Here is a 61,630-nt window from a genome sequence, read left to right on the forward strand (position 1 = left end):
AGGAAGTAAGACTATGAATGTGAAAGGCAGGGGCTATACATTTGAGCCAGTTGCAGCAAGTTCACTCTTTACTTGTGCACATTTTCAGAGCTAACTTGTTTTCCGAGAAGTTACACATAACACAGTGATACAATAACTCAAGGGTATAGAAAGAACTCTCCTATGAGTCACATGATTATTTTTTGGTTTAAAATTTGTGAATCCTTCTCTGAAACACCAGTTAACATAATATAACAAAATCATCAATGGAAGAAGAGAACAAGATTTGAAAGCATGGTTCAATACCCGATGAAAATTCCTTCTGCCAATCAACAGCTACTCAAAATGTTTCAATAAAGGATGTAGCAGCTCAGTGGCCTGCTGGGACCAGATGTTACAGGGAATGACAAAGCTTGGAAGGTGAGAGCACTTTTAGATGAAAGCTGTTTCTTGATCCTAAATAACACAAAGTAAAATTGCTCTGTAACTAATTGCAGAGACAGACCACTGGGAGCTACCTTTTTCTTTCTTCTTCCTTTGCTCCTCGATCTGTGTCTGTGACTGTAAAACTCAGAGGAGTTTTTGCCTTCCTTTGCGTTCTCTTCAGTGTACCCCTTTTGTGAGATCTCTTCCTCCCTCCCTACTGATGTGTGGCTGTGACTGATGCATTCTGCATCTCAGAAGGAGAGCAGATTCCAACAGCCCACTCTGTGGAAGTCCTCACTGACACTTCAGTGACCGGATGCAACTCTAGATCCTGCAGGCATCTAGGACTAAAGTCATCTTTTTTTTTTTTTTCAGTTCATCTTCACTTGAAGATTAATTAATCTGGAAAGTTAAAATGGTTTTAAGTGTAATAGCCTGAGGATGCTTTTTCTTTTTTTAATCATAACTATGATTTTACTTTGGAAGCTACTGGATAAGAAATGTCAACTTTTCCTTGGAAGGAAATAAGGATTCTTTGCCGCTGCTAGATGATGAGGATTTTAGGCTGGTTAATTTTAAAACTGCAGATGAGAAGCAGGCTCCTAGGAGTGGAATTTGCTTGCCCTTTGTTGGGAGGTATTTGCATTTGTGGGGGGAACCTCCATCTGTGGAGATGCCTCCCTCTCTGTGCCAGGGGGAAGGGGGATGGCCTTGTCTCTGGAAACTCTTAATGGGGAAGGCAAGAACTTAAGTTGGTTACTGTCTGGCAACCTCCTGTAACTGATTTAGGGTGGTAGCTTCTGGCCTTTACTTAATCCAATTTGATTCTTATCTAAAAGTTGTGGGACCACCCAATGGCCAGACCCCACCTGCACTGATACCATTTTAACTTTTTTACATGTTCTTTCCTTTGTCTTGTAAAGAGATGGCTCACATACCTATGCCTTAAAATTAGCCCTACCCTCAGCTCATTTTTGCAGCAGCAGCTCTGACTGCCCATGGGCCCTGTCCCCATGCTATTCCACACTATTCTCTAAATAAAAGAGCACTACTGCCAGATCTTGAGAGTCCAAGACATCTTTCTTTTGACTCCTTGGCTCACCGACCCCACATCACTAGAGACTTTGGAAATTGAGGTAAGCAAGGAAATCAAAACACAAGTTTTTATTTCTAGCTCAAGGGTCAAATTCTTTAGTGTGAGGTGCCAAATCCAGGAATAAGCATATGACAATTCCTATGTGGTTTGGAAGTTCATGTCTGACAGAAAAATTCATTGCTTTAAAAAAAAAATTTACTCAAAACAGCACGTACTAAACCCACACCCAACTCACTAGCTTCTTTGGGCTTTTGTAGTCATTAAACCAATCACAGAAATACATGAAAGATACTAAGAAAAAGCAAATTCAGAATTTAGAATTTGTTATTAGTAGAGGTAAATGAAACATGGACAAATGATTTTGCAGGGAGCTAAAGAAGATATCCGAGGTCAACTTGTTACTTATAATGGCTCAGAACTCAAATCATTCTCAACTTGAGAGATCCAGCACACAAATGTTTAATTTCTAGAGTATACATTGTTTCCTTTAGACTTAAAAAACATCACAAAAGCAAACCACTGAAGCTCTTTCTCTCCAGTGTCAAGCCCATAAACTGTTAACGAACATTGTTTATTAAGAATTCCCAGTAGGGGCCACCCCATGGCCGAGTAGTTAAGTTCACGCTCTCTGCTTCAACCGCCCAGGGTTCAACGGCCACTGGTTCGGATCCTGGGCAGGGACATGGCACTGCTCGTCAGGCCATGCTGAGGCAGCGTCCCACATGCCACAACTAGAAGGATCCACAACTAAAATATACAACTATGTGCTGGGGGGATTGGGGGAGAAAAAGCGTAAAAGAAAAAAACAAAAAAGAATTCACAGTAGTTGTCTTGCAGAGTTTGCAGGTGCCAAGAAATCATGGCAACAAAATTGTAGAATAACAAAGAGTTACATAAAGAAGAAAAAGTAAAATATAATGCTTTAAAAAAATTGCTATAGAATGAATTACATTTTAACTCAGAATGATTGACAAGCTTACATGGAACATCTGGATTGCTGTTTAGAACCACTTGACTTTAAACGTATAGCCAGCTACAGCAAGGAGACGGCAAACAGCAAGGTGAGCGCACTGGGCTGGTTCTGAGATGTGGGTACTCACTTCTCTCTGGGCTTCAGTCTTCTCATTAACAGCTGGACCAGATAATCTTTCTTGGATCTTCAAAAGATCAAAAACTCAAGGTTCCTTCTAATCAGACTGATCCAAGGCATTTTATTTTTACTACTTGAAATAAAGTAACATGAACAATATAGCAGATACCATTTTGCAAGAAAGCATAATCTTTTTTGGATTGAGAATTATTTCTGGAATCAGTTAGGCTTTCCCTATCCTGTCTCATCAGTTGACACACTCCTGAAACAAGGAAGCATCCTCCTCATCAGACAATGGCAGAACTATAAAAATGTTCAGACGCAGACATTTACAAGGACCTTTTAATGCCTAATAATTATATGAAACGTGACGAAGACGCTGACACAAGAGCTGTTAACCAGTCAAAGGGAAAGGAGCCTCTTTAATCCCTTTTGTGACGTGAAATGTGGCAAATCCTTTGCTTCTTTTCCGTCCTTTAGGCTGAATATCTCCCCCCACAAAGGATGCATCATGCCTTATGACAACACACTCTAGATGTTGGGATTAGCAGGGTTCCTGCAATTGGGAGCACTTGGGGACTGCTATCTTGTGTTAAATTCGGGATCAACTGTGTCACAGATAAGACAACGGGACAGTGTTGTAGAGCTGTCCTGAATGCTGATCCTGAATGGAAGCTATTCCCCTCCAGACGTGCATTTTCCATTATAAGATCTGTTTACACTGGGTACTTTATTCTCTGTGAAGGGTGTAATCACTTCCACAGATGGCTAAATTTCATCTTCCATTACTAAAATTTATGGCTTTCACTTTAGTAAACAACTTGTAAAGTTTTCTCACTGACCTCAAAGATGAAAGACTATATATACAGCCATTAGCATTATGCTGGTAGTAATGCCTAAAATTTATTAGATTCATTCTCTTTTCTTCCTATAGTATACTGCTAAATGTTTCAGAAATAAATGAGATCTAATACCCATTTATAGTTCAATCAAGACATATAACATTATGCAGCCTGAGGCTGGCTCATCTGGGTCCTTCGTCCCGCCCCTGCAGACAGCCTGAGCAGGAACAATGTTCCTTGATTACATGAAGATGTACCTTCACTGGGCTAAGATTTACCGTAATGGCTGCTCTCTGCATTTTCCATCTTTTTTAAATTCTGAGGAAATGCTGTCGTCTATAAAGAACCTCTCTTTCTTTAGTTTAAGAGAAAACTGGCTTCTGCAGATAAGTCTGGGTTTCCCACTGTGAAAAACAAAAACTATTTCACATGTTTTAGCAGCCAGAAAACTTAAAACCAAATTTGTTGTCCAAACTTGCTGAGTTGCAGGAAACCATGTACTTCCGTGCCATTTGAATATTAAATGTCTTCTTTAAAGGCTCTATATTTTGTAGGCCTCTTCACACCTTTTTAAAAGAAAACAGGATAAAAATTTAAAAAATAAAAATATAGTTAAGAGACAATAGATAATGTGGTTAAGCATGCCAAATTATTTCCTACCATAATCTAGATATTAAAGATGGATTTAACAGCTGTTTTTATAATGGATATAATTTTACATAGAAAATATGCTAATTTTCCTTTCATTATGATGAAGAACAAGATCACAGTTGTTATTATATTAAGTATTTACTATGCTGTTCAAATGCTGGCTGGCAGGTACCTGCTAAAATGCATACTCAACACAGCTGTTGAAAGGATTTAGGTGTCTAATCTGGCTCTGGTTCATTAGTTCATTGAATAATACACTCATTTTTACCTTCCCAAGTTGTATTTTTAAAACAGGAAATTATGCCGACTTAAAAAAAACCCCTTAAATCATGAATGTACTACATGTAGATTTTCCTGTCTCCTGGATATTTGTATACTTTTCAAAAAGTAAAAAATGTGATATAAGAAACATTTTGGGGGCCAGCCCCACGGCCGAGTGGTTAAGTTCGTGGGCTCTGCTTAGGCGGCCCAGGGTTTCACTGGTTTGGATCCTGGGCGTGGACATGGCACCGCTCATCAGGCCACGCTGAGGCAGCGTCCCACATGCCACAACTAGAAAGACCTACAACTAAGAATATACAACTATGTACCAGGGTGCTTTGGGGAGAAAAAGGAAAAAAATAAAAATAGAAGACAAAATGTTTTTTTAAAAAAAGAAAAAAACATTTTGAAGGAGTATGATATATATCATATTTAAAGTCACAGTTTTCACTAATCTGAGAAAACACATAGATGTGATATTTAAAAGAATTAACGAAATCCAGTGAAACTTCAACTTCTCGTTTCATTGAGAATTTACAACAAAAAATAGAGAAAATTAGAATTTATCTCTTAAATGGCATGTCTGTATTAGTTATAATTCAATAAACATATTCCTTTCCATGTAATATCTTAAGATCCAAAATCTTAGTGCCATAAATAATATGACTGAAGAATCATGTAACAATGCATATTTTAATATAAGATTTGTGTAGTGATTTAGAACAATAAATATCACACAGTGGAAAATGTATCATAAACTAAATGCAATAACAAAAGGAAACAAAAAGCTTATGTACACATTACCAAGGTCTTTACAATAAATTATAGAGTACAGTTCCATCACAGCATATTTGTATACAGAGCTGCTAATGTGAACACTGAAAGAAATCCGCCATGTAGGTCTTTAATCTTAATTTAATAAAGTTTGTACAGTATCAAATAATATCAAAAGTCTAAAAAAACACAAGGGGTTTTTATATCATGTTTATAAATTATTGTTTATATACCATAAAAAAGAAAATAAGGTCAAAAGTGCAGTTTAAAAAAAAGTGGAAGTTGTTATTCTTGGTAAGAACTAGAAAAATGTATTGTCCCAAGTAAGAAGCAATCTAAAGGCTTATACAGTTTCTTAGGAATTTTCCTTTAACTCTCATACAACCTTGGTTACCATATGCTATAAGAAAAACCAATAATACAAAGGGAGCTAAATAATCTTTTTATACAAATAATAGGAAACACAGATCTGGTGATAACAAACATTGGAAATAAACATAATTATAGAACTCCCTAAAAATAAATTAAACGACTCTTTCCTCATAAGAACGAATGGGCTATCACTGAATGTAACCAAATTTCGGAAATTTCAAAGGATTTCCAGAAGTTTTCACCTTTTTCAAGTTTTTAAGTCATAACTGGCAATGGTGCATACATCCCAGGATTATGAAACTTTCTAGTATAATACAACTTAAGACAAAATATGACTGAAACGTGAATCATACCATTTACTTCTCCCAAAAGATAAAGACTCAGGATCCAGCAATTAAAAGGCAGCAGTATAGAAATTACTCAAGAAGAAACAGATGGACAAAAGATAACTCTGGGTCTTAATTGGCACTTACCACAGTAACTAGTTTTATTTTGACAAATTCTAGAACAAATGCCTATATTGAATATGTGTAGTACATTAACCACTCATATTTATTTAAGAAACTGAAATGGCAAAATTACTGGCTTATAAAACAAATTAAATTTAGAGAAAAGAAAAATAAAAGGAATGTAAAGAAAAATCTTATTTTTAAGCTTACTGTGGGGTCAAAATATCGACAAAGCTATCCCAGTCAAGAGCAGTGTTTCTGCTACAGTAACAGGCAGCCTGAGCCTGCTCAGCACAACCCTCCTCTTCTCAAATGCCATTCACCCGGTGCTTCGTTTACATGACACCAAGCGTTAGATGATGATTATTTTTTTCAGTGAATTTTGGAAAAAGTTCCTTGGTTGGTTTAACATATATAGACTGCCTGAGATAATAAAGCTTCACCATTACAATAGGTTAACGGGAGACGGAAATCTTCCTAGTTGTGACAGGAGAAAAGGGCTGGCCGCTGAAAACAGTGCGGCCGCCCTGCAGGCTGCATATGTACACACTTAATAATTAACGTCATCTTTAGTCGAAGATTAAAAATCAATGGATATGGATGCTTGTGCAGAATCTTCTCGGCCCCGGACATAAATTTCACAGGGAATCTCCTCCATTACTCTGTCTTCTAGGGCCTGTTCAGGGCACTCATGTGCCTGTTTGAAAGTGTAGCTACTTTTTTTGAAGGTGCTATTAAACGTTTTCATTGGCTGTGGTTGTGCAAAGTCATTTCGGAAAGGAAGTTCCATGGAGCTGAGGTTGGTCCTGCTCTGTTTGGTGCTGGAGGCTTGCGACCCACAGTGATGGTCGTGCACGCAGCGGGAGGCCGTGGAGGAGCGCCGCAGCTTCTGGTAGCTGTCCAGTTCCTCTGACAAGTCAGCCAGGTCTGCAGAGATCTCTTTGTCCCGGAGAGAAAACAGTTCATAATGAGGAGGATCAAACACTTCTTGAAATCCAGTTTTATTAAAAGCAGTTTTGCAAGTCATGACCTTTTTTCGAGGCTGTTTCACTTGTACTAAAATAGAAATAATGAGAAGGACCAAAACAACCCCTGATGTAATGCCAATAATTGTGCCGTGAGTTTTAGTGATTTGTTCGAACAGTCCTGCTTTTTTCTTTTCTGTAGAAAGAGAAAGAGAAATGTTGAGGCTTTCAAAATTCATTAATGAGTCCTGTCACAAATTGGTAAGGTATTTGTAGGTATAGCAGGACACACGGGTCAAACACACCACAGATAACGCAATTTAACATTAGGGTTTTAAAGAACACAATCCTACTACGATTTCTGGTTAAACTAAGCAATCATAGTATAGCTAGATTACAAAAAAAAAGGTCTTATTTCTTTACTCAGAAGGTACATGAACCATGAATACATACACTTTGCAAATCAAATTAAATACACAAATATAGAAAATACCAAAACCATTACTCTTGGTTCTATCCAGTGTAGCTTTCTGCTGTACAGTAGATTTGACCAACTGCTGCGTTTAAGTAAATCCACAGTATTTCTACTGGGGGCCATCAGTAAGAGACAACTGAAATGAGTGGACTAACCCACTCAGGGATGTTATCACGGTCCACTGTTTTTGAATGATGACCTGAAATACTTCACAAGTACCTGAGGCAGCCATATCAGATTACATTGACTTTTCAGAGTAAGGTATTTATGGAAACCTTGGAGAATAAAAATAGAGAAACCTTAGAACTGAGACAGTGACATGATAACCAGCCTGCAGACATTCAATGATGGCCACAGCCATGTTCATCTGCCAGGGAGCATGCACTGGAAATACAGCAGAGGAAATTTTATGAAATAAAAATAGCGGTTCTTACAATGAGTCTGCTTTTACAGTGTAAGACTGAATCCATCAGCTGATTTTTATTAAATAGTATTTTCATATAATTTAAAAAATTACAATACTCTAGGTTATTTTCTACATTACTTTGAGAATAAGGTATCTTTACAACACAAATGACCAAGAAAATAAGGGCAGGAAATATCATGATGGACTTTTGAACAACTTAAAAAATATAATTTAAAGAAAAATGCTTTTGTTGAGAATAAGCATTTTTACTGGCTTTTGCCACATCCCAGAGGTCTATGATCCATCTAAAAGGAACATTCTATTATACGTCTCCGCTTCTGCCAAGGAAGCTCTGCTAAGCACAGTTGTAGAAAAGGACATTTTAAGTCTTTCTTAAATGAAAAGCAAGGGCCACTCTTCCCTCAAAAGGCAGGCCTGGCCAGCAGACTCACCTTTACAGTGATTTTCATCCCAGGGGTACGCACAGTTCTGCACGCCGTTACACACTAAGGAGTTGTTGATGCACATGCTGCTGTGGCAGAAGAAGGTGCTCCCCGTGCAGGGGGCTGCGGGAAGAGAGAACACTGGGTTGCCAAGAATGGAAAGCACACAAATCATGAGCTCATCTTGATTTATGTTACACTTGCTCTTATAAAATCAGTATCTTACCTCAAAGGCCTTCCATGAATACACTCCGTACTATACAAACAACAAGACAAAGGCCAATATTCTCTGATGATGACTTGTAAACTTTTACTTACATTTGGGCACCAAAATGTCATTTTTAATAATGACAATATGAATATATTTGTCATGGTTCTTATGGAACTAGTATATAGCTTGGTAAATTTTTTCAAAACGTTCAAACAAAATGTTGGTGAGGATGTGGAGATACTGGGACCCTTGTGCACTGGGGGTGGGACGGGAACATGGTGCAGCTGCTGTGGTGAACAGCACAGCATTTCCTCACGTTTATAGACATTACCACATGCTCCAGCAACTCCACTTCCAGGCCTACGCCCCAAAGAGCTGCAAGCAGGGACTTGAACAGATACAGGTATGCCAGTGCTCGCAGCAGCATTATTCACAAGAGCTAAAGGGTGGAAATGACCCAGATGGCTGTCGATGGATGAAGGGATAACCACAATGCAGTATATACAGAGAATGGAATATTATTCAACTGAAATTTCAGAATGAAATTCTCACGTTACGACATGGATGAATCTGGAGAACATCATGCTAAGTGAAATAAATGAAGACACAAAAAGACAAATATTGTATCATTCCCTTTATATGAGGTATCTAGAGAAGTCAAAATCATGGAGATAGAAAGTAGAATAGAGGATATCAGGGTATGGAGTGAGAGGAGAATGTCGAGTTGGTGTTCACTGGGGACAGAGCTTCAGTCTAGGATGAAGAGAAAGTTCTGGAGGTGGATGGTGGTGATGGTTGCACAACAATGTGAATGCACCTAATGCCACTGAACTATACACTTAAAAAAATGGTTAAAACGATAAATTTTAGGTTACATAGATTTTACTACAATAAAAAACCCCACTCTTTGGAATTAAATTTATTTTTAAAAAACAATAAAGATATATGGAGTATACACCATGTAATTTCCGATTTTGTAAAAGCTGTTCATTCAGCCTGAAATGTCTGCTGCTTTCTCTTTCTGGTGGCCACCTACTCATCTGTGAAGACCATCCCAAGTGTTGCCCTGTAAAGAGTCCCCGCAGTCCCCGAGGTGGCTGGTGACTCCAGTCCTACTCCATCTATTCTTCTAATTAGCACTTCTCCCTGTACGTGTGGACACTCGTTACACTAGATTACGATTCAGTGTGTTTACTTCTGTTAGGAAATAAAGTGCTAGATTGGAGACAGAAGTACCAACATAGTAATATCATGTATTTCAGGGTAAAGACACAAAAAAATCTGAAAGTCAAGATGGAGGACGGCTTATTTACCCTCCCCACTAAAAAAAGATTGTGGAGGTTAAGACAGAGGCCCTCCCCAAGTCAACTAACCATTTTGACTTAAAAAAAATAAGGAAACAAAATGCATTTCCTGCCTAATAAGTTCAACATTTTTTTAAGTTAATTTTTATTGAGTTTATGATACTTTAAAATTCAACATTTTTTATTTTCAGAAAACACGTTTAATCAAGGAAGGAGAACTGACTATTGCTCTATGTTATGCTAACAGGCCTCAAGTATCTTTTATATCTTTTTAAATGTTTCTTTTTGGGATGAAAACAAATCTAAAAATTTTACAGGACTAATAAGAAGTGTGTTTTTTTTCCCCTAAATACTAACTTTCTTTTTATAAATATACAATGAACCTCATTAAAATGATAGCTATGAGTTTAGTGTTTTCTTCTCTCTAAAGAGAAGGCTCTCTCTTCAGATTACAGTCATGGGAAGCTTTGAAATACTTAACCCCATTCTCCAGCTACAGTGTCAGTAATAAAACTGACAGCTTGGTATATCCACCTGCCTGGGCCCCTTTGTCTACTTCTCAGTTGGTACTGAACATGGGCTGGAAAAACAGGTACTATTTATTGGGTCCCCAGAAAGCCCCAAAACATAATCTGATAAAAGCAGGTGAATAGAGAACATCCAAAATTGCTTTGCTACTAGAGAGCAAACATACCCTCTCTTTGAGGCAGAATCCTCAAAAAGGTAATATTCGCCCACGCCCCAGTGCCGCAGGTTAATCATTATGAAGTAGGATTTGTCTGTCCCTCCTCCCACCCCACTGCAAGCCAAACTGAGTTTATGCATGACTTCTATCTACATACGAGTGCATATTCTCACACTAAACTTTCCAGTTCGCTAGTCTGCTGAGCGCTCACCCACCACAGCTCAAGGGGAATAATCCCCAGGCGGCTCTCATGGCTGGAGTCTAAAATAGCCAAGAGGTGTGAAGAACTGGGGAGCCAGTGCTGTGAAGCAGAGAGTGCAACAAACAATGGACTACTCATTAATTGAAACGGTTCTGTTATCAGTTCACTGGTATACCTGAAGATATTTAACCTCCCTGGGTCTCAGCTTCCTCTTTTTTTTTTTTATTTTGTTTTTTTGAGGAAGATTATCCCTGAGCTACCATCTGCTGAGGAAGACTGGCCCTGAGCTCACATCCGTGCCCATCTTCCTCTACTTTATATGTGGGACACCTGCCACAGCATGGCTTTTACCAAGTGATGCCACGTCCGCACCCGGGATCCGAATCAGCGAACCCCGGGCCACCCCCTCAGCTTCCTCTTTTTAAAGACTGGCATCTTAGCTAACATCTGTTGCTAATCCTTTCTTTTCCTTCCTTCTTCTTCTTCTCCCCAAAGCCCCCCAGTACACAGTTGTAGATTCTAGTTGTGAGAGCCTCCGGCTGTGCCATGTTGGACACCGTCTCAGCCTGGCCTGATGAGTGGTGCCAGGTCGGTGCCCAGGATCCGAACCAGTGAAACCCTGGGTCGCCGAAGTGGAGCGGTAAAACTTAACCACTCGGCCACGGGGCTGGCCCCAGCTTCCTCTTTTTAAGTGACTGGTATGCACTATAGGGTGCTAAAATCTGAGGAGATTATGAAATTAGTGGTCTCAATCATGTTGATACTTCTGTTCTTAATCCAAGTGCAAAACAATGTATATATCTAAGAAGTATTTTGCTCAGAGACTGTTAACCTGTTGGCATCAATTAAACTATTAAAATAAGTTTTTCATGACTCAAAAAATGCTTGATGGCTTCAAAGCTCATCATAAGGACAGTAAGTATTGGTTACATAAATAAGCCATTAGATTAAGTACAGAAAATGCAATGAAGATGTATGGCGGTATTTTATTAAGCATAAAATTAGCTAGTGTACCCACCTCAGTTGTGTATTACACAAATGTGTGCATTTTAAAATGTAACAAATGGCCTAGAGAACACAAAGCATTTTTTAATTTCTTATTTCTAAAAACTGGAGTTTTCTGTTTTTTATTTCTATACTATACCATAATTCTATTACTTACTATATCATACTCCATTTTGAATTCTAATTTTACCTCTTTTATCCAGTTCATAAGTGAGAATATAGGGAAGAGAAGTTATTTTCAAGACAGGTTGAGTGAGGTTATAAACAGCACTGTAGCTTCTAGATATTCTGATTTTCTGAGTCCAACTATCATTAGCTCTTAAAGTTTATCCATAGAACATTCTGTGACTGCATTTTGATGGCTCTTTATAGCTTCAAAAGCAGGAAAAAAGAGTGTTCAGTGCTTCTCATTGATTGAACAGTGAATGGAAAATACCCTCAGTTATAGAGTCTTTACAACCCCTCCCCTCGCTCTTTAAAGCAATTAGAAAGCAGCACTGACATTGTCAGATTTTGTTTTGTAGAAACGCGAATTGTATTTATAATTACAAGTCTATTAAATTTTATGGATTTTCAGCGGACAAGCACAGCTGTTTATAATAAGAATCAAAGTATCAGTAACTGACCTGGGATGCCAGCGACACACTTCAATTCAAAACTACAGAAAACGGCTGAATTCCAAAGCAAAAGACAAAGATGACAGCCAAAATTAGTGCCAGTTATGAACTGCTCTCTATTCACAGCCTAAGGACTCTCTGCTTCTCCCCTTTATTCACTATCGGGTCACAGTGTGGGCAAGAGGGGGGTTAGGATTTCGGCTCCCCTCGACTTTGGAAGAGATGCGGCAATGATGCTGAAAGACAGTTCTGTCCCCTTCACTAAGCCTGCAGGGGCCTGGAGGCAACACGACACTGAACTTCGCATTCTGGATTCATTCTAACAAAATACCTTCTGCTGCTTTCACAGTGCCAGTCCTAGAAAGCATTTTCCTAAAACCATATCCTTTCTTAAAGAGTGAGGTCTATATTAGCATTCGGTGCTCGGGAGGAAGTCAAACATACCCTGACTGCTGTTCTGTAGCATCCATTTTAGCCGAGTTACACTATTTTAGTCACATTCTCAATCTACAGTGGGTAGACATGAAGTGACTCTCTCAAGCAGAAATAGTCCATTTATATGCACCTCCTCTGAAAGATTGTTTTCATGGATGGATTCATAACAGTTACAAATCATGAAAAGCTCAGAGACGAAGAAATAGTTTAACAATTTGAATTAATGATAGGCGCGTAAAAGGTACTGTTCGGAGCTCTCAAATGCGCTTATCAAACGGAGCTTTTCAAACTGGAACTTATGTTTTATAAAAATTCATGACATCTCATATTTTGATCTCACACATGCTCTTTTGGAGGGTGGCTTTCTTCTTGTTCCTGGGTAATAAAGCTGAATTTCGGATATCGAGTGAAGGTTACTGCAGCCTTCAACTTGGTCCTACATTTAGTGGTGAGTGTGGAGAGTCTCCTGAAGGAGGCTTTTCACCTATTTACTTATCAGATTTGCGCTAATGGAGAAATCATTAGTATATACAGAGAAAATAACAAACATACTAGAGAGGAATTTTTCATGTAAGTATATTAGATCAGTGCTGTCCAAAGTAAACATGCGAGCCAAAGATACAAGCAAGAAGCTATGTTAAAAAGGTCTTTAAAAAGAAACAGGTGGGGGCCAGCCCTGTTGCTGAGTGGTTAAGTTCGCGCGCTCCGCTTTGGCGGCCCAGGGTTTCGCCGGTTCAGATCCTGGGCGTGGACATGGTACCGCTCGTCAGGCCAGGCTGAGCTGGCGTCCCACATGCCACAACTAGAAGGACCCACGACTAAAATATACAGCTATGTACTGGGGGGATTTGGGGAGAAAAAGCAGAAAAAAAAAAAGATTGGCAACAGTTGTTAGCTCAGGTGCCAAGCTTTAAAAAAGAAACAGGTGGAATTAATTTTACTAATAGTTTATTTAACCCAATATACCTGTGCAGAAAAGAGTTCCTACAGCAGGACTGAGGCAGCTACCTTCAGAAGGGTCTGTGTGCAAGGCTGGCCCGCAGCGGGCATCTGGGAACCAGGCTTTCCTTCACTCCCTGACTGATGAGGAGGGTCACAGTGCCAAGAGTTTGTGTTAACAATGTCACTTTGCCAAATACCTGCTTTCCTTCTGTGAGTCGAGTATTTTGCTACATGCAAGGCAGAGAATGCCCATGTGATCAGCCCCCGTACGAAGCTTGGGCGCTGGATCTCTAACGGGCTTCAGAAACCCTGTACACATTCCTGCATTTTTTGTTGGGGAAATGAACGTGCTCACTGCTCCCCGATGGGAGGGAGGAAGCATAAGGAAGCCCGGAGAAGGGCTGCTCAGACTCAGGCTTTTCTCCTGGCTGATCCCACCTTGTATCTCTTCACTGTAATAACTCTTAGATCTAAGTACAAATATGCGCTGAGTCCTTCTAGCAAACCACCTAACATGTGGGTGGTGTTGAGGAGCCCTGAAACAATATGCAAAATATTCTCATTTTAACATGTAGTCAATATAAAACATTATTAATGAGATATTGTACATTATTTCATACCAAGCCTTTGAAATCTGGGATATATTTTTATAATTATAGCACATTTCAATTTAGACTGGCCACATTATAAAGGCTCAGTAGCCACATGTGGCTGATGGATGCTGTGTTGGACAGTGTAGGTACAGATGTTAGGAATAAAAAAACTGAGGAAAAAGATGGCTAAAAGGCTTTCTTGCTAACTATATCTTTGCATCAAGCACTGATTTATAGTATTAGAAATAGTGAAACAGTCTTTGTACAATTTTTTTTTATTTTTCAGATTTGAAAAGTTCACCAATTTAAAAAAGAAAGAAAAAAAATTTAGGGGCCAGCCCAGTGCAGCAGTTAAGTTTGCACGTTCCACTTTGGCTACCAGGTTCAGCAGTTCGGATCCCGAGTATGGATCTAGCACGGCTTGGCACGCCATGCTGTGGGAGGCATCTCACATATAAAGCAGAGGAAGATGGGCACGGATGTTAGCTCAGGGCCAGTCTTCCTCAGCAAAAAGAGGAAGATTGGTGGCAGATGTTAGCTCAGGGCTAATCTTCCTCAAAAAAAAAAAAAAATTGGAAATAAACTGAGGTTATACCCACAGGGTAACAAGCAGCAGCAGCACAGTTTACTCACAGCAAACACCACTGCTGAGCTCTTGACACTTCCAACTGCCCCAGGAACTCACTTTATCCAAAATAACCCAACACTTTTTCCCTCTGATCGGTGCAATTTTCATTCCCCAAGTCAGTCAGACCCAAAATTGTAGGTATCTTTGACATATTCTGTTACTTTCCATTCTTGATTAATCACTAAATCTTGCTGACTCTATCTTGCAACACTTCTTTACCCTCACTGGCACTGCTGTGGTTCAGAGATTCCTCACTTCCCACCTTGACTATGGAGCAGCCTCCAGCTAAAGCCCAACTCTGCCCACGGTGTTTTGTAGCAGGAAACCTTGCAGAACTCCCCACGCCTGTAACATGAAGTCTGATACAGCCTTTAATCGAAAAGCCCTCGAATTCTGCTTTGATGTGCCTTTCCTGGCTCAACTCTCTGCTCCCTCTCCCACTACTCCTTGTGGCCCAGATCAGCTCTGGGTCGATGCCTTCGTTCATCCTATTGCCTCTGTTGGAGATAACAACCTCACTTAACACTTCCACCTTCTAAAATCCACCTACCCTCAAGGATAAACTCAAAGGCCCTACCCTCAAGGACTCCTTCTCCATAATTGATGCACCTGCTAGAACTGACTAGGATATTTAATAAGAAGGCACTCTGTTTTCTGTCTCAAATGGTCTTTGTCATAGAGAATCCTGTATTTGCCTTATTTGCATATGTCATCTCACCTAAGTGACCATAAGATCCTCTGGGACAGGGACTGTTTCATCCATTTTTCTATCTTCACAGCAGACCCAGTACCCGTATGATAAACGTTCAACAAATGAATGGAAGGCAGGGAGAAAGGCTGGCTGGCTAGATAGGCTGCATAACCCAACCGACCTTCTGGCAACTCATCAAGTTGGACATAAAAGCCTGGACATGGTCACATACAATCAGGGTTTTATAGAATCCATGGCATAATAATATAGTATTTTGAATTTATAAGTGAAAAATTATTTTTTCCCGCTTTTCTCCACAAGTCCCCCAAGCACATAGTTGTATATTCTTAGCTGTGGGTCCTTCTAGTTGTGGCATGTAGGATGTTGCCTCAGCGTGGCCTGATGAGCAGTGTCATGTCCGCGCCCAGGATCCTAACCAGTGAAACCCTGGGCCGCCGAAGCGGAGTGCGCGAACTTAGCCACTCAGCCACGGGGCTGGACCTGAAAAATCATTAATTCTCAAATTTCTCAAGAAAAATGTCAGATAATATCCTACTGTCATACCTTTGTATTTACAAACTTTGGCTTTGCAAAAATCACACAGCTTATCATTATACCATATTCATCAGTCAGGATACAAAAGCTAAAATATTTGTTTCTCTCACGTGGACCATAGGTAAGATATACTACTTATTTTTAGAATACATGTGATGCAAACATACACACTCGATTACACCTGGCCCGTTTGGATGACTCTTTAAACGGAAATTTTGGGGGTGGCCCAGTGGCCTAATGGTTAAGCTCACGAGCTCTGCTTTGGCAGCCCAGGGTTCGCTGGTTGGGATCCCAGGTGCGGGCCTACACACTACTCAAGCCATGCTGTGGCAGGTGTCCCACATATAAAGTAGAGGAAGATGAGCTCAGGGCCAATCATCCTCAGCAAAAAGAAGAAGATTGGCAGCAGATGTTAGCTCAGGGGTAATCTTTCTCCAAATAAATAAATAAATGGAAATCTTCTCCATATGGGAGATGACCATATGGGAAAGAGACCAGAGAGGCTAATCAGCTCTACCCAAATGTAGATCACAGTTAAGAGTCATTCAAACCAAGTAAAAAACATGATGGCATTTTATTTTATTTATTTAGTGCTGAGGAAGATCTGCCCTGAGCTAACATCTGTGCCAATCTTCCTCTAGTTTGTATGTGGGTTGCTGCCACAGCATGGCCGCCACCGAGTAGTGTAAGTCTGTACCCAGGACCAAACCCGGGCCGCCGACATGGAGTACACCAAACTGAACCACCAGGCCATGAGGCTGGGCCCAATACAGTGGTATTTTTGAAAGCAGGTTTTTTGTCAAAGCTAACGTAATATGATCTGCACTTAGGATAAGCAAAATCAACAAAATATTAGGAGGTACTGACAAGTCACTTGGACTTTTATAGGACACAGGCAGCAGAACCAACTTCTCCTTGTAAGAATTATCAGGAGTTTAAGGGAAGACTCCTAAAATCTCTCATGAAAGTTTCTCTACTTTTAAGCTAGGTCAGTGTCTACACATGACCTACAACATCTTTTAATATGAAAAAGTTCCCAGGTGCTCACAAAATAGCAAAGATGATTTTTAAAGACTTAAGCAATTCATAAAAAGACAAAAATGTCCATTGTAACCACAAAGAAAATATCTAAATACACACAAAAGGAAATTCAAACACGTCACTGGAAAAAATCAACTGAACACAAAAGAAGGCCAAAATGAAGGAGATAAAGGACAAGAATGCTATCAGGCATACAGAAAACAAATAGCAGAAAGGGAATGTCCTTCCTTATTAGTAACCACTTTCAATGCAAATGGACTAAACTCTCCATTCAAAAGGCAGAGATAAAACCAGACCCAACTATATACTGTGCGACTACAGACTCACCATAGATCTAAAAGTAAAAACAGTACAGACTGAAAGTAAAAGGATGGAAAAAGATATTCCATGCAAATAGTTACCAAAGGAGAGTTGGGGTGGTGATGTAAATATCAAACAAAAATAGACAAGTCAAAACTGTTACAAGTGACAAAGAAGGACTCTGTGCATTGATAAAAGGCTCAATTCACCAAGAAGATATAACAATTATAAATATCAATGGATGGAAAATCAGAGCCCCAAAATATAAGAAGCAAACATTGTCAGAATTTAAGGGAGAATTAGATAGTTCTACAATAATAGTTGGAAGCGTCAATACCCCACTTTCAGTAATGGACAGAACAACCACAGAGAAGATCAATAAGGAAATAAAGGACTTGAACAACACCACAAACCAATTGAACCTAACAGACATATATGGAAAACTTGACCCAACAACAACAGAGTATATGTTTTTCCCAAGTGCACATGGAACACTCTCCAGGATAGACTATATGTTAGGCCACACACACACAAATCTTAATTTTAAAAGACTCACATCATACAAAGTATCTTTTCCAATCACAATGGAATGAAACTAGATACCAATAACAGAAGACAAGTGGAAAATTCACAAATACATTAAACTACAAACTTTTTTTTCTATTTTATTTTTATTGAGGTTATGATAGTTTACAACCTTGTGAAATTTCAGTTGTACATTATTTGTCATTCACATTATAGGTGCACCACTTCACCATTTGTGCCCACCTCCCCACCCTCCCTTTCCCCTGGTAACCACTAATCTGTTCTCTTTGTCCACATGTTTGTTTATCTTCCACATATGAGTGGAGTCATTCGGAGATTGTCTTTCTCTATCTGGCTTATTTCACTTAATATCCTGAAGGCCCATCCATGTTGTTGTGAATGGGATAATTTTATCCTTTTTTATGGCTGAGTAGTATTCCATTGTGTGTGTGTGTGTGTGTGTGTGTGTGTGTGTGTGTGTGTACATATATATATATACACCATATGTTCTTTATCTAATCACCAGTAAATGGGCACTTAGGTTGCTTCCAGGTCTTGGCTATTGTGAATAATGCTGCAATGACCACAGGGGTGCATAGGTCTCTTTGAATTGCCGATTTCAAGTTCTTTGGATAGATACCCAGTAGTGGGATGGCTGGGTCATATGGTATTTCTATTTTTAATTTTTTTTTTCTGGCAGTAGTGCTCTTTTATTTAGAGAATAGTGTGGAACAGCATGGGGACAGGACCCATGGGCAGTCAGAGCTGCTGCTGCTGGCGTGGTATTTTTAATTTTTTGAGGAATCTCCATACTGTTTTTCATAGTGGCTGCACCAGTTTGCATTCCCACCAGCAGTGTATGAAGGTTCCCTTTTCTCCACAACCTCTTCAACATTTGTTATTTCTTGTTTTGGTTATTTTAGCCTTTCTAATGGGTGTAAGGTGATATCTCAGAGCATTATGATTTGCATTTCCCTGATGATCAGTGATGATGAGCATCTTTTCATGTGCCTATTGGCCACCCATATATCTTCTTTGGAGAAGTGTCTGTTCACATCCCCTGCCCACTTTTTGATCAGGGTGTTTGATTTTCTGTTGTTGAGTTGTGTGAGTTCTTTATATGTCATGGAGATTAACCCTTTGTGGGATATATGATTTGCAAAAATTTTTCCCAGTTGGTGGGTTCCGTTTTTGTTTCAATCCTGTTTTCCTTTGCCTTGTAGAAGCTCTTTAGTCTGACGAAGTCCCATTTGTTTATTCTTTCTATTGTTTCCCTTGTCTGAGAAGACATGGTATCCAAAAAGATCTTTTTGATACTGATGTCAAAGAGCGTACTGCCTATATTTTCTTCTAGAAGCCTTATGGTTTCAGGTCTTACCTTTAGGTCTTTGAACCATTTTTAGTTTATTTTTGTAATGGCATAAAGGAATGATCTATTTTCATTCTTTTACATGTGGCTGTCCAGTTTTCCCAACACCATTTGATGAAGAGACTTTCTTTTCTCCATTATATGTTCTCAGCTCCTTTGTCGAAGATTGGCTGTCCATAGATGTGCGGTTTTATTTCTGGGCTTTCAGTTCTGTTCTATTGATCTGTGTGCCTGTTTTTGTACCAGTACCATGCCGTTTTGGTCACCATGGCTTTGTAGCACATTTTGAAGTCAGGGATTGTGATGCCTCCAGTTTTGTTCTTTTTTCTCAGGATTGCTTTAGCAATTCAGGGTCTTTTGTTGCCCCACCTGAATTGTAGCATTCTTTGTTCTATTTCTGTGAAGAATGTCATTGGAATTCTGATTGGGATTGCACTGAGTCTGTAGATTGCTTTAGGTACTATGGACATTTTTAACTATGTTTATTCTTCAATCCATGTGCATAGAATGTCTTTCCATTTCTTTATGTTGTCATCAATTTCTTTCAGAAAAGTCTTGTACTTTTCATCGTATAGGTCTTTCACTTCCTTGGTTAAATTTATTCCAAGATATTTTATTCTTTTTGTTGCAATTGTGAACGGGACTGTGTTCTTGACTTCTCTTTCTGTTAAGTTCGTTACAGAAATGCTACTGATTTATGTAACTTGATTTTGTACCCTGTAACTTTGCTGTAATTGCTGATCACTTCTAGTAGCTTTCCAATGGATTTTTTAGGGTTTTCTATATATAAGATCATGTCGTCTGCAAAGAGAGTTTCACTTCTTCACTGCCAATTTGGACTCCTTTTATTTCTTTCTCTTGCCTAATTGTTCTGGCCAACACCTCCAGTACTATGTTGAATAAGAGTGGTGAGAGTGGGCACCCTTGTCTTGTTCCTGTTCTCAGAGGGATGGCTTTCAGTTTTTTCCCCATTGAGTATGATGTTGGCTGTGGGTTTGTCATATATGGGCTTTATTATGTTGGGGTACTTTCCTTCTATACCCATTTTATTGAGACTTTTTTTTTTTTATCATAAATGGATGTTAGATCTTGTTGAATGCTTTCTCTGCGTCTATTGAGATGATCATGTGGTTTTTGTTCCTCATTTTGTTAATGTGGTGTATCATGTTGATTGACTTGTGGATGTTGAACCATCCCTGTGTCCCTGGTATAAATCCCACTTGATCCTGGTGCATGATGTTTTTAATGTATTGCTGTATTCGGTTTGCCAATATTTTGTTGAGGATTTTTGCATCTATGTTCATCAGTGATATTGGCCTGTAGTTTTCCTTCTTTGTGTTGTCCTTGTCAGGTTTGGTATCAGGGTGATGTTGACCTTATCAAATGCGTTAGGAAGTGCTCCATCTTCCTCAATTTTCTAGAACAGTTTGAGAAGGACAGATACTAAATCATCTCTGAATGTTTGGTAGAGTTCTCCACAGAAGTCGCCTGGTCCTGGACTTTTACTTTTTGGGAGGTTTTTGATTGCTGTTTGAATCTCTTTACCTGTGATAGGTATTCAGATTCTCTGTTTCTTCCTGATTCAGTTTTGGGAGGTTGTAAGAGTCTAAGAATTTATTCATTTATTCTACGCTGTCCAATTTGTTGGCATATAGTTTTTCATAGTATTCTCTTATACTCTTTTGTATTTCTGTGGTATCCGTTGTGATTTTTCCTCTTTCATTTCTGATTTGATTTCTTTGAGGCTTCTCTCTTTTTTTCTTAGTGAGCCTGGCTAAGGGTTAGTGAATTTTGTTGAAGAAGAACCAGCTCTTTGTTTCATCCTTTCTACTGTCTTTTTTGTTTTGATTTCACTTATTTCTGCTCTAATTTTTATTATTTCCCTCCTTCTACTGACTTTGAGCTTTGTTTGTTCTTCTTTTTCTAATTCTGTTAGGTGTAGTTTGAGATTGCTTATTTGAGATTTTTCTTGTTTATTGAGGTGAGCCTGTATTGCAATGAATTTCCCTCTTAGGACCAGTTTTGCTGCATCGCAAACGAATTGGTATGGTCTGTTTTCATTTTCATTTGTCTAAAGATAACATTTTATTTCTCCTTTGATTTCTTCAATGATCTATTGGTCGTTCAATAGCATGTTGTTTAATCTCCACATCTTTGCCCCTTTCCCAGCTTTATTCTTGTAACTGAGTTCTAGTTTCATAGCATTATGGTCAGAAAAGATGCTTGATGTTATTTCAATCCTCAAATTTGTTGAGGCTTGCTTTGTTTCCCAACATATGGTCTATCCTTGAGAATGTTCCATGCACACTTGAGAAGAGTGTGTAACCTGCTGTTTTTGGACGGAGTGTTCTATATATATCTATTAAGTCCAACTGGTCTAGTTTTTCATTTAATTCTATAATTTCCTTGTTGACTTTCTGTCTGGATGATTTATCCATTGGTGTTAGTGGGGTGTTGAGATCCTCTATTATTATCATATGGTTGTTGATATCTCCTTTTAGTTCTGTTAACAGTTGCTTTACGTAGTTTGGTGCTCCTGTGTTGGGTGCATATATATTTACAAGTGTTATGTCTTCTTGGTAGAGTGTCCCTTTTATCATTATAAACTGCCCCACTTTGTCTCTCTTTACCTATTTTGCCTTGAAGTCTATTTTGTCTGATGTAAGTATGGTGACACCTGCTTTCTCATGTTCACTATTATGTTGGACTATCATCTTCTATCCCTTCACTCTGAGTCTGTGTTTGTCTTTGGGGCTGAGGTGTGTTTCCTGGAGGCAGCATATTGTTGGGCCTTGCTTTAATCCATCCTGCCACTCTGTGTCTTTTGACTGGAGAATTCAATCCATTTACATTTAGTGTGACTATTGAAAAGTGGGGGTCTGATGCTGCCATTTTATTGCTCATTTTCCAGTTCTCCTGCATTTCCTTTGTTTCTCATCTTGTGAATTTTGGACTACCAATTCAGTTAGGTTGTTTTCTATGTTGGTTTTCTTCTTGTTTGTAATTTGTGTCTCTGTTTTAATTATTTGTTTAGTGGTTACCATGTGGTTGGTATAAAACATCTCATAGATGAGATAGCCTATTTTCTGATAGCCTGTGATTTTCGCAGACTAACCTGGCTCCAACCTTTTCTTCTTCCCCTTCTAGGTTCTTACCATCACATCTTTTTTCCTTCTTGTGTTGTAAGTTTGTGGTTAAAATGACATGATTATATTTATTCTTGGTGTTTCTCTTCCCTTTATCTCTAATGTTATACTTAAGCATTTGCTCACCTGTTCTGATAGAGAGCTGCAATTTTCTGATTTCATCTTTCTACTTATCTCCTTGCCCAGGCTCTTGTAACCCCTTTCCTTTTATTTTATTTTTTTCAGGTATGAGGGATTTCCTGAGCATTTCTTGTGTGTGTGTGTGGGGGGCTGGGGGGGGGGGGGTCTTGTGGTGATGAACTCCCCTGACTTTTATCTGGGAAATTTTTTATTTCTCCATCATATTTGAAAGGTAGTTTCACTGGATAGAGTATTCGTAGCTGCAAGTTTTTATCTTTCAGAGTTTTGAATATATCATTTCACTCCATCCTAGCCTGGAAGGTGTCTGCTGAGAAGTCTGCTGACAACCTGATAGGGGTTCCTTTGTAGATTATTTTCTTCTGCTTTGCTGCCCTTAGTATTTTCTCTTTGTCATTGACTTTTGCAAACTTCACTACTATATGCCTTGGGGTTGGTCTTTTTACATTGATAATTTTTACATTGATAGTCTGGGGATCTATTAGCTTCTGTCACATAGATTTCCAGCTTTCTCCCCAGGTTTGGGAAGTTCTCAGCTATTATTTCTTTGAACAAACTTTCTGCTTCATTCTCCTTCTCTTCTCCCTCTGGGATACCTATAATCCTTACATTGCATTTCCTAATTGAGTCGGATATTTCTCAGAGAGTTTCTTCATTTCTTTTTAGTCTTAGTTCTCTCTCCTCGTCTATCTGAAGCATTTCTACATTCCTATCCTCCAAACTGCTAATTCTGTCCTCCATAATATCAGCTCTACTGTTCAGGGAGGCCAGAATTTTCTTAATCTCCTCCATTGTATTTTTCATCTCCAACATTTCTGATTGGTTCTTCTTAATAGTATTAAGCTCTTTGTGATGTAGCTCCTGAATTTGTTGAGTTGTCTATCTGTATTCTCTTTCAGCTCATTGAGTTCTTTATTGATAGGTATTTTGAACTCTTTGTCATTTAGGTTGTAGATTTCTGTGTCTTTGGGATTGTTTTCTGGGTACTTGTCATTTTCCTTTTGCTCTGGAGATTTAATATATTTTTTCATATTGCTTGATGGCGTGGATTTGCGCCTCCACATAGAGAGAGAGTTTGGTTACTGCTTCCACTTGCTGCCACTGCGGGGGTGGGGTGGGAGGGAGCAGCAGGTGTGGAATCTGCACCAACCAGGATCCCTGTTAGCTGTTCCTGATTGAGTCTGGGCCTCTGCTTGGGACCACAGTGGCCCTGTGGGGTCTCCCGTCAACTGTGGGAACAAGCACATGAGGGCTTCAGGCTGCTGGTGCCTACTCCCACAGACCGACCTAGACACACTCCTTCTTTAGGGACTGCAGTGGTGTTACTGGCTTTCACGACAGCTGGGAGCTGGTTTGCCCAGACTTGCAGCTCTGCCACCGTCTGGTCCTGCTGGATTTCACTTGCCCTCTCTGGGCTGCAGCAGAGCTATGGGCATCTAATGCAGCCAGCAGCTAGTTCACCAAGCCATGACGCGTCTGCTCCTAAGTCGCCCAGCCTTTGTGCTTGGTGGGTGAGGCCTCTCCACTAAGGCCAGCAGAGACTCTCCCTGGGGCAGCTGTGGGACTCTGGACTATCCCCCTGGACCGAGGAGCAGTCATGCTGGGGGTCCAGATTGTCTCCGCCCACTTGCATGGTCCCACTGGATCCCACTTGCCCCTCGGGGCTGCAGCAGAGCTGTGGGTGTTTAATGCAGCTGGCAGGTAGCTCACCCAGTCACACCACTTCTGCTCCTAGGTTGCCCAGTCTTTGTGCTTGGTGGTTGGGGTCTCTCCACGAGGGCCGACCAGAGACTCTCCCTGTGGCCACTGTGGGACCATGGGTTTTCCCACTAGCCCCAGGGGCTAGACCATACACTCTTAACCAACCAGTGGTTCAGAGAAGAAATCACAAAGGAAATCAGATAATACCTTGAGACAAATGAAAATGAAAACGCAACATAACAAAACTTACAGGGAGCAGTGAAAGCAGTGCTAAGAAGGAAATTTGTAGCTATAACGCCTACGTTAAAAAAGGAGAAAGATTTCAAATCGATAACTTAAAGAACTAGAAAAAGGAGGGCAAACTAAACTCGAAGTTCTATGCCTTTGTCAGAAGTATTGAAATAATAAAGATTAGAGCAAAGATAAGAAAAACGGAGAATAGTAAAACCAGAGAAAATAAAAAAAACCAAAATTGGTTCTTTGAAAAGATTGACAAAACTGGCAAAACTTTATTTAATTAGACTAAGACAAAAAGAAAGAAACAGAGATAAAAAGACTCAAATTACTAAAATTAGAAATGCAAGTGAGGACATCAGTGTAGACCTTACAGATATAGAAAAGTTTAGACGAGAATACTAAGAACAATTGTACGCCAACAAACTGCCAACCTAGATGAAACAGACAAATTCCTAGAAACATGCAATCTACCAAAACTGAATAAAAAAGTAGAAAATCCGAATAGATCTCCAACTAGCAAGGAGACTGAAGCAGTAATCAAAAAACCTCCTGACAAAAATGAATTCCCTGGACCAGACGGCTTCACTGGTGAATCTACCAAACATTTACAGAGAACTAACACCAATCCTCAAACTTCTCCAAAAAGTTGAAGTGGAAGGATCACTTCTTACTCATTCTATGGGCTAGCATTACCTTGATATCAAAGCCAGACAAAGATACTACAAGAAAATAAAACTACAGGCCATATCACATGCATATTGATGTAAAAATCCTCAAAAAATTATCAGCACCAGATACAGCACCATATGAAAAAGGATTATACACCATGACCAGGTGGGATTTATTCTTGGAACATGAGTATAGGGAAATCAATCAGCGTAGTACACCACATTAACAGAACGAAGGGGAAAAACCACATGGTCATCTCAACTGAATCAGAAAAAGCATTTGACAAAATTCAACACCCTTTCATGAGAACAACACTCAATAAACTAGGAATAGAAGAAAATTTCCTCAACATGACAAAGGCCATATAAGAAAACCCCTCAGCTAATATGATACTCAATGGTGAAAGGTTGAAAGCTTATTATTGCTATTTTTTTGGTGAGAAAGATCAGCCCTGAGCTAACATCTATTTTATTTTGTCTTCCTCTATTTTGTATGTGGGATGCTGCCACAGCATGGCTTGATGAGTAGCATGCAGGTCCACACCTGGGGTCTGAACCATCAAACCCCCGGCTGCCGAAGTAGAGCGCGTGAACTTAACCACTACACCACCAGGCCAGCCTGAAAAGTTGAAAGCTTCTGTCCTAAAATCAGGAACAAGACAAGAATGTTCACCTATACTTCTATTCAATATAGTACTAGAAGTTCTAGCCAGAGCAATTAGGGAAGGAAAGGAAACAAAAAAGCATCCAAATTGGAAGTGAGAATGTAAAATTATCTCTATTTGCAGACGACACAATCTTATATGTAGAAAATCCTAAAGATCACACACACACACACCCCACCACACACAGAGCTAATAAACTAATTCAGCAAAGTTGTAGGATATAAAATCAACACACAAAAATCAGTTGCATGTCTACACATTAACAATGAACAACTGGAAAGAAAATAATTCCATTTATGCCAAAAAGAATAAAATTCTTAGCAGTAAATTTAATGAAAGAGATGCAAGACTTGTACACTGAAAAGTATAAAACATCGCTGAAAGAAATTAAAGAAGACAAATAAATGAGAAGACATCCTGGGTCATAGATTGGAAGATGTAATATTGTTAAGGTGATAACATTACTCAAAGCAATCCACAGATTCACTGTGATGGTGATCAAAATCCCAGTGGTCTTCTGCAGAAATAAGAAAACCTATCCTAAAATTCATAGAATCTCAAGAAACCCTGATAGCCAAAACAATCTTGAAAAAGAAGAACAAAGTTGAAAGATTCACTTTTCCTGATTTCAAAACTTACTACAAAGCTACAACAATCAAATCAGTTGGTATTGGCATTAGGACAGACATAAAGACCAATGGAATAGAAAGGAGAGCCCCAAAATGAACTCTCATGTGTATGGTCAGTTGATTTTTAACAAGGGTGCCAAGACCACTGAGGAAAGGACAGTCTTTTCAACAAATGGTCCAGGGAAAACTGTATATCCACATGCAAAAGAACGAAGCTGGGCCCATACCTTACCACATAAAAAAGTGAACTGTGGCAGACGTTCCACACATAAAGTAGAGGAAGATGGGCATAGATGTTAGCTCATGGACAGTCTTCCTTGGCAAAAAGGGGAGGATTGGCAGTAGATGTTAGCTTAGGGCTAACTTTCTTCAAAAAAAAAAAATAAGGATGATTTTTATGAACTGATATGGAGGGATCTCCAGGATATACTGTTAAGTGACAGAAGCAAAGTGCAAAGAGTATCATCTGCTTTCCTTCATGTAAGAAAAAAGAGGATATAAGGAAATACACACATAGCAGCTCATTTACGCAAAAAGGAATACAAGGAGGATACAGCAGGAACCAATGTGATTGGTTGCCTACAAAACATGGGCAGGAATGGAGCACAAAGGATGGGGGAAGGGGGCCAGGACAGTGGAGACACGAGCCAAGGGTACTTGGACTACAGCTTTTTCATATAGCTCTCTGGAAACAATGGTGATAGTCCAGGGATTCTAAAAACAGGAACAATTGAAAGTAACCATGATGTGGGGGGAACACGAAATAAAAAGTCACAAATGAATCTAAGTGTATTACAAATGCGTGACATAACAACAAGGAAAGGAGAGAGGAAAACAACCAACCTAAGTAACTGGAAACCCATATTTTGACAGTAAGACTAAAGACAAAAAGAACTGTACACAAATAATGTCTCTGTTAGGAAATTTCTAACAGGGATATGTGTTAGAAACTCTAAAATTACTTTATGTGTATACTGCGATTGGACAAATCTATCGTGGATAATTAGAGCCAGGTTTCTCACCATAAGAGAAGGAAAAGGACTTCTTGGAAATACGGTTGGTTCCAGGACTGGGGCAGGGAAAACAAAAGTTGAGCCTGGTTCATCGTGTGGTAACAAAAAGGAAGGAAGTGATTAAAAAAAATAATGGGCACATGAAACGGATAGAGGAGGCAACCTGAAGGGGCTCCCAATGGCCAGAGCTGGGACTCAGCAACAAAAGGACGTCAGTAATACAGGATGATAGAATATATATACAACAATGGAATAAAATAAATACCTATGAGCTCATACTGATAAAAAAACTGAATAAAGAAATGAGGAAAAAGAACAGCTCTTCCTCACAATCGAATTATAATTACTAAATGTAGAGGGAATGACGGAAACAGAAAACCGTCATTAGGTAACACTACAGTAATAACTATGACAGGCAGAAACCATTAAAGCATGCTAAAACTAGTGAGCAAAAGTATATTTGCGTGGTCTCAAAGAGACTCACTAATTAGAAAGGAAAACATTAGTAACTTCACAGTGGAGAAACCTGGCAGACAGCACCTTAAAGAAGTGGTCAAAGTTAACCCAAGACAGAACATGACGCACCCCTACCTCCTTGGTGTGATGCGCTGAGAAAGATATGACATGATTTCTCTGGGATTCTTGACAGAAATGCATAACCTCAATTGAATCCATGAGAAAACATCAGACAAACCCAAACTGATGGACATTCTACTAAATAACAGGCCAGCGCTCTTCAAACACATCAAAGTCTGAGACGGAGGAGACTAAAGGAGACACGACAGCCAAATGCAACCTGGGATCCTGGATCAGAAAAGGACACTAATGGGGAAACTAGTGCTAACTGAATAAGGTCTCTAAATCGGTTAATAATACTGCATCAGTGTTAATCTTCAGTTCCACCTGGTGTGTAAGATGGTAACAGGGGAATCTGAGTGAAGGGCATATGAGAATTCTGTACTATTTTTATAACTTTTTATAAACTTACAATTATTAAAAAATAAAAACAAAAAAAAATAGCCTACCTAAATTTTTGGTGAGCATGGTTTGGTGGATTCATAATTAGTCACCAAGCTGAATTAATACTACTGATAATTATGTATAATTTTGAAAATCTTGAGAGAAGACTCCACTTTCTGTGTTGCCTGTCATGTGTTTACACCTTTATAATAACGTAGTGGTGTAATTTATGTATTAACATGTTTTTCACCCATGAAGGTCAACTCCTTGAGAATAGGGATTAAGACTTAGTTATTTCTCCATCTGTGACTCGCAGTCTTTGTCAAAAGGAAACGATCAAGATAGTATTCTGAATGAACGAAAACTATGTAAACGATCTCAGTGCTATAGGAATCATTTACTTACGCTCCACGAAGGAAGTAAAGAGCATTCTGAATCTGCTAAGCCGACTGCCTTCGTCTGCCCACATCCGTATCACTCCAACTCCTGTTTTCAGCATTATATCATTGGCCACAGTGCTGCAAAACTTGGCCTTCAGATTTTCAATAGAACTGCTTCCATCATAGACCGCAACGAAGTTTCTCTTGCATTCATTTGAGTGCTCCATTTGATAATCTAGGAACCTCAAATAAATCTGTAACATTAAAACGAAGAAAAACACTGCTTTAAAAAAGATACACTAATTTGAATTTTCTAGTTCTCTTATCCAGTCAACATGGTAGACTTAGTCGAGTTACGACAGCTGACAGAAAAACAACAAAGGCCGATGCGTACGTATTTCAAAGAACCAAGACTAACGGTCTGTTTCTTTGGTTGTCCGAATAACGCAACCAAGCATTAACAAGGAACCTAAACTTTCTGTTTTGTCTACAGAGAAGAAACTTTATGTTCCATGAGGTATGACTATATTGCATATTTCCCTTCTTATAAAAGCAATCTCATGGTACAGACAAATTGGGAAAATAAAAGAACCACACTCATAATTCTACTACTCTAACAATCATTGGGATTAATTGGTGCGTTTCAGTTCTTCACATTTTTAAAACCCAAGTTTACTTACAAGATACATACTGTCTGCTTTTGCTGTAACACGTGAACTGTTTTATCCTATCTATACTCTTCACAACCATAATCATTCCCATAATGTCCTGTTGTTTACCCACCATCCTCTTATTGTACACTTAAGTGGTTTTAAGATTCTACCCCATAAATAACAATTCTGCATTTTCAGTCAGGAAGATTTGAACCATAGTATCAAAATTAGTATTAGAATACTATTAGTATCCTATTTTTATTATCCTTGTTCTTCACATTTTATAGGCAGCTTGCTACCTGGCACTAAGTTATTTCTTAAAATATGCTTGGCCCACTCTTTTTTGAAGATTTCTTTTACATTCTAGGCTTCAAAAGACCTTGAGGATTAATCTTTAGGTTGTGGACTTAGAAAGATTGTGAGCATCTTCTCTAAAAGAACTGCATGAAGTAGGTATTACTTATAGGTAGGGAGGAAATTAAGGGTCAGAGAGATGAAGGCACTTGCCCAAGGTTACTCAGAGGGGGAATATGAACCTAGGCTGGTCTGACTAAAGAGTGTGTTATTCCCACTGCCTGGGATGCCTTCTATGTGTCTGTATGTGCACACACACAGAGTTCGCTTTTAGCCTGTAGTTGCTCATATGTGACTCATTAATGAAAATAAATTTTAGTGAGTGATGAATAAAGACTTCCTTTGCTTGCCACTGAAGACGTCTAATGAATATTCACTTTCTAGTTGCTAACTCTAAGGTAGCAGTATAATGCCACTCATCCTTTAATTAAAAGGGCTTCATAAAAGAAAAATGTAATGTTAGATTTTTTCCCCCAAAATACTTTGATGGCATAAAACTAAGAGCAAACAACTAAAAAATTATACTTAAAAAGTTAAATTTTGACCAAGTAAGGTTTACCACTTCCATGAGAATGGTAGAAAATTGGTAAAGAAATAGGATTTCCATTTTCAAAACTTCACAGAATCTTCGTATTTTGACACAGAAGCAATGTTTTCTCCAATAAATCATCTGTTCTCATGAATTTCTCCATCATTTACATAACAAAAACACTCTTTCCATGGTTCTGTTATTATCTGTTTTCTCCATTAGACTGTAAGGTCTTCCAAGGAAAAGATCACATGCTAACCATATCCAGTATAATCCTTCCTCATAGCGAGTGAGGAATAAACGACGAGACTGATAAAACGATGAATCGGGAGAGCTAAACATCAGGAAGACATTCAAGAAGTCTGAAGTATTTACTCTCCGCTTTTTTTTAATCCAAAGAAACATGGTATTGCACAAGGCCACAGTAAATGCTCTTTAAAGATACAATTTTTTAAAAGTCAAAAGTTTTAAGATGTCATATGACAAGAATGACATTCTTTTCTATTGTGAAAAAAGCGAAATATTGTAGTAGTTTAGTTCAACTAATTTTCAGAAAAATACATCTAACAATATGAACCTGACAAACTGAAACAGATGGAGGGCACAAACTACTCCTCTCTCCCCCAGAATGAATGAGAAGAGATCTTCTAGTAAACACTCGTGCTCTTACCCTAACCCCCCTCTCCAGGGACGCAGAGTGTGTTACCTGGATGGTGAGGAATTTGTTCTGTTTCCTTTCCTCTTTCCCTGGACAAGTGAGTCGGGAACAGTGACCTGAGTAAGTGCACCTCTTCTGCAGATGCCAACTTTCCCTGGATTGGGATAGGCCAGGGTAGACTCTTGTGGAGGTGGAATTGGCGCGAGAGGAATTAGCAAGTCTAATTTGACTCTCACAAGCTGCTTCCCTAGCCTTCATCATAATAAAGGGGCTATTCTGAATCTCCACATTCTCAACTGGTTCCAAACTCCAGTGGGAAAAAGGGACACTATTTATTGAAATCCCCAAAGGCTTTAACAGAAATGAAATCTCCAGAAAGCCACTATATCTATGGAAAGGCCACTGACGAAAGTGGACTAAAACACTACTTGCATAAACAAACACCAACAACTTCTTTTGCATATATTTATAAGTGGATTGTCTTGCACATCACCCATTAACTAGTTTACCCCTTTTGAGTATTCAAGGGTTATGGTGGTCTTTAAAATTTTTTCCTTTAAATTTCTTAAACAAAACCATCTGGTTACTCATTTAACACTTAAGAAATGTGATCCAATTCCCATATCAACTGTGAATAATATTTTTTAATTTTTAAAAATTGATTTACTTTTACTAAAAGTAACATTCTCCAATATTCCAGGTAATACTCCTGAGAAATTTATGAATATAGAATTATTTCTTCAGGAAATATTTCAATAAAGAACAAGATCTAGGAAATATAATTTCACTTAAACAAATATTTATTAAATATTGTCAAATAAAAAAATAGACTATATATTACAAATATAGCTGAAGCCTCTTGTGTTCTCCTTCTTTCCTACATACCCTTATCCTGAGTTTGATTTTCATAATTCTCATGAATATTTTTATATTTCCATATTTATGTATCTATAAAAATATGCAGTACTGCTCCGTACTTTTAACATCTTTTACCAATTATAGAAATAGATTACTATTTATTTATTCACTCTCCTTTTGGACATTCAGCTTGCTCTCATTTTTTAAAATATTAAATAATACTGCTACAAACATTCTTGAATTCTCATCATGCACATGTATGATGATTTCATTTGGGTATGTTTCTAGAAGTGCAGCGGCCATGTTACAGGAGGTGACCATTTTCAGCTTTACCAGCCTGTGCCCAATGGCTTTCCAAAGTGGTTGTGGCAATTTATCCTTCTAAAGCAAGTGAAGAGCGTTTCCATTACTCAGTCCTTGCTGACACTTGGTCATGTCAAATAACATACAGTAAAATTCTTCAACAAATGCAGTCACGTGACAGCCAGAGCAACCAAGAACAGCTCCGTCACCCCGCCCGGAATTCTCTTGTGCTGCCCCTTGGCGGTCAAAACCCATCTCCAGTCTGGATCCCAGGCAACCGATGATCTGTGGCTGCACTTTGGTTTTACCTTTCTTAGAACTTCATATAAACAAAACCACACCGTATGAGTCTGGACTCTTCCACGTAGCATGATCCATTTGAGATTCTTCTAGGTTACTGCAGGTACCAACAGTTTATCCCTTTTTATTACCAAATGGATTTCACATTATGGATGTAATACAGTTTATTCTTTTAAAACAGCTGAAGAACACTTGGACTGTTTCCAGTTTTTGGTTATTATGGATAAAGCTGCTACAAACGTTTATGTATAGGTGTTTCTGTATAAACATGTTTTTATTTCTCTTGGGCATCAGGAGACCGCTGAGTCACATGGTAACTCTATAAGGAACCACCAAGCTGTTTCCCAAGTGGCTGTAGCATTTTGCATTCCCACCAGGAGTATTATCAGATGTTCAGTTGCTCTACACAGGTTCCAGCACTTGGTACTGTTTTTTTAAACTAGTTATTCTAACAGATGTATCATGCCATCTCATTGTGGTTCTAATCTGCATCTCTGTAATGACTAAATCATCTTTGGTGAAGAGTCTGTTCAAATCTTCTGCCCATTTTTAAATTGGCTAGTTTTCTTATTGTTTTCAGTTCTGGATTAAAAGTCTTTTGACCAGTGATTTGCAAGTATTTTCTCCCAGTTCGTGGCTTTTCTTTTCACTCAATAGTGTCTTTCCCAGAAAAAAACTTTTAAGTTTTAATAAAGTCCAATTTATGTTATTTTATGGATTCTCCATTGATGTCATATCTAAGTAAGAATTGTTTGCCTAACCCCAGGTCATAAAGATTTTCTTCTAAAAGTTTTACAATTTACACATATGTTTATGATCCATTTTGGGTTAATTTTCTACAAAGTATTAGATATAGGTCAAAGTCGGTATTTTTTTTTTGCATATGGATGTCCAATTGTTTGGCAGCATTTGTTGAAGATTATCCTTTCTCAGTGTATTGTCGTTGTATCTCCATAAAAAGGTCAATTACAGTCATGCATCACATAACGATGTTTCAGTCAATGGCAAACCACATACACAACGGTGGTCACAAAAAATTATAATAGAGCTAAAAAATTCCTATCCCCTGGTAACACCATACCCGTCTTAACGTCATAGTGCAATGTCCTACTCACGTGTTTGTGGTGATGCCGGTGTAGACAAACCTACTACACTGCCAGTTGTATAAAGTACAGTACATACAATTATGTACAGTACCTAGTACTTGATAATAATAAACGACTGTTACTGGCTTATGTATTTACTATACTATACTTTTTAATTGTTATTTTAGAGTATACTTTCTACTTATAAAAAGTTTACTGCAAAAGAGCATGCTGTTTATGCCAGCAGCAGCCTCATACATCTCATGTTTACGGCATCTCTTGATTGCATCCTTTTCTCTTGTGCTTGATTTAATCTCATGTTGTTTTGTTCATCACGGTCCCTAAACATACAAAATCCACTGCTAACCTTGCCTGTAAGAGGCCACATCGAGCGACTGACCTGGAAACAAAACTGAAAGTGATTAAGGACTATGAAGGTGGAAAATCTGTGATGGTTATTGCTCGCCAGTCAGGCATGTCCCATTCCACCACAGCTACGATCTTGAAGAACAAGAACAAAGTGAAAGAAGCTGTTAAAGGGTCTGATCATTGCAGGCCACGAGACTAACAAAAATTCGAGAAGGGCCTACATCAGACATGGAGAAACTTCTCATGACTTGGATTGAAGACCAGGCGCAGAACTGTATCCCTCTCAGCACCGTGACATCACGGCCAAAGCAAAAGCTTGTTTGTGATGTTGAAAGAAGACGCTGGACCCGACTGTGATGTTGAATTGACTGTGAGGCTTGGGTGGTTTCCACGACTCAGGAATCCTTGTTCATCACATAACGTGACAGTGAGGGGCGAGTCTGTGAGTGCTGCTGTGAAGGCGGCTGAAGAACTTTTAGAAACTCTAGGTAAGCTGATTGTGGAGGAAAACAATTTGCCAGAGCAAATACTCGATATGGATGGAACCTCCCCACTCTGGAGGTGGATGCCTGAAGGACTTCCATCCCTCAGGCTGCCAAGTCAAGGCCAGGTTTCAAGGCTTTTAAGGACAGGATAACAGTCTTGCTTGGGGGCAATGTCCAGGCTACAAATTGAAACCCTCTGTGACCTGGCACAGTGAGAACCCAGGCCCTTCAAGCACATCAAGAAGCCCACAGTGCCAGTGGACCCCAGGAGCAATAAGGAGTCATGGATGACTCAGCTGCTCTTCCAAGATGCCCTCCTGAATTGCTGTGCCAGAGAAATGGAGAAGTGCTGTGTGGAGAGTAACACATCTTTCAAGATGTTGCTTCTTGTTGGTGATGCTCCTGGCCATCCTCCTTTGACTGGTGATCTTCGTCCCAATATCAAAGTGGGGTTTCCTCCTCCAAACACCACCTCTTTGCTCCAACCAGTGAATCGAGGAGTTAAGCAGCTTTTCAGGCCCAGGATCTGAAGAGGACCTTCGCCCAGGCTCTTGCTGCAACTGAGGCAGACACTGACGCAATTCTGGCAGGATTACAACATCTCTGACTGCATCAAGAACCTTGCTGGGGCCTGGGGTGATGTCACTGGCGAGTTATGAACGGCATCTGGAAGAAGACAGTCAGGAGGTTGATCCATGACTTCAAAGGGTTTGCCAAGGATGAGGAGGTTGCAGAAATCAACAGGCTGCAGTTGAGATGGCAAACAACTTTACCCTGGTTGTGGATGAGGATCACACTGAGGAGCTCCCAGAGGTGGTTCCTGAGGAATTGACTCACGAGGAGCTGTTGTAACCGAACAGGAACACACAGCTGAAGAAGAGGCAGGACAAAAGGAAATTGCAAGGGAAGAAAAAGAACCCTCAAGAAAATTCACAGTGATGGCTTTAGCAGAAGCTTTTGCAGACCTCAAGAAGCTCCTTAAAAAGTCTGAAAACAAGGACCCCAACACCGAAAGGTTTTCAGTAATAGAAAGGAATGTTCATGGTGCATTATCTGCTTACAAGCAAATCTACAATGAAAAGAAGAAACAAGCCAAGCAAACCACGATGAAGAGCGACACCTCCTCAAGAAGCTCAGGCAGGTCCTTCAGGAGGTGTTCCAGAAGGCAGCATCATCATAGGAGATGACAACTCCATGTGTGTTATTGCCCCTTAAGTCCTTCCAGGGGGACAAGATGTGGAGGAGGAAGACAGTGATATTGATGATCCTGACCCTTGTAGGCCTAGGCTAATGTGTGTCTCTGTCTTAATTTTTAACAAAAAAGTTTAAAAAGCTAAAAACAATACAAAATCTAAAAGCAGAAAAAATCTTATAGAATTAGGATATAAAGAAAGAAAATACTTTGTACAGCTGTGCAGTGTGTTTGTGTTTTAAGCCATTGTTACTACAAGAGTGAAAATGTTAAGAGCCAGCCCCGATGGCTCTGCGTGCTCTGCTTTGGCAGCCTGAGTTCAGTCCCTGGGGTGGAACCACACCACTTGTCTCTCAGTAGCCATGCTGTGGTGGTGGCTCTCAGAGAGGAACCAGAAAGTGTTACAACTATACGTAGCTATGTACTGGGGGTAGGGGGTGGGGAGAAGAAAAAAGGAGGAAGATTGGCACAGATGTTAGTGTCGGGCAAATCTACCCCCCCCCCAAAAAAAGAGAAAAAAATTAAAAAGTTTATATAGTAAAAAAGTTGCAGTAAGCTCAGCTTAATTTATTATTAAAGAAAGAAAGATCTATTTTATAAATTTATTGTAGCCTGAGCATATATTGTTTATAAAGTCCACGGTAGTTTTCAGTAACGTCCCGGGCCTTCACCTTCACTCTCCACTCACTCACTGCCTCCCCCAGAGCAACCTCTAGTCCTGCGGGCTCCGTTCATGGTCAGTGCCCGAGACAGGTGCACCATTTTTTATCTTTTATACCGTATTTTTACTCTAGCTTTTCTCTGTTTGGATACAAAATACTCACCACTGTGTTACAGCTGCTACAGCATTCAGTGCAATAACATGCTGTACAGGTCTGTAGCCTAGGAGCAATAACAGGCTACACCAACAGGCCAGGTGTGGAGTAGGCCGCACCGTCTAGGTTTGTGTAAGTACACTCTCTGATGTTCGCACGACGAAATCGCCTGACGACGCATAACCCAAAACATATCCCCGTTCTTAGGCGATGCATGACCGCATAGCAAGCTCCCATACATGTGAAGTTCTCCCTTAGGATACTTTATTCACTTTCATTAGTTTGCACATCCCAGTAGCAAGTGCATTCTGTCCAATTACCACAACTTTATCTTGAAGGATAAGTCACCCCACTTTGTTTTTATTCAAAATTGTTGTGGTTCTTCTGGATCCTTTCCTCTTCTATGTGCCTCCGAAAGCCCTACTGGGATTTGGATTGGAGTTATTTATGATTATTTTCTTTGGTGAGGAAGATTGGCCCTGAGCTCACATATGTTGCCAATCGTCCTCTTTTTTTTTTTTTTTTTAAAGATTTTATTTTTTTCCTTTTTCTCCCCAAAGCCCCCCGGTACACAGTTCTATATTCTTTGTTGTGGGTCCTTCTATTTGTGGCATGTGGGATGCTGCCTCAGCGTGGTTTGATGAGCAGTGCAATGTCCGCGCCCAGGATTCGAACCAATGAAACACTGGGCCGCCTGCAGCAGAGCACGCGAACTTAACAACTTGGCCATGGGGCCAGCCCTGTCTTTTTGCCTGAGGAAGATTGACTCTGAGCCAACATCTGTGCCAGTCTTCCTCTCTTTTGTATCTGAGATGCCACCACAGCAAGGCTTGATGAGCAGCATATAGGTCCATGCCCAGGATCCAAACCTGTGAATCCCGGGCTGCCAAAGCAGTGTGCCAACTTAACTGCGACACCACCGGGCCGGGCTCTAGATTGCAATTATTTTAAATTGATAGATTAATTAGGGAACAATGAACATATCTGTGATATTGACTCTTCCCACCCATGACAATGATCTCTCTCCCAACATTTCTGTAGATCTTCTTTTATGTATTTCATTGTAATTTAAAAATTTACTTCCTGGTAGTTTATGGCTTGTTTCTGTTGTAAATGGTGTTTTAAAAAGTTTCACTTTCAAACTGCTTTTGGCTGTAGTACAGAAAAACCATTGACTTCTATAACTGATTAACTTTTTCTTTCTCTCATCTTGTTGTATTGACCAGGATTTCTGAACACCACCAAATAAAATATTGACAATAGACATCCTTGACTTATTCCTCAGATTCAAGGAAATGCTTTTAAGCTTTCACCATTAATTACAATGTTTGTTTTAGGGTTTTAGTAGATATTCTTTGTCAGCCTGAAGTCGAGTTTTCCTATGTTGGAATCACTGAGAGTTTTTTATATCGATAGGTTTTAAGTTTAATTGAATATTTTTTCTGCATCGATTGATATATCTGGATTTTCTCCTTTCATCTGTTAATATGGTAAACTACATCATTCAATTTTCTAATACTAAACTATCCAAGAATTTCTAGGATAAACGCATCTTGGTGGTGATTTCTAAAAAACTTTGTTAGGTTTAGTTTCTTATTGCTTAGTCTAGTTTTACGGGTCGCCCCCCTCCCCCGCCTTCCATTTTATAAATAATCCTGGTTTATAATTCTCTCATGCTTTCTATTTAATTTTCATAGAAACAGGCTGAGGAATGGTCTTTCTTCTTCAGTTTTCTGAAACAGTTTATATAACATGTTCCTTGAATATTTGGTAAAATCTAATCTGGCCAGTTTTTTCTTTTCTTTCCTTTTCTTTCTTTTTTTTTTTTTTTTTGAGGAAGATTAGCCCTAAGCTAACATCTGTGCCCATCTTCCTCTACTTTATATGTGGGATGCCTGCCACAGCATGGCATGCCAAGTGATGCCATGTCCACACCCAGGATCTGGACCAGCGAACCCCTGGCCGCCAAAGCGGAACGTGCGAACTTAACCCCTGTGCCACTGGGCCGGCCCCTAGCCAGTTTTTTCATAACATATTTTAAGTATAAAATCGATGTCATCAATTTGGCAAAAGTTTATTCTTGTTTTCTATTTCTTTGATTTAATTTTGGTAAATTATATATATATATATAAATATATATACACACACACAAATATATATTTCAGGAAATTGTCCATTGAGACTGTTTACAAATTTATTAGCAAAGAATTACTCATAATATTCTCTTATAGTTTAAAACACTTTCATTATGGAAAATTTCAAACATGCAAAAACAGACAAAATAGTATATAAACCCATGTACCCATCCCCTAAACTTAACGAAGATAACTCAGCTGGTCTTGCTTTATCTATAACCCTCCCCACTTCTGCCTCTCACTTTCTGAGACAAATCCCAGAGATATGATTTCATGTGTAAATAGTTCCAAACATACTGCTAAAGACCACTTACAAAAATAACCTCAGTAGTGTTCTCCAACTGCACAAATGAGTAATTGCTTAGTATCAAATACTGGTTGGCGTGTAGACTTTTCACTGTCTCTTAGCGCTCCCCTCCTTTCATGCTTCCTTCGAATCCACAAGTTCCCTTGACTTTTACATTTCCCTGAATCTGCAGGTTCCCCTGCCATCTTCCTTCTTCCTTTTGTCATTTGCTTCTGGAAGAAACGCTCGGGTTTTCTCTTCTGCTCAGCAGGTCTTCTTCCTAGTTGTCTCATGAGTTTTCAATCTCAGCTCTAGCTGATTTATGTATGACCTTTTCTGTTTCTAATATTTCTTTTTTTCTAGATCAATCTTGCCAGAGGTATGTCTATCACTTTTTTACAAAGGGGCAGCTTTTAGTCTGTTGCTTCTTTCTTTTTGTAACTTCGTTTTAGACTTCATTTATTTCTGCTCTTGTATTATTACACTTCCTTTGGATATTTTGGTTCTGTAACTTTATTTTTTTGAGGAAGATTAGCCCTGAGCTAACTGCTGCCAATCCTCCTCTTTTTGCTGAGGAAGACTGGCCCTGAGCTAACAGCCGTGCCCATCTTCCTCTACTTCATACGTGGGATACCTACCACGGCATGGCTTGCCAAGCGGTGCCATGTCCGCACCCAGAATCCAAACCAGCAAACCCTGGGCTGCCGAAGTGGAACACGCGCACTTAACCACTGTGCCACCAGGCCAGCCCTTTCATTTTTTTTAAGATTGGCCCTGAGCTAAGATCTATTGCCAATCTTTTTTTTTTCTTCTTCTCCACAAAGCCCCCCAGAATATAGTTGTATATTCTAGTTGTAGGTCCTTCTAGTTGTGGCATGTGGGACGCCACCTCAGCATGGCCTGATGAGCAGTGCCAGGTCCGCGCCCAGGATCCAAACCAGCGAAACCCTGGACAGTGAAAGTGGAGTGCATGAACTTAACCACTTGGCCACGGGGCTGGTCCCTCTTCTAACTTCTTGAGTTGAATCTTAGCTCATTAAATTTAACTCTTTTTCTTCTTCTAAAGGAAACATTTACAGTTATAAATTCTCCCAAAGTACTTTTCGCTGCATCCCACAAGTTTTGTATGTAGTATTTCCATTCTTCTTTTTTTTCTTTAAAGATTTTATTTTTTTCCTTTTCCTCCCTAAAGCCCCCCAGTACACAGTTGTATATTCCTCGTTGTGGGTCCTTCTAGTTGTGGCATGTGGGACGCCGCCTCAGTGTGGTTTGCTGAGCAGTGCCATGTCTGTGCCCAGGATTTGAACTAATGAAACACTGGGCTGCCTGCAGCGGAGCATGCGAACTTAACCACTTGGCCACGGGCCAGCCCCTCATTATTTTTGAGTTTCAAACATGTTCAAATTTCCATCCTGATTTCTTCTGTGACCTATGAATTACTAAGTGGTATATTATTAAATTTCCAAACATACGGACTTTTAAAGTTATCTTTTGGTTGCTGGTTACTAACTTAACTGTATTTTTTTTGTCAGGGGATGCTCTGCATGATAGCAAGCACTGGTATATATTTCAGACTTTCTTTTTAGCCTAGCATATGGATCAGTTTTTATAAATGTTTCACTTATACATGCTCACAGAGAATGTGTATTCCTTGAATCTTGGGAGCAAGATAACATGTCTCATTAGGCAGCCTGTGTTGTTTAAATCTTCTGAGCCTTACTAATTTTTTTGTATGACTGACACATTACTGAGAGGTGAAAAAAAATTACCCACTATAATTGTGGATTTGTCAGTTTTCCTCGGCAATTGTCAGTTCATAGTTTGTACATTTTGAGGCTAATACATAAAAATTTAAAATTATTCTTCCTTGTGAATTAGTTTACTTCTTGACTTCTATTTTAATTGCTGTATCAGTTCTCTTTCAGTATTTGTCGGTATTTCTTTCTTGTATCTGTATTTCCAAAATTTCCTGTGGTTATCCTAAAACAGGATATATTTGGATTTTCACTGTAGCATTTTATCCATTTAAGATTTTTGCCCAGAAATATCTTAATTTTGCTTTCATTCTTGAATGATAGTTTAGCTGGATATGGAATTTTAGAATTTTAGATTGTGATTTATTTTTCCTCAGCATTTTGAAGACATTTTTCTATTGTCTTCTGGCTTCCATTTTGATATTGATGATTCTGATGTCACTCCTTGTAGGCAATCTCTCTTTTTCTCTCTACTTGTTTTGAAGATTCTCTTGTTGTCTGTGGTGCCCAATGTAAGCGGGTGCCAATTAAAACATTTTTTTTCTTGCTTTGGGAGTCACTTTGTATCAATGCTTTTTGTCAACTGAAAATTTTCTTAATAGCTGCCACCCCCCCGGACTCTCAAGCCATATTCAGGGCAATTTTCTCAGATCTTTCAATAACCATAGTTTTTACTTGGATAAGTCCTATTTGACTATTTTTAAAGTGTAACTGGTCATTGCTCTTTCTCATCTTTCTAATTCCTTCTTGTAGGATATTTAAAACACTTCCATTCTACGAAGCCCCTGCCGTTGTCCTGTCTGCTCACTCACTCATGGTGGGCTGCTCACTTGTGCATTTCCTAACTGTGGGCTGTGCGTTTACCTCAGCTTTATCTACCATGATCCCACAGCCTCCATGGTTATTTCGTATTCTTTTTTTTTTTTAAGGTTTTATTTTTCCTTTTTTCTCCCCAAAGCCCCTTGGTACACAGTTGTATATTTTTAGTTGTGGGTCCTTCTAGTTGTGGCATGTGGGACGCCGCCTCAGCATGGCCTGATGAGCAGTGCCATGTCCACATCCAGGATCCGAACTGGCAAAACCCTGGGGTTCCACAGATGAGCAGTCGAACTTAACTGCTTGGCCCTGGGGCGGCCCCTGGTATTCATTTTTGTTAGGTGCCACAAATGGCTTAACAAGCCCAGAACCATTTTGTTAATTTTTGGGCTAAGTGGTTCCTGAATTGAACAGGGAATGTAAATTCACATCCCAAACTTTCTATGGATAAAGTTTTAGGGGAAACCCCAGCATCACCCCTATCCCAAGACAGCCCAGAAAAATAAGCTTCTTGTTATCAACCTGTGCTAGTGGAAGATGTTTTCTGTTCTACCATTTCATGGCAATATTCTCCCTTTGAGGGTTCCAGCTCTATGTGAGGGATCTCACAAAGGTCACATGAGCCCTAGGCCTTTTTTTCTGTCTCAGTGTGGGTATTAATACCAAGCTCCTGGCATGTCTACCCCTGAGTAGTCATACGCTACTGAAATCAGCAAGGGGCATTTGTATCATCAATTTCAGTTTTCAGTTTATCACTCTGGTTTATAGTTCTCTTTATTTTTAGTCCAAAATAATTATCTCCTTCTTTTGGAGCTTATATATGCTTTTAAAAGGACACCTGTTATATTTTATCCAATGTTTCCAGGTGTTTTGTAAAAGGCAAAAGGTATATTTTCAGGTAATCTATCCATCATATTATCATAACTCTAAATTTGATTTTCATAATTCTTCAAAGGTTTGTTCTCCCACCCTCATTCTCTTTTCTCTTCTTACATATTAAATATAATCTTAACTCTCTTAATATCCCTAGAAGTGTAAATTAAAAGCAAAAAGCCTAAGTAGTTAGCAACCAGTCTCAATCTGGCAGAGTCATTTCAAACATTCTCTCCTGTGACGGATTCCAGTGAAAGCCCTGCCTGATTAGCAGAGGACAGCACGGCAACAACACAGCCCTGAGATTCAACGTGTCTGTGTTTGGGTTTGACACTGCCAGGACCGATTCTGAGATGTCTGACAACATACCTTAACCTCCTGTTGCCTATTTTTTCTCCTCATAAAGTTTTTATGAATCTATGATCATAGTGACCAATACTTGCACTCTCTAATTAGGAATACACAGATTTCAAGAATCTTAAAATTCTTAAAATAAGAATATTAATGTATGTGTGATATTCCTGAAATTTATAGTGTAGTTTAACTATAACAAGGCTGAGATCTTAGGAGGTACCTGATAATGTTACTGAGATAAAGTTAATTTTTTAAAAGTTGTAATATCAGTTTATATAATCAATAAGTATCTGCATGAACCAAAATAACATATTATACAAATCACGTCTTATTATGTTCTTCTCTGAAGTGACTCAATACATAATAATACCTTAGCTCTTGGAGTAGCTTTAATTGTCCATATGCAATCAACTGCTTGCCCAGGTTTCGTTTTTCCTTCTTGTTCTACCTGACTAGAACGCACTACTCCATCAGCTCCTGAGAGCTCAAACTGGCAATCTAGAAAGAATAGATGAATGATGTTCAAAGGAAAATAAGACTGATAAAAACGCCATGAGGAAAAAGAGGTGATATACTAAACCTGGGATGGGGTTTAAAATACCTCCTAGGTAAGTAAAATCTGGATCTGCAACAGAAGAAAGAAGAAAGTCATTGGCATTGAGATATTGTAGAATGACTTTAAGGCTCAGTGTCTCAAGTTATATCCAATGCTACATTTAACAACAAAGCAAGAGAAAGCTTCCACTGGTATAGACTGCAGACCACTGGTTATTTATGAGCATATTCAGGTGCTCACTTCAGGATCAATGTTTCTAAAATAATGTTTACACTTTTGATCCCATCACAAATTAATACTCATCTATACTACCTGAAAACTCATAATGCTCCATCAATAGCAGTAGCTAGTCCATTGATGGATGAATGAATAAACAAAATGTGGCATATACAGTACAATGGAATATTATTCAGCATTAAAAAGAAATGAAATTCTGACATATGCCACAACATGGATGAACTTTGAAACATTATGCTAAGTGAAATAAACCAGACACTAACGGACAAATATTGCATGATTCCGCTTACTGAAGTACCTAGGTTACATCAGTCAGATTCACAGAGACAATAAGTACCAGGAGCTGGACAGAGAGGGAACAGGGAGTTAGTGTTTAATGGGTACAGTTTCAGCTTGGGATGACAAAAAAGTTCTGGAAATGGATCGCGGTGATGGTTGGATAACACTGTAAATGCACTTAATGCCACTGACCTGCACATTTAAAAACGGTTAAAGTAGTGAATTTATGTTATGTATAATTTATTGCATACACACAAAACGTGGTAGCTGGTAAGTGGTTTTTTCATAATGGCAGGAGAAAAGAAAGATGAGTAAGTGGTATACAGGAGTAATTAATACTTTTATTGTCAAAAAGAAGTTACAAAATCTTCTATATAAATCAGATCTTGGCAAACAAGTGTATACTACCTGAAAGAAAAAACAGACATCAAAAACAATGTTCTTAATTATTTGAATGTTTTTAGATACTAAAAACCAAAATCAGGCAATTTTATACATAAAGATTCTTACTTTGAGGAAAAGTAGCTCTTTTTCCTCTATTAGTTTTATGTATCATGAGAGCAACTTTATAAGGCTTACAGTTAAAAGATCAACCAATGTTCAATATTACGCTAATGACAGTGACATCGGCAGGATTATGTAATACTCCATTTTACAGAGGAGGAGACTGAACCAGAGAGATTATTTTCTTAGATCATACAATGGCAAAGTCAGGACTAGATGCCAATTCTCTAGAATTCTGTTACACTACCATGTTGCCTTTGTAATGTGGGTGAGGATTCCACAATTTTACCACTAAAAGAAAAAAATCACGTTAAAATAAACAAGCATAATTAACTAAATTATGGATGTGCCTAGTTACTTAAACTCATATGTATAAAATAAAGTTTGTCTAGGGATTGGTAAACCTAGAAGAAGCCTGCTAACAATGCTGAGAAATTAGTATCTTTTCAATGAAATCCTCTAAGCTCCTGGTGATATCTGTTGAGGCAGAGAGGCTCTTAACAGATTGTTAGCTCCTGGAAGTCACTGGGATAATTCTGGAATTTTAATGTAGTAACAACGATATCCTAAAAGTCTCGCCTACATATGAAGAAATTCGGATTCGTTTGCCAGAGAGCTCGCATGGCTTTACTCCAGTGCTGTTTAGGATTTAAATTTCTCTTTGACATTTCTCTGCAAAAGAGCTGAAGTGTTGTTACTCCCTTTTAGCAAGGCTGGGTTTAGTTTATTAAGTTAAAAAAGAACAGTTTTGGGGCCTGCCTGGTGGCGCAGTGGTAAAGTGCGCCCCTTCCGCTTCTCGGGGGCCTGGGGTTCGCCGGTTCGCATCCGGGTGTGGACATGGCACCGCGTGGCACGCCATGCTGTGGTAGGTGTCCCACATATAAAGTAGAGGAAGATGGGCACGGATGTGAGCTCAGGGCCAGCCTTCCTCAGCAAAAAGAGGAGGACTGGCAGTAGTTAGCTCAGGGCTAACCTCCCTCAAAAAAACAAGTTTCTGAGATGTATCGTAAATTGAGCTAAAGTTTTCCCTCTACCTTTCCAGTATGAAATTTGGATAACCATGGTTAAAGCGTCTGGAATTACAAACAACTGGAACAAGACTGAGTGCCCAGTGACAGAAAAGAAGACTGTGTACTGAAAAAGGTCTTGCTGGCTGAGGAAAGGCGCTGGGACATTTTACACCGGCAGCTTCCACTCTGCCAGTTTGGTATATTTAGGTTCGATCTGAACTTTCAAATTAAGTTTTTTTTTTAGATACCTGTTTGTAATTTTTTTAAATTTATTTTTATTGTAGTAAAATACATATACCAATATTTACCCTTTTAATCACTTTTAAGTGTACAATTCAGTGGCATTAAGTACATTCACAATGTTGTGCAAGCATCACCACTATCCATTTAACCAAAAATTAAAAAGACAAATTTTAATATGATCCAGCATTTGCACTCCTTGGTATTTACCCAAATGAGTTAGAAACTTGTCCACACAAAAACCTGCACATGGATGCAGGTTTATTCACAATTGCTAAAACTTGAGAAGCAACTAAGATATCCTTCAATAGAATGGATAAACAAACCGTGGCACAACCACATAATGTAATACTCAGCACCAAAAAGAAATGGGCTACCAAGCCATGAAAAACATGGAGGAACTTTAAATGCATGTGACTGAGTGAAAGCAGCCAATCTGAAAAGGCTACATATTGTACGACTCCAACTATAGGACATTCTGGAAAGGGCCAAACTACAGAGACAGTAAAAAGACCAGTGGCCCTTGGGGGTTTAGAGGGAGGGAAGAACAGGTGGGTTTTTCAGGCAGTGGAGATAATCTGTATGATATTGTAATGGTGGACACACGTCATTACACATTTGTCTAAACACAGAGAACATACAAGACCAAGAGTGAACCCTAATGTAAACCACAGACTTTGGTGATAATGATGTGTCAGTGGAGGTTCATCGATTGTAAAAATGTACCACTCTGGTGCAGGATGCTGATTTTGGAGGCAGTTGTGTGTGTGTGTGTGTCGGGGGGGGACGGTAAGAAGTATATGGCAACTGTACTTTCTGCTAGGTTTTGCTGTGAATCTAAAACTGTTCCAAAAATAAGGTCTATTAGACAAATTTTCCTTTTTGAAAATGTTATCCTTTTGGCATTGAGAAGGTACATACTGAAGCAACACTTAAAAATTTCCATAATATGTTTACTGACAGGAAAAAAGTTGACTACGTTGTTCACGCAAAAAATCAGGTATCACAGCTGTACGTACAGCAGGGTATCAGCTAAGTGGAACAAAATAGACAGAGAAAAACATCTGAAAGGATACACAGCAAACTGTTAACACTGGTTTTTTATATATAGGGTGGTAAGATTATGGATATTTTCTTTTCATTTGGATATGTTTTAATTTTTTTCAACTAAATTTCTTGCATGAAAACATAAAAGCAAAACGATTGTACAGTTGCTCCACTAAGTCACTTTTCATCTTATTAGTTTGTAAGCTCTCTGAAGACAGCAGCAACAACTTGCCTATCTTAGTGTTTCCATCCTGGGGATACGCCCACATTTGCATGCGACAGGCCCCTGCAGTTCTTAAGGTGTTCTCACACCCCACGGGGCAGGGAAGACAGGCGGAGTCTGCTGCACGGAGTCTCCTCCGCCAATGCATGTGCACACCCTAGTCCTCAAGACCTGTGGATGCTACTTCATATAGTGAAAACCAGTGAGCATTACGAGGTGAAAGATGTGATGAAGCCAAGGATTCTGAGAAGAGAAGTGATGCGAGGATGGAGGCAGAGACTGGAGCCATGTGGCCCAGAACCAAGGAATGCTGGGGCAGCCACCAGAAAAGCTGGAAGAGACAAGGAATGGATCCTGCCAGACTTCCAGAGGGAAGGGGGCCTGCTGGAGTTTGCACTTCCGGCCTCCAGAGCTCAGAATAAATTTGCGTTGTTTCCGGCTGTCAGTGGGTGGTAGTTAGTTCTGGCAGCCCCAGGGGACGCACACAGCAGGCGTTCCCATCTCACCAACAGCAACCCCTAGTCACCACACTGTGCTTAACAGCCTCACAGTTATTAGGTGACAGAGAAAGGATTCAAACCCAGATCTCTCGCCTCCAAGTGTAGAGCAGTTTTCTTTCTATTGCTTAATATTTTCTAGAGACTATTCAAATGAGCAGTTAATTCAATCATTCCAATGGAAAAACCTGCCAAACTAATTACTTCAATTACTTTTTAAAATGTATTTCTTTGGATGCTTTTGGCCTTGATATATGCTATGAAACAAAGAAATCTAAGAAAACGTGATACCATCTATGATATGCTTCAAAATTCAAGTGATACAGTTCTATTTCTAATTTTTGTGAAGTGTTCATTTATTCATGGACTGACTTTCCTTTGACTTTGCTAATTTCTTTAAAGCCTTGATTTGGTTAACTCTATTAAATTATCTCTTTTCTAGCCTTACGATTCTAAAACTAGTATGCCCTAACCGCTGAAAAGATGACTTCATTACCTGGAATAAATGAATATTTTGCTCGAAATCCCAGTCCTTCCAGTTCTTCATCAGAACTAAACTTAATCCACATGAATCTCCCTGTTGATCTAATTAACGGGGGGCTCTTCACCCCACAGTAACGATCTATTAGTGGAGAGAAACCAAATGGCCCATCTCGAACTTCCAAGTGATCAAACCGACATTCGAATGATGGTTCTATATAATAACGTTCATCAAAGGTTAACTCTATTCTCTGACGTGGGGCAGCTGGAAAATAAAAGGAAGTAGATCAGGGCAACGGGAACAAGAAAGGTACAAACATCCCGACACAAGTGAGAAAGGAAAGCAAACGTGCTGCTGCCCTCAGAGACGAGGGCCACGGGGACGCTGAGCGCAGTCACGCGAAGCCTACACTTCACATTACTGGTAACACTGCTGTCTGCAGAACTGCAGTAATCTTTCCTCTGGCATATGCTACATAGCAAATTAGTTAAATGTAGGCAACTGATTAAAATTAGAGTTGAGAAGCCAATGCTCAGTACCTGAGAGACGATGCACCACGAGGAACAGAAGAAATGAAAGGAGCAACTGACGGAACTATGGACATAAGTTGCATAAGGCCTAATAAGAACCGCCAGGAAGTTTAAGTTTCTTACCAGAAGTTTCTCATATACACTGATGCATCTAGTTGAATTATGTTTTAGGAGATTGAAAATTCCTATAAAATTTCAACTATTATTTTGTTAACGTGTCCAGTCTTTAGAAATATTTATAATTACTAGAGTTTGATTGAAATGCATGTTTAAATTTTGTTCAAACTGGTTTAAACAGGGCATTTTAGCAATGTATTTAGTTTTACAAGAAAGTAAAAATTCATTCAATGAAAGATAGAAATTGGTCAAATACCTTCCAAAACGTAGATACATTCCTTGTTGGGTGGGTATGAGTCAGGGTAATTGGGCGAAGCGAAATGACCTCCATTGCTGGTTCGAACCCAAGTGCCGCACTGGGTTGCAGGAATGTGCTTCATTCCAATATTTTGTCCATCTTAGGGAAAAATAGCATTTAAAATATTAGTTACAGCAAAGACAACACCGTTCTTCTCTTCCCCCACAACTTCCTCAAACAACTGCCCACTCTACGTTACACACATACATAATTTTCTAAGAACCACTGTCAAATTTAGCACATCAGATTGAATCCAGCAGAAGTGAAAGAAAGGTGAGACTGTATGGCGTGCTTGCTGGAAAAGTGGCTGCTGGAGACAAGTGTGCCATGTAAGAGAGCAGGGAAACAAAATGCTTAGACTTAACTAGGGCAAAACCATGTGGAAGAATCTGATAAATCAGTAAAACTCTATAAAATTCAGTCTGACATAAAAATAAAAGGATCCCAGGAGTTTATCTCAGATAGTACCTCGATATTTAGTTTAACACAAAAGTCAAATAAGATTCAGAGGTTACAAGGGGATTTAAAGATTCTAAGTTGAATGCACATATTTCTCTCTGCTTCCTCCTCAAACTCCACTTAAACAATAGTACAGTTTTTTTTTTTTAAGGGCATAAATCTGTAAGTACAAAGAGGCAGATACAATAGTAACAACTGGCAGTACTAGCTATCTCTGGAGGTGGGGGAGAGCGGTGGAGTGGGGCTTTTTTAAAAACAGGAGGCTTGGTTAAAAGTCTATTTAGTATCAATTTGATTTCTGATACCCACCCCTACTCCACAAATCCAGGTATTCTCTGTTCTATCACCACACCAAAAAACGAGACTATTTCTTTGGAGAAGGTCAAACAGGGCTACAGGGCTAGGGGACACCAGGCCCAGCTGAGGGTGAAGACAGGGAGACTGGGTGAATGTTAACATACTGAATGATGCGCCCAGTCTCTCCCGCACGCACCTCCTCAGGAGGCCTCTTGCTCAGATGTGGAGCCTCTAAACAGACAATGCAAAGATTCTTCCCTGGGGAATCCAACCAGCCCAAAGAAGACGACCCCAGGATGCAGACTTGGGCTCTCCGAGGGCAGCCACTCAACAGCGTGGCTGCAGGAAACAGGCCCTGTCTATATCTGCAGACAGCTAATGATCAGACTTTAGTGCTCCTTGCACAAATATGAGTATTCAAGGATCACCAGAAATTTGAGAAAGCCTCTAGTATGAGAAACAGATTAAAAAGCAAACAAAAAAGCAACTCTGAGGAGATGAAGATTATGTAGAAAAAACAGTAAAAAAAAAAACCCAATAACAACAACACTACATAAAACTATCATTTAATCTCCTCAGACAAAGAGAGAGTAGTATATCCATAGAACACGAACGAGGATACTCTGAAGAGAGGATATTGAGGAAACAAAAGAAAGCTTCTAAGAACAGGAGAAATGCAAAAATCAGTAGACAGCTTAGAGCAGAGGTCCACAAACTGTGGCCCTGGGCCAAACCCGGCCTGCTGCCTGCTACTGTGAACACGCTTCTCCTGGAACAGACCACGTCCACTCAATGCACACTGTCTGCTGCTGTCACCACAGCAGAGCTGAGCACTTGCTCCAGACCCTGGAAGGCCTGCAAAGCCTTAAATATTTACTAGCTGGCCCTTTACAGAAAAAGTTTTCCAATTCCTGGTTTAGAGGATAAAATTGAGGAAGTCTCAATAGAGACTATTGAGAAGAAAACAGAGCAAAAAGAGAGGTGGAAAGTGCTGGCCCAGTGGCGCAGTGGTTAAGTTTGCACACTCCCCTTTGGCGGCCCGGGGCTCACTGGTTCAGACCCCGGCTGTGGACCTACACGCGACTTATCAAGCCATGCTGTGGCAGGCGCCCCACATAAAATAGAGGATGATGGGCACAGGTGTTAGCTCTGGGTTAATATTCCCCCCCCCAAAAAAAAAAAAAAAAAGAGCGATGGAAAATAGAAAAGATAAAAGAAAACAAAACACCAATAATAGGAGTTCCTGAAAGACAGAGCAGAGAAAACAGAGAAAAGAGAATTAAAAAAATTAAACAAGAAAAAAAAGGAAATGAAAACTTCCTAAACTGAAAGACAAAATTTTCATATTGAAAAAGCCCACTGAATGACTTCATGTAAACCCTAAATACAGACGTAACCAGAATTACGGTCTAACTGCTGAAAAGGGGGGTACAGATGGAAAGTAAAAAACACTTCTATCAGTTGGGGGTAAAGAGGAGGTACACAAAGGAGCTCAATTCTCATCTTCCATGCTGGGAAATCATTATCTACTACCTAAAACTGAAAGAATAAAGCAGGAACAGCCTAGTATGCTGTTTATAAATATGCAGGGAAATAGCCAAAGAATCAGCTAAAAGAGCGGCTATGTCCGTGGAGCAGGAAGCAGGGGAGGGTGGGATGGGGGACTGAGTTTCCTAATTAACTTCTTCAGAATGCTTTGACTCTTGTCATGTGTATGTAGAACTTTGATGAAAATAAAAAATAAATCAGGTATTTAGGAAATGTTCTAAACTCTGACATGAAAATCTGGTTCAAACATCACACTAGCTAATTTCCTTCCTAAACAAGGACAATGAGAACAGGTCCAAAGGGCCCTGAACAAGATATTGATGGAAATGTTTCATTTGTCTCCAATGGAAAAACGGCTTTTTATTTTTGCTTAGTGATAGAGCATGAATCTCATTTAACATTTGGACAAAATCCACGGCACGCCAGGAGCTACCAGTGACAGCAATTTTTAAAATTTATCAGGGCAAGACTTTTCGTTGACACTTTACTCTAGTCAACTGCAACTGAACGCAGTTAAATTGAAGCTGATGGGTTGGCAGAAAGCCTAGGTCATTGAAACACCCCAGAGGGATGACGGAAATAGTATTCGAAAGTTGCAGTCCTTTCAAATAAACCATCCACTGTCCTGAACATGCGGTTAGTTACTGCTGTGAACACCTTACCTTGGGTCTTTTGGGCCACAGCAATCCCTTCCACTACAAGTACTGTTATTAACAACACTGGAAAAACAACAGAAAAGAGAAGTTAAAAAATTGAATCCATAATACATTTTGCTAAGTTTATAAGGAAAATCAGACGGCAAAAAAAGATTAACTAAAACCACTATTTCTTACTAGCATTCACTCTCAAGATTTTTAAGGGTTAAATGTTCTGTTCTGATTTACTATTTTACACTTAAGACAACTAAAGAAAAAAACATAATTCATGTTGTACACAGTTCTACAAGCACTAATAGTACATGGCAGTTAAAGCATTTTTCAATTTATGATGGATTTAAAAAAGCATAATTCTGTTTGCAACAAATTTGCTGACCCCAGTTCTTCTTAGATTAACTGTACTCCATATCTCCAAATTTTATATGCATTATAGTGAGCTCCACGACGTCCTATGCCACCAAAAGTCCAATTCGATTATCTGACTCGCGAGGACACTCATGAGCGAGACAGCGCGCAGCCAGGTGGCAGCAGTCTCCTAGAGATCAACAGGAGACACTGCATACTGTGCAGTGCTGCGCTGGGTCCTGGGGAGCAAAAGCCAGCACACTTAGAAAGGGAAGCTTTTCATTCCAGGGTGAACATTTCTGAGACCCAATCAACAGACGGAACTGTTTTGTGTGTGTTGAAGATTCCTTTAAACATTTTATTTTTATGAACTGTGCACTGACATCTTTCACTCTCCCTTTCAAAGGAAATCACACCAGCACACTGTCCCAAACTCCTGTGTGACCTGGAGTTATTACTTATTCAGTCAATTAGCAGTCACAGGTATCTGCTGGATAGGAGGCACTGAGGATACACAGATGTGTGAGGAGAAATACAGCAAAATAGTAAGAGCATGGACTTGACAAATCAGATGGATCTAGGGTGGGATCCAAATTTTGCCACGTACCAGCTGTGAGGCCTGTTCAGCTCTGTTTACGTTTTTGTAAAATGAGGATGTTGTATTAATAGGACCAACCTCATAAGGTTGTTGTGATGATTAAAAGAGAGGATGCACACAGCAATTTTTATGTATTACACATTCTGCTAAATAAATGACAGATATTAGGACAAACTACCATCCTTAAGGAGGAGTCACTCTCTTGTCAAGGACAACCTACAATACAAGGTGAAAAGGAGTTCAACAGGGCTCCACAGAAAGCATAATGGGAGCAGAGAAGGGAACCAATCTGCGGGCGTTAAGAGGAATAGAGCGAGAAGAACTTCAGAAAAAGAAAGTGCATATACTCTAGTTGGACCTTACAGGATTCAGTCCAGGAGAGGGAAAAAGAAATACTTAGACAAAAACACGGAGGCACGAGCACTTACGGACGGGACGGGTTGCAAACTCTCAGTGATACCGGATGGTCTGAAGTGCCCTACCAGGTTAGAACTCGGAGGATGAGATCTGAGGGTAAAGAGTCTTGAATCCCATGCTAAAGAGTCTGGACTCTTCACTATAATGAGAAGCCACCGTGGGTTTTGAAATTAGAATGTGACATTATCACATTTGTTTTTCAGACCAACAATTCTGATGGTTGTGTGGAGTCGAAACTTTTGAAAAGAAGAGAGGTCGTTTAGGAAGCTAAGGTGATAAGGTCTTGAAGCAGAGCAGTGGCAGCAGAACTGGAAAGGAGAGATGTACAGCCTGATTCAGATGTAGCGTCTAGTGCAACCGGTGACTTAGAAGACGTCAGGAGTGAGAAAGATGGACGCATTGAAGAGGTTGCTAGTTAAGTGACTGGTAGATGGTCATGCCATTGTTCACTCAATAGCATGTACTGAGTATCTACCACCCAAAGTTACCAATGTACAAAGACTATTCTTGCCATTCCATTGTCTACATCTTATAATTTAATCCTTTGACCTCTCCATCTTTGGTTTCCGGTGTCCTTGCTGACTTTCGTCTCCTTTGTCTTCTCTCAACAACTTTAACATCCCTTTTCCTTTCCTTGGTCGATAGTAGTGTTAAAGGTCTCACGTTACGTAGGAACAATCCTTCCTTCAAACTCTTCACATCTTTGCACTGGATCAGAGTTAGAGGAATAGAATCTTAAAAGATATATTTTTAAAAACAGAAGATTTAGGATAAAAAAGAAAACCTAGGGTAATATTAGATACCTATCAATTAGCAAATAGCCATTTGTATCAATTTATCTCATTAGAGGACATTATTTTCCAAGGCATACCATTCAGATGATACACAACTGGTCAAAATTTTGTGCTCAGTATCACCTTTCCTTCTGAATCACAGGCATGACAATTTACCAGTTTTCACATTTATTACGCACAGTATGTAAGCAAGTAATGCAAAGCCAGGCAGACAGGGGAAGTAAGAAATCAACAATCTGAAACCAGGAGAATAGTAAAACTAGAGCAAAAAGGTCAACTGTGCCAGGAAAATTAAATAATGATCAATAAAACTCTGGCTGCGTAGATATCTGATTTATGAAATCTGCACTGAATATACAACTAAGGTAGAACAATCATATTAAAAATAAAATTACACCACCAAATAAACCTATTATTCTTTTCTACTTTAGAGGGCTGCTCACAATTTTCTTTTTTCCCACATGTTTAAAAAATTATTCACCACTCAATCAACCAAATGAACTGTGCCACTGAATATAAAAATGACATATAAAGAATAGGGCAAATTGCACAATAATTAAGGACAGAAATGTGCAGTGATGCAGCTGTTGGCGACACAGTTGCGACTGTTGATCATCCTAACTTCTGTATTGTAGTAAACACAGTTCCTCCCAGCCATGTGACAGAACCTCTGTAAATCACTTGTTATAATCAGACTGAGATACTGAAACAAACTCCATTACCGCCCAGCCTCGGAGTGGCGCCGTGGAGCTCTGTCCTGTCTAGACCCCATCTCCCTGTGACCAAAAGAACCCATAATCTCTCAAATCCAGAAACACCTCAGACTTTGAATTCAAAGACAATGTCCCCAGGGAGGCACTAACTCTGTAAGGCAGAAACCCACGCCCAGCGAACATTCTAATCCACAAGCACACAGTGTGACTACGCAGAGCTGCCCGAGGCTCCGTGCCTGCCCACCATTTCCGCCCTCACCTCTGGGTCTGGAGTCCAGCTGAGGCCTTGTGACAACCCGTGCACAGATCTGACTTCAAAATGAAGGCTTAAACGATAAAGACAGGTGCTATTCAAGGTGTTAAATACAAATCCCCAAGCCTACTCCTTCTACCCGGGATCACCGTCACGTTAGCTCTCCACAGAGTCTTGTGCCCAGGCTTTCTAGCGGAGAGGCCCAACTTCCCACAGCAAAAATCAAGGTCAGATTTATTCTCTTCACTGCTACTTAATAGTGGCAACTCTGGCCAATGCACTAAATGATGGAAAGGAGACAAAATTATTATTTCTAGATAATGTTATTTAAAACCTAGAAGTCCCAAGAGAATTACTTGGAAAATTATTACACCTATTAAGGGAAGAGAGTAAGACTAAAATAAACAAACAACTAAATAAATATAATACAATGAAGAAGGAACATGCACTGAACAGTAAAACATTGTAAAGGTTAACAGTTCTTCCCAATTAGTCATACATTTAATGAGACTTCAGTGAAAATCTTAGTTTTCGGGGGGACTTGAAATGTTACCGCTGTTCCTCTTGACCAAGTAAACACATCCAGCCCCCACTGTGTCCAGGCAGTGAGTCAGTCCTTGAGGACACAGCAATGAGTCAAGCAGCCATGGTCCTTATTCTCAGGGAGCTCACAGAACAGAAAAGGGAAGTAAAGAAAAAGCTCAGAAACACATATATATCCCAAGTTTTATTAAGATATATGTGGTATTTGAAACTCTTTTGAAAGGATGGTTGTAATAAATGGTTCTGGGATAACTTGCTAATTATTTGGGGGGGGAAGTAGATCCTCATTCCCAGCTAAATAGAAAAATAAATACCAGACTGAAAAAAAGCTGAATTATGCATATACTTTTGGGTGGAGAACATGTTCATTTACTAAAGACAGAAACATAAACAAAAACCACAAATAACTGGGAAAAAAAGATTACGCCATCAGAAAAATGTGCCAGGAAACAAAACAACACAAAAATTCAGCCGTACTAATATGAAAAAAAAGAAAAGCAGCAGATTCTAGTGTTGGTCAAGACATAGGAAACTGACAGATACTGCCATTCGACTATAAGCTGGCACAGCTCTTTGGAGGTTATTCTGGTAACATGTATCACAGCCTAAAAATCTACAAATCCCACCCAGCAAGTCTACCCTCAGGTTTGGGACCTGCATCACCGGGACAGTGGCTATCAAATGTTAGTGTGCACCATACGCACCTGGAGGTTTATGAGAACAGAGAATTGGGGCGGGGTACCAGCAGAGACTTTGATCCCGTAGGTCTGGGATGGGGCTTGAGAACTTGCACTTTAACAAGTTTCCTAGTGATGCTAAAGCCGCTGGCCCGGGGACCACACTTTGAGGACCACTGCAAAAGGAGGAGGACAGGACACTGAGAGAAGCAGAAAGGGCCTGCCTGCTTCCTCCTTTGGCGATGGAAGGGGCACGCTGGGCCAGACGGATGGGGCAGGGTGGAGGGTGGGCAAACAGGAGCCGACGAGCCAGTTTTGGAAATGTTGCTGAATGCTCCGCTACTTCTTCTCATAACGTCCCTACAAATACTCGTTTCTGAGCACCTGCACTTGCCATGGACCTCCCCTTGCTTCTACGAAATTATTTTCACACTGTCCAAAACCTGCTTTTTCTTTCAAGATTAATGTTATTGGATAGCATCCAGACTTTTCACTTCTGTGACTGTTCCACAGCTATCTATCTCTGGTTTTGTTTCTTTCACTGATTTTGCACACTCCTATGACGTTAGCATTAGGTTTGGCCCAAGTAATAGGAAAACCTAAACTAACAGTTTAAAGTAGATACAGTGTATTTCTCTGCCAAGTAAGCGGGCGGTAAGCGGTCAGGGGCTAGAGTGAAGGCCGTCATCACTAGGGATCTAAGTTTCCGCTACCTTCTAGTTGGGCTGTGTATGACTTTCATTTCCAAGGTCATTGTATGGCCCAACATGAACGCTGGAGTGTCAGCTATTATATCTTCATTACAACTATGCTGCCAGCCTTGGGAGTCAGCAAGAATGAACAAATGGCAGGGCATTCTTCTTTCCTTTAAAAACACTTGCCCAGAATCTACAGTGATCTCAAGATAAAAATTTTAACTAAATAACAAAAACACCACTTCCACAAAGGTGTACACACATCTGACTGGCCAGATTTATTTAGTCACATGGCCACATCTAACCCTAAGGAAAGCTGGTGACCGTATGCTTAGCTAAAACTCAGAGAATTTCTCAAGGGTAAAATGGATGCTGAGACAAATGACAGTTTCTGCCACAGTTCCCTAAAGTCTATTCTGCACTCAGCAGTCAGAGATCCTTTCAGAACAGAAATCAGACCACGTCACAGCTTTTCATAAAATCTTCCAGTCGAGCCCCATCGCATTAGAGTAAACCCATACTCCTCATTCCGACTTCAGGGGGCCAGCGCCCTCTGGCGCCTGACCACCTCTCTGACCCTCCAACTGCCATCTCTGCCACCCAGGTCTCCTTGTCATTACTTCAACACACCCAGCTAATTCTTGCCCTAGGGACTAGCCATTCCGTCTGCTGAGAACCTCTCTGCATGGCTGTCCCTTCATGTCATTCAGGTCCTGTGAGGCTTCCTCATTTTCTCCTTCATCCTCTTTTTATTATTTAAATAACATTTTAGTTATTACTTACATTACCTGACATTTTCTTGCTTATCATGATCCTCTTCCTGCTAGAAAGAGGGGCCTTGTCTGATTCACTGATGCATCTCTAGTGACTAGAAGATTGCCTGGCCCACAACAGCACTCAATAAAAACTGGAGGAACCCCTGTAGTGGCTAAGCATGATCCTGATTCCCCTTCTTCAGAACCACACACACAGTCCAGAGAGCCCTGCACTGACCACACACAGGCACACATCTTGGTTAACGGCAGCCATGCATACGACCCAGCTTCTTTTTATTGCAGCACAAATCAGGGAAGTTTTTTCCTTTCAGATACCCAGCCACTACTCTCACTTTTTCTTAAGCGGGCTCAGTTTACCTCTGTTAGTAATTAAACACGCCTCTTTCTGGGCCTTCCTGTTTTAAGCATCTAAGTGGTAAACATAAGGTTTGTCCAATCAGTCATGAGACGCCAGAATGTGACAACCAGCTAACTGGTCTGCATGCTCCGCGCTATTTTCTAGGGAGAGCAGAACGCAGCTGGATGAGCGTTTACACACTCCTCGAGGGAGCAGCAACCTGTTTTCTATAAACTATGTTCCTAAGAGCAAAAACCTACCTAAATTTAATCAAACTCAATTTTACTGATTAGTGAAGAAACCAGATGGATCTTGGTGACCTTTGGGATCAGATCACTCTCGCCTCCATCGGCTCATCACAGTGCCAATCACGTCTATAAGAAAGAGGAACTGCGGCAGGGCTTGCTCTTTCCTGCAGAATGGGACAATCTCCTTGTCAGCCACATGCTCCTGAGGTGGCGGTGCGGGTTCCAATTACACAGGAGTCTTCCTCAGACATCCACAGCAACTACTACCAAATTGTACCACGACTAAGTCACATTGTGAAGAGGATGTGCTATCTTCTCACACACTAGTGCTGTAACTTCCAATATATTATTCTAGGAATATGTAAACCAACACAGTTTAACATCACTTTGACTAGGAAGAAATGAACTTTCATTTTATTTTAGCACACTCTGTAATTTTGTGAGTGATGTAACAAATATCTTAAAAAGTGTCAGATTTTTGTCACCACTCTGAAGAGGACTGAGAAGGCAAGCCCCTCCCCATCCAGAGCCGCCCTGCTCTTAGCTGTCGTTCTGCTTTGTTTTAGTGCCTCCTGAGGGCGCCTTTGGGGGAGGCACTGGATTAGGTCAGCTCTCAGGATCCCCTTTCCAACTCAAAGGCTCGAATAACCAGGATCTCAAAGTGCCTCAGGGACACTTTTTTTCCAATGTCAATTCTTCTGCAGGAGCATAAATTTAAAAATGATAGGAGATTGTGCTGAATAGGTAATAACCAAGAGCAGAAGTTGGAATGTTATTTAAAAATTTTAGATATGAGCTTTCTAGTCTATCTTTTATCTATTTTATTCCAAAAAGGACTGAAAGCGGCTTTGATTTGAACCTGTTTTGTACTATACATGTGTGTGTACTTCAGGACTGCATGTTTTTCCTAAAATGTGAGTATGGTTTCAAAGCGTAAACGGGGTTCTAGTTGAGGATTTACTGTAATAAGACCATTGTTTAATCAGACTTTTCAATTGTCAGCATTAAAACATTTTCTCCCACTCCTGGAGAAAAAGCCAAAAAGTTAATTTTTAACAAGGCTGCGTTAAGAAACTTCAGTAGTAAAGGGACAGCTTTTCAGTATTATACCTTTTCTGTATAGTTTACTTTCTTGGATGAGGCTTAAGAATAAAAGACAGGAATTAATATTTGTCACAGTCTCAGATAAGATTTTTAAAATATACAGGCAAGAGATATTTATGCTTTATTACACCATAAATTTGACCACAGTTTACAGATTTAAATATAACTGAATCTAATAGGATTCTCCTGAAGCCAGTGCACAGAATGAATAAGAACACTAAAAAAAATAGGTTTATAATCCTAAAGTAATATTTTTGTGTGACTATGATGCTTCCTTAACTTTGACAGAAGGTAAGTCAAATTTTATAAGACCTGGAGTGATCATAAACACTTTTAATTAAAAGTGAATCATTCAGTTTTAACAATACATGAAAGGTTTAAACAGCCCTTTGTTCTCCACCGCTGGAAGTAAAACAAAAAGAATACACGGCATCCTAAAGAAAAGTACTTGGTACTTAAAGTCGCACACACTCATTACGGCTGATTTGTGTTAGTAGAAACTGACTGTAATGTTCCAGACAAGGCTTTTGGTAGGTAATATCTACGACTATGCAAATAATAAATGACTGCTTCTGATAAGAACCTCTTCCATGTTGAAGTAACCCACCTTCCAGGATACCTAAGGGATAGCTTTTCATGCCTTGATGCACGGCAGCACGGGGAAAATCCGTATTTTTTCAAAGATATTTTTTTACAGGTAAAAATATTAAGTTTTGTATAGGTAACACAGGCATCTGGTTAAAAAAAAATCAAGTGATACAAATGCCTATGCAGTGAAATGTAAGTCTCCCCTTCTTTCTTGTCTTTCAGTTTCCCAGATTCTCTTCTCAGAATCAACTTTTGTTAATTTCTTGAATCACTCCGGAAATTCCCCATATTTACAAGCACACACACACAAACTTGAAAGACTTAAAAATAGCTTACTTTCTCTCTAGCAAGGCGACAACAACAATTTAATTTTAGCTTTAAAAATACTCCCGCATGTAAAAATAGTGTAGGCTGGGTAACAGGAAAAAAAGAAAAGCCAGATACTACATTGTTTCCACCGCGGTTCGGCCAGCGCCAGAGCCCTTCCCCGGGAGGCGCGCCCACCGGGCGGAGGCGGCGCCGGAGGACCGCGCTGCACGGGCGTCGGAGCTTCTGTCCACCCGGCGCGGGGCCGCCAAGTTGTGCAGGTGAAGCTGCCACATATCCACGGGCCTTGTCCCCAGGGGTCCACTCGGATGAACTGTCGTCGTGATGTCGACAACCACACGACCATCAGAACAACGGAGAAAATCCAGAGAAGGGGCACTATAGGAAATCCTACTGTGCAGATGGTTTATTTTGAGAGAGTAAAATAAAATCTTAATTTCCAAGGAAAGGCTGTATCAATTAGAAGTTACAGATAGGAAAAACTACGAAATTAATTTCAGAGTTTTAAATTTTACTACAGTATCATGAGGAAGTGACTAAGAATTTATGAGAGAACTATGAAATATTCACCAGCCACAAAGTCCCAGGTTCCCTTAGCGCAAACCGTATACAGAAGTACACAGTTGGGTAGTCAAACATTTTAAACTGCTGAAATCGAATTATGAATTTAGGACTATCTGGAGAATAAACAATTTGTCCAACTAAAAGCAAAATTATACTGAATTTTCCAATAAAACAAATTTTAAAAAGTGCTAACATGGAGTGGAGAAAAAACACTATTTGTCATTGTACAAATATCAAGACACAATGATAAGCGATATGCGACAGCTAATACAATGCCTTAACTCCTTCCCCAACATGAAAAAGAATACTTAATTACATTACAAATACGCAGCTATTCGGTTTTCAATTTAAATCGTGGGGGGGGGGGAAGGAAGCCCTTTATTGGTGCTGCTGTTTTCCTCTGAGGACTGAAAAAAGCATTTATTCAGTCTGAGTTTCGGAAGCAACTTTGTATCACAACCTTAATGATCGATGTATATAAATTTTAATTTAAAATAACCTCTTGGAATGCAAAGCCGCTATTTTTGGGTTTTGTGCACTTGGCAAGCCGTTTCAATTCCCGGTACAACAAATCAGAAAGAGAGAGGCGCCAGCGCAGGTCCGCTGCGGTCCCGGGAAGCGCCGGGCGCAGCCGAGCCGCCGGCCGGGCCGGGCGCCCGCAGTGGTGCCGCAGCCTCGGCGGCCGCAGCAGGTGGGAGCCGGCCGGGCGGGCAGGCCGCCTCCCGGGGCTCCCATTGTTCGCGTGCAACGACTGTTACCCAACGGTGCAAGGACCAGCCTCCGCCCCGCTGGCGCGAATCCCACAACTTTGCAGAGCGACGAGCGGGATGCTAAGCGAGAGCGCGCGGGCGCAGCTCGGGGGGCCGCGGGGCCGCCGCCCGACCGTCCCCGGCGCCCGGCAGCCAGCGGAGCCGCAGGCCGGCAGCGCGCGGGCCAGGGCGCGGGCTCCGCGCAGACAAAGGCGCCGGGCAGCGCGCCGCGCCT

General features: G+C 39.9%; 1 protein-coding gene across 1 annotated transcript; it reads right to left on the bottom strand.

Moving 5' to 3' along the window:
* Positions 1–5,025: 5,025 nt before the first annotated feature.
* Positions 5,026–53,058, bottom strand: NETO2 (neuropilin and tolloid like 2). The gene is made up of 9 exons (XM_046683077.1): positions 53,039–53,058; positions 51,674–51,730; positions 48,666–48,806; positions 47,778–48,026; positions 43,269–43,313; positions 43,059–43,186; positions 28,895–29,123; positions 8,239–8,352; positions 5,026–7,101 (listed from the first exon to the last, which is right to left on the bottom strand). The coding sequence occupies exons 3-9, from the start codon at positions 48,787–48,789 to the stop codon at positions 6,521–6,523; spliced, it is 1,470 nt and encodes a 489-aa protein (XP_046539033.1). The 5' UTR covers positions 48,790–48,806; positions 51,674–51,730; positions 53,039–53,058; the 3' UTR covers positions 5,026–6,520.
* Positions 53,059–61,630: the final 8,572 nt, after the last annotated feature.

Source organism: Equus quagga, chromosome 13, assembly GCF_021613505.1.
Source record: "Equus quagga isolate Etosha38 chromosome 13, UCLA_HA_Equagga_1.0, whole genome shotgun sequence".
NCBI classification, from domain to species: domain Eukaryota; kingdom Metazoa; phylum Chordata; class Mammalia; order Perissodactyla; family Equidae; genus Equus; species Equus quagga.

Bases quoted from the DNA above. Each gene is read 5' to 3' on its own strand.
- NETO2 (XM_046683077.1), bottom strand. From the start codon at position 48,789: ATGAAGCACATTCCTGCAACCCAGTGCGGCACTTGGGTTCGAACCAGC. The intron at 43,314-47,777 runs GTAATGAAGTCA...CTTCTGTTGCAG, and splicing joins AAAATATTCATTTATTCCAG to ATCCAGATTTTACTTACCTA. The intron at 29,124-43,058 runs GTATTATTATGT...TTAATGTTACAG, and splicing joins AAGCTACTCCAAGAGCTAAG to ATTTATTTGAGGTTCCTAGA.